The 72,089-nt window shown below is 35.6% G+C and overlaps 4 protein-coding genes across 10 annotated transcripts; all 4 read right to left on the bottom strand.

Moving 5' to 3' along the window:
• Window positions 1–21,629: 21,629 nt before the first annotated feature.
• On the bottom strand, window positions 21,630–23,019 carry LOC141663885 (dirigent protein 25-like). Its single transcript, XM_074469736.1, has one exon. It carries the CDS (start codon window positions 22,643–22,645, stop codon window positions 21,770–21,772), a length of 876 nt encoding a protein of 291 aa, XP_074325837.1. The 5' UTR covers window positions 22,646–23,019; the 3' UTR covers window positions 21,630–21,769.
• Window positions 23,020–23,152: 133 nt separating this feature from the next.
• On the bottom strand, window positions 23,153–28,459 carry LOC141663847 (uncharacterized). Of its 7 annotated transcripts, none has more exons than XM_074469718.1 (5): window positions 28,131–28,459; window positions 27,106–27,204; window positions 25,372–26,918; window positions 24,033–24,228; window positions 23,153–23,945 (listed from the first exon to the last, which is right to left on the bottom strand). In XM_074469718.1, the coding sequence occupies exons 3-5, from the start codon at window positions 26,863–26,865 to the stop codon at window positions 23,290–23,292; spliced, it is 2,346 nt and encodes a 781-aa protein (XP_074325819.1). In that variant the 5' UTR covers window positions 26,866–26,918; window positions 27,106–27,204; window positions 28,131–28,459; the 3' UTR covers window positions 23,153–23,289. The 7 variants fall into 7 exon arrangements, with proteins under 7 accessions (XP_074325819.1, XP_074325786.1, XP_074325802.1 ...); XM_074469685.1 differs by having other exon boundaries at window positions 26,999–27,204; XM_074469701.1 differs by lacking the exon at window positions 28,131–28,459 and adding an exon at window positions 27,497–27,666 and having other exon boundaries at window positions 26,999–27,204.
• Window positions 28,460–34,859: 6,400 nt separating this feature from the next.
• On the bottom strand, window positions 34,860–35,879 carry LOC141670682 (protein FAR1-RELATED SEQUENCE 5-like). Its single transcript, XM_074476674.1, has one exon. The coding sequence runs from the start codon at window positions 35,877–35,879 to the stop codon at window positions 34,860–34,862; it is 1,020 nt and encodes a 339-aa protein (XP_074332775.1).
• A 66-nt stretch (window positions 35,880–35,945) lies between these two features.
• LOC141670754 (protein FAR1-RELATED SEQUENCE 5-like) lies at window positions 35,946–37,412 on the bottom strand. The gene has a single exon (XM_074476774.1). The coding sequence runs from the start codon at window positions 37,410–37,412 to the stop codon at window positions 35,946–35,948; it is 1,467 nt and encodes a 488-aa protein (XP_074332875.1).
• Window positions 37,413–72,089: the final 34,677 nt, after the last annotated feature.

The raw sequence follows: 72,089 nt of genomic DNA on the forward strand, positions 1-72,089 counted from the left end.
ACCCTCATATGCCTTTGCCTCGAACTTACCACGACGATCATCTCCATCCTTGAGCACGAAGCATCTGACACCAAATACATGAAAGTATTTGATAGAAGGTTTCTGTTCATTCAAAATCTCATAAGGAGTTTTCATGAAATCTTTGTTGATTAGAGTTCGATTCTGAGTATAACATGCAGTATTGACAGCTTCAGCCCAAAAGTACATTGGAAGACCTGATTCATTTAACATCGTTCTTGCAGCTTCAATCAATGTACGATTCTTCCTTTCTACCACTCCATTTTGCTGAGGGGTTCTAGGAGCTGAAAATTGTCTGGTGATCCCTTTGTCTGTACAGAATCCATTTAGAAGTGCATTCTTGAATTCTGTTCCATTATCTGACCTTATTGCTCTAACAGGGACGTTAGAATCTAACTCAATCATCTTGATATGATCAATCACAACTTGTGGTGTTTCATCCTTAGAGTGAAGAAATAAAACCCACGTATACTTGGAATAGTCATCAACTATCACAAGACAGTAACACTTCTTTGACATAGAAAGGATATTAACTGGACCAAATAAATCCATGTGCAATAATTGCAGAACACCAGTTATGGAAGATGTGTCAGTGCCTTTGTGACTTGCTTTCTTTGACTTTCCTTTCTGGCAAGCCTCACATAGTCCTTCTGGAGAGAATTCCAGCTGAGGCAGACCTCTTACCAATTCTCTTTTGACAAGAGAATTCATTGTCTTGAAATTGAGATGGGAAAGTCTCTTGTGCCATAGCCAACTCTCATTTGACGATGCTTTTGCATAGAAACAATTGACTTCAAGATTGCTTCCAGAGTTCATGTCAGCTACGAACAGATTTCCTTTCCGTATTCCCATTAAGGAGGGTTTTTCACTTTTCTTGTGCAGAATCTGACACTTCAGCTTGTCGAATAAAACATTGTAGCCGTTGTCACAGAACTGACTAATGCTAAGCAGATTGTGTTCAAGTCCTTGCACAAGATATACATTTTCAATGATAACATTTCCAGCTTGCAAACAGCCATATCCCTCCGTTAAACCTTTGCTGTTATCTCCAAAGGTAACCACTGGGCCAGCTTTCTCAACCACATTTGATAGCAGGGCTCTATCTCCGGTCATATGTCTTGACGATCCACTGTCAAGAATCCACACTACCGGTTGTACCTGTTTAATGCCCTGCAATACAAATGGATTAGAACTTCTTCGGAACCCAAGCTTGGCTGGGTCCGGCATACTTGTAAAATTGGCCTTTATCAGGCAAAACAACATTCTTAATTTCACTATTCTCAACATTCTCAATGACTGAACATTTGACCTTTAAAACAGCCTTATCAGATTTATGTTTAGGCTTAGGCACAAATGTCTCCTTTCTAGCTTTAGGAGGACTAGCAGTCTTAGACCTATCATGCTTTCTATTATTCACATGCTGACGAGGAGTAGTCTTATCATTAGAAGCATGCTTACCATTAAAATAAGCAAACAACAGATTAAAAGCACAAGACATACAATCAGGAACACCACATGCTTTATGAGAAGGATTAACAATAGGCAACTTATGCATGGTAGACATGGCATTTGTGCTATCCAACTCATGTGTGTCTGAGTTAGTCTCAGTTGCTTTCACAACCTTGACTGGAACTTTTGACACACTTGACTTGGAGACAGCTTTCCCATTAGCATTATCTTCAGCACGGATTTCTTCTTGAATAATAAAAGAGGTCTCATCAAATGGTTCAGCAATTGATTCCTTATAGAGGGGTTCATCAACACCCTTAAGCACATGTGCTTGTTTTGGCTTCCTGCATTCTGTGGCAAAGTGTCCCAACTCATTACAGTTGAAGCATCGAATGGTGCTTCGATCAACCATCCATGTTTTATACCCACCACTGCTGGTGTTAGAGGATGAAGATCCACCTTTCTGGAATCTGTTGTAGTTGGACTTGTACTTGAACTTGGGATTCCTTTTGAATCTGACATTTGAGAATCTCTTGACAATCAGGGCCATTGACTCATCCTCCAATTGCTCCAGTTCTTCCAAGGAATAATAATCATCTCCTGATTGATTTGTAGTAGGTGAATCAAATTCTGCTACTATCACATTATCTTCAACCTTGGAAGACTGTACCATTCTATCTGACTGTTGAGATTGTTGTTGATATAGTGGTTGTTGTTGTTGTTGTTCATCAGCTACCAGAGCAGTAGACGTGCTGACCACTCTTCCTTTCCCGTAAACTTCCTTCTGCTGAATCTGCTCCAACTCATAAGTCTTTAACACACCATATAGCCTTTCCAAAGAAATCTCACTCAGATCTCTTGCTTCTCTTATGGCAGTGATTCTATGTTCGAGATGAGTTGGCAGTGTTAAAAGGAACTTTTTATTGACCTCCCTGATGGAATAGTATTTACCATTAATGTTCAGGTTATTGATCAATGCATTGTACCTCTCAAACACTTCAGTGATTCCTTCTCCTGGATTAGATTTAAAGTATTCATACTCAGAGGTTAGGATTTCTAGTTTGTTCTCCCTAACTTCCTCTGTGCCTTCATTAATAATCTCAATAGTTTCCCAGATATGTTTAGAATCTTTACAATTCATCACATGTCTGTTCATTAGGGGATTAAGGGAATCTACTAAGATTAATTGAAGGCTAGCATCCAGGGAAGCTTCTTCTATTTCAGCAGGAGAGAAGTCCTCAGGATTCTTCACATAAGTTCTCGCTTGGGTGATCACCACATCATTCTCTATTACCTCTGGTTCAATAACCATAGGAATTTTTGGACCCTTCTTCAACACTTGCAAATATTTGGGATTAGCAACCTGTAAAAACAGTAGCATCTTCTTCTTCCACATCACATAATTTTCTTTATCGAAAAGTGGAATTTTAACGGTTCCAACTTTTTGTGTAGTCATTATGAATTTTTGAGTGAATAAAAATTCAAGAAGTGAAAGAAACACAAAAGTCTAGGATCTTGATTTGTACGTTAATCAGAAGGCTCTGATACCAATTGTTAGGTCCCAATTTGTTTGTAGAAGGGGGGGTTGAATGCAAACAATACCGTTTCGTCGAATAAAATGCGGAATAAAATTGTGAAACAAAATTCAAGTTAAATAAAACTTTTATTAAACTTGAAAGGTGTTACAACTACGGTATCGATTACAAGGGATTAATCTCAAATCAATTATTACAAATTTAGAATAAATTCGACATGAACTTTTTCTATTTTTGTAATTAAAAGATCAAATGCTAAAAGCGATTTGAGATTAAGTTCTAGGGATTTTAATCCGCTAGATAGATATACAAGAACAAGATAAGTAATTCTAGTGGTTTGGATTTAACATTAACAAACTAGAATATTTGATCTTGAATAAGCAGATGGATGATGAAATATTTTTCTTTAGTTCTCTGCTGAGTTCTCTTGTTCTGTATGAATGAATGATTGAATGATATCATGAATTGCTGCTTCTGCTTCTATTTAACAATCCAACCGAGAGGAAAAGAACTGGAATGACAATCCTTTTTAGCTTGAAAGACTTTCGGTGAGACAATCTATTAGAGCTAGCAAGACAATTAAAATGAACTAGCAAGACTTTCGGTATGACTATTGATTGTCATACCGATTGTCATATTAGTTCAAATGAAATTGTTTTACTGAATTAATAATTGATTTTAATCTAAATAATAATTCTATCAATACAATCAACTGAATTAGCATGACATTCGGTATGACTATCAATTGTCATACCGATTGTCATACTAGTACAATCAGTTGTCTTTTTAGAATTATCACAGATTTTAATCAATTAACATTCTGAAAATCCTTAATATTAATTCTAAATTAATTAATCAATTTAATTCAATTAATCAATAAATTAATCCTTGCAGATATAATTTATTCTCTTAATTAAATTATATGACTTAATTAATTAATAGTGAATTAATACTATCCCTGAGCAGCATCTATTCTTCTGACAATCTTCTGAAAGTCTCTGAGACTTATGAATCAATTCCGTCACTTCAATGCTGACACTCGATGTACTGTCTGGTTCATGAGTGACTAACTTTTGTGACGTTTCTTCATGTCTTGACTTTGTTGTTCTGATTGAATCCTTGTAATAAATGATACCTTGACGAGATCTCTGTCACTTGATTAAATCCACGATCTTGATTTATATCACTGAGGCATGATCAAATTCTTGAACTTCTTCCAGTGAATCTTCAAGTCTGCAGATGAACAATGTTTCTTTATTCTTTGACAGATGTTACTTTGTGAGATCTCTCTGATGCTTGATCCACTATTTACTTATTACATTCTTATTTGAGTTGAGTTAAATACTCGAATAAACGAGTAGGCTATGACATATGCCTTTCACCAGGTTTAGTATTAGGTCGTTAGGGTTTGTGTATATCTTGTTTATCTGGATAAACCTTATCTCAAACAAACTCACCACCTTATCTTATAAATCAAGTTTAAATCTCTCAAGCCTTATCTCTTTACTTGATTTATCTTTTTCAAACGTACTAACAGATTAGTTTCAAAGTTTCATTCAAATATTTTCAAACAAACTTATCTTCCAATCTTATCTTGTGTTTGAAAATAAATCTGTTAGAACTTTGCTTATAAATACAACTCTTCATTTCAGATTTGTAGCTAACACTTTCACGAGAATCCTTCATCATCTGAAATTATTTTCTTGTTTCATACCCGAGATATTCATATCCAGAAAAACAAGAAACCTAGTTTGAGTTGTAATCAATTTGTTTATTCTTGTACTTGTGTATTCATATCAACTTTGTGCCGGGTTGTGGCAAGCTTGATTTCAAAGTATAGCAAGGTAGTTAGAAGGCTAAGGAATAGCAGTGGGCTAGGTAGCAAGGTAGCTTGGGAAAGGGTTTCTTTCAGGTGCTATATATGTAATCAAGGAAAAGACTGTAAGTTCTTAAAGTTGATATAATACATTCTCTATGCTAGTTGGCATGGGGACTTGGATGTAAGTCATAGACTAGGTGTAGGGGCCGAACCAAGTGAAAACTCTTGGTGTTCTGCATTGTTTAATTTCTTTATTACTGCATTTATATTTCAGTAATTTACTTTCTGCAGTTAAAAGAGACTGTCCCATACCCTGTCTCATTTGTAAAGGGACTGTCCCATTTGCATAAGAGACTGTCCCATTTGCCTTGACAGTTAGAATATTATTTTATCTATCGAGCCATCGTATTTCAAATGCATGGAATTTAGTCCGTTGTGAACTTGTTTAAATTTGGTTCTTGATTAAAAGAAATTACCTGTACCAAACTACTTCTATAGCCTTGTCTAGTTTTGATTTTAACACAGCTTCTTCACAATAATATGTATATTTAACTAAATAGGAAATCGCCAAGTTTTGATAGTCTTAATCTTACCCGGTAAGAACTAGGAACCAAAGGTGTTAGGGTAAGCATTAAAATGACAAAAGACAGTCCCGGGCTGAATATGCTCTTGCTGAGGTGCGCGCTGCAAAGAACTTGGTGTTATTTTGTAGTTTTAAACTGCATTGGATTTGAAGAGAAGACGAAGACATTCTCAAATGAAGAATTAAAACAAAACTTTAATCGTCAAATGCCCGACTTCCAACAATCTCATATAAAATCACAAATCAAAACTTTAGCAAAAAAGAGAGATGAGCGTCCAAATATTAAAAAACTTGTAACTAACGTGCTAATCTCATCATCAATGTAGGAAACTCTATGTAACTCTTCCATAATGACAAAATGTTATTATTTTAAAATTTTAAAAATGTAGTCACTATTTTATAAGTGTAAAGTATAATCAGCCTTTTGTAATTTACTTTTTAAATTATTAGTTAATGGAGAAAATTTAATGGAAATTAAGAATAGATAGTTTTTTTGCAAGGTAAAATGTAAAATTGATCACTGTTTGAGAATTTTAAAAATTCACTATTTTAAAAAATCAGCTTAACTGTTGTTCTTGCTCTGTAATTTACTCTACTTAAAAGTAAAGAATTTTAAAAAAAATGAATAAAAAAAACATTACAAAAAAAATTAAAAGGAAAAATTTCTAACTACACTAAAATGAAAGTAAAGTGCGTGCAAAAGTCATCCTCTAATAAAAAAAGAGAGCAGGATTTTAATGTTTTACATTTTTTTGCACATATTTTTAAGTAATTTAACTACATATCTAAATTAGTAATTTTTAAATTTTCTTTGTATAATAAAATAATATGAATAAAATTTAATTTATAAAGTAAAATTTAAAAATAATAAAAATCTTTGAAATGTATGCATCAAACCACAAAAAAAAAACCCGAGGTAATGACTATTGATATACACGAGGGTGTCAAATATCCTTAACCGGTTCACTTACAGAGAATGTTAAACGTCAATGCAGTCATTACTGCTAAGCTTCGAATTCTGTGAAGTTCCACCACCGGTCCAACACCACCCAATACTTTTGCTTTTCTCTATTTAAATCCCTACTGTACTACTCTGTTCACTCACAAATATTTCAAGTGTTTTGCAGGTTAGTTGTACCTCAACTTTTGTTTCTCTATTTTCTGATGAGATTAGCAGCATATTTCTGCATGATATGCACTTCCTTTGTGCTTGTTTTCTTGTTAGGACATGGAATTCTCTCATGTTATTCATATGTTTTTTCTTATGTTTGTAATGAGCTGAATGCCTGAAATTGATAAATTTGTTTGTGTATGCCTTGACAGAGTTGAAGCAAACACATGAACTACTAATATTACATTTTACTATTCAATGCCATTTTTCTTACACTACTAACCTTTATTTTTTTGTTTGTTTGATTTTGTATTAGAGTTCATTTATTTCTCATCACTCAGCTTGATATTGTTAGCTGTTTCCAATCCTTTATGTTGGCAAACACTTGATTTTTATCATTATTTCGACGTAACACGTAGAGGTTCAGTTATTACATCATCACCAAGGACTTATCGGATCGAATTAGCAGTCAAACTTAGCCAAGGATGTGCCACAACATTCCTGTTAGGGAGTTGCACCAGGGAGGAGCTCATTTTGGTTTCTGAAGAGTGAGTATTTAATTGACATTCCTCAAATATATAATATTATTTAGAAATTATCCGGGTGCTCTTCTTGTAATTTCCCCGGAACTTCAGTTTTTATTCAGCCGGTGAAATTTATTTATTATATTTTGAAACTTGTTGTAGATGCCCTGCTTTGAAGACATTGTCGCTTGCTTTTGATGTTTGGAGTAAGTACTCAGACATTATTCCAAACCTCATTGTTAAATGGAAGAATTTGGAATTCTTATCACTTGTGGGTAGCTATTGTATTGTGGATGTACTTGAAGTCATAAGCGTTCATCATTTGCCCCATTTTACTGGTTTGTGTATTGCAAGTGCATCCATTGAAGAGGAAATAGCATCAGCAATTGTGTCACTACTTCCAACACTTGAGCATTTGACTATAAATGAGTCTATAGTACTAAAGGAAAACCTGTTAATCATACTACGGGGCTGCAAAGAAGTTGTGTCTCTTCATGTCCGAAACTGCATTGGGTTTGACGAGGATGATGAAGAGATTCTTAAGCATTCTTTGTGATTGTTTAACAACTAAATCAGAAATTTTCTGATATGTTTCCGAAACTGTTTCCCAGATGTGTGCTTTTCAGTGAAATACTATTATGTTTTACCCCTGAGATGATTTGGTATTTTTTGAAGCAATTATCTTGCCTTTAATAAGCAATTGCTGCAATACATCAATCGTTAACAGCATAGCAGCAACCTCTTGTAAGTTGTAACTATAACTCGGACTTGTATCAAGAGCAGGTCTAAACAACTATATGAATAGTAGATGCTAATGACTACTTTAACCATGAAAAATTAATATGGACCGAAACTTTTGAGCTGTCATACTATAGCCAGAACAATTTGATAATAAGGATTAGTAACGGTAACCATTTACTTAAGGACTCGGTACCAACCAGAAACTACTTTTAACAGGTCATTCATGTTTAAGTCTATAATGTTGGGTTCTATCTACGTTGTGAAATCCAGTTGGTGGCTTCAGATATAAATTTAAGAAACTGAATCATTTGTTAAATTTATTACAATGCCAAACTTGATGATGACTTATTTCAAGATCAATACCGAGATTGTTTGTCAACATGTATGAAGACGTCCAAGGTATTCATATTTTCTGGCAACGTTTACCGGTTAACAGGTATGAAGACGAAAAAGATTGATCATTTTTTCTAATAAGCAGAAAGAAAACATTAATTTTCCATCAACCTGTATCTTACAGTAAACTTAAAAGAGAGCGGCTGTTAAATTAACAAGGCAACTGGCCTTGATCGGTAAAAAGTACATATCTGAGTCTTTAGCCTAGACTGAACGAGTAGTATCACATTGCACCCCGAAAAACACCATCCAAGCCACAATCTAGCTTGTTTTCAATTTAGCATTCTTTCTTCTCTGGTTGCATACCTTCGACAGAAACCAATGTAGCCGGTAGTCTAATGGGCGGAGATGGAATGATACATTGTTGTTTTGATTCTGGATCGTAAATCCACCATTTCAATGGCTCCGTCTAATATAGCAAGGAAAACTCCCTTTCAGGAACAACCGTACCCTAACTTGGTCTCGCTTAAAAAAAAGCAGGGGAATTTGATCGTGTCACCCACTTCTGTTTCCTGTAATCTTCCAGCAACCATGCTTTTAGTGAAATTCGAAATACAATAATATTCTAACTGTCAAGACAAATGGGACAGTCTCTTATGCAAATGGACAATCCCTTTATAAATGAGACAGGGTATGAGACAGTTTCTTTTAACTGCAGAAAATAAATTACTGAAATATAAATGCAGTAATAAAGAAATTAAACAATGCAGAACACCAAGAGTTTTCACTTGGTTCGGCCCCTACACCTAGTCTATGGCCTACATCCAAGTCTCCATGCCAACTAGCATAGAGAATGTATTATATCCACTTAAAACAAAGTACTTACAAACTTTCCTTGATTACAAACTTGACCCACTTGAAAGAAACATTTCCCTAGCACACAGCTACCTAGCACAAAGTTACTTGGCCTTCCTGTTGTAATCAAACTCCCACAACCCGGGACAAGTGATATAATACACGATTCAGTTACAAGAATATAATGTGAAAGTTTACAACTCAAACTAGGTTTCTTGTTTTCTGGATATATATCTCTCGGGTATAGAACGAGAAAGTGATTTCAGATGATGAAAGATTGACGTGAAAGCGTTCGCAACAAATCTGAAATGAAGAGTTGTATTTATAAGGAAAGTTCTAACAGATTTATTTTCAAACTCAAGATAAGGTTGGAAGATAAGTTTGTTTGAAAATATTTGAATGAAACTTTGAAACTAATCTGTTAGTACGTTGAAAAAGATAAATCAAGTAAAGATAAGGCTTGAGAGATTTAAACTTGATTTATAAGATAGGGTTTGTTTGAGATAAGGTTTATCCAGATAAACAAGATTTACACAAAACCCTAACAAACCTAAACCTGAGAAATAGTCTCCTGGAAAATCTGAATCAACTGCATTCTGCAATATCTAAACTCTATTATTCTGTTGCGTTGAATTTTGGAAATCATCATAAATCCTTGTAATCCAACATTCTCCCCCTTTTATGATGAGAACAAAGAGAACAAAAATGCTCCCCCTATCAAAAATACTTAAAGCCTGTAAAAGAGGGTTAAAACCAACAGAATATATTACAGTTTATAATATGTGCAATTATTATGAGAATGAGACAACTAAAGAATGAATGAGACACTAGATCAAGATGCATAAAAGAGATAGTCTCAAACATTCAACACTTAAAACAAAACAACCCATCCATAAACCAGGATGTCCAGTTGCAATTGTTATCTAATCACATAAACGAATCCAGAATATCAGTTAAACACTTAAAATCATCCAAAAACATCCAACAAAAACAAAGTTCATCCACCAACACACCCATTCAGAAACATAGTCTTAAAAACCAAATAAACACATCATCGTCTTAAAAACATCTTAAAATCATAAAATTTCTCCCCCTTCATCATAAAAGGGTCTCTAATCAGAATCGTCATCAACATTAACTGGAGCTTTGCCCTTGCCTGAACCAGAAGCCTTGTTCTGGGATGAAGGAAACACTGGAGTTGAACCGTACTCTGAAAATAGCTTGTCAAAAGCTTCTTGAGCTAGTGCATTTCCGTCCCTTTCACGAAGCCAGTCAAAAATCTTTGCCTTGTATTCTTCTCTGGTCATGCCAAAAGCTGAAGGTGGAGGAATGGCAGGAAGTGGTAGAGGAGCAGTGATTTCTTCTAGAGTACAATCTCCAATCCAGTCTCGTTTCTTGTGCCAATACATCTTGCTCTTGTCTTGCATGGCTGACAACTGTTGAGATAAAAACTTAGTCTCTGACCCAAGCTTGAAAAATAACTTAACAAACTCCTTTTCCCATGCCTTAACAGAGGAAACCATCCCTTCTTGCAGAGTCCCAAACTCAAAATCTATGGTCTTAGACAACTTGACATCAGAAGTATGCAATACAGAAAGTTTGGCATTGATATCATCCAAAGAGGAACAAACATACTTCCTAAACAACTCAAAAGAAGCATTTAAAATACTAACTTCTGAAGTTAGTGAACCGAGAGTTTTAATGGAAGCAAAATGCTGATTAATTGAAGCTAAAGCAGCAGAATTTTCATTTAATTTAATCAACAGAGAATTAAGAAGAGTATTGGTAGGCTGATCAAAGGGGTCTGAGGCATAATTTGGAGACTTAGGAATACCACCAACATTCCTAGAAGCATCATCAAAAACTAACTCATTGGACTCAGAAACAATTAAACCATTTAAGGTTAATACTGACAAGTCAAAAACTACGGAAATTTTATCAGACACAGAAGCAGGGGTTAAGGCACAAAAATATTCAAATACTCGAGACAAAAGGCCAGGGTATGGTAAGTGCATAGAACCATGCTTGGCACAGTGACCCATATTAGATATAATCAAGGAAGCAACATTGCACTGAATCTTTTTAACAAAAACAAACATAAGAATACAATCTTGGAAAGTGACTCTATCACGACCGAATTTACGAGGCAGAACATTCGTATGAAATAAACGAAAGAAAATAAGAGAAACTGGGGTTAAATCATTTACCGAAGGCTTGACTGACACCGAAACAAAATTGTCACCAAGAATGACCTTGAGCTGTTCCTTGTACTGGAGACCAGGAATGTCTTGAAACGCTTGATGAGTTGTCGACGGACAAACTCCCTTGCAGAAACACCAGTAAGCCGTGCCAGAAGATCGGCCTTAAAACAAACAGGATTCCCTTGGACTTCTGAGAACACAATATTTCCGTCCAAAATACGAAGCTTGGCGTAGAATTCTTTCACTAACTCGGGATAAATAATCTCTGGGGGCGACAACAATGACGAACAACCAACTGAATCAAACAAGTCCACAATACCGATTTTCTTCAGAAGATCCAGATCACAAAGGCGTTCCTTCAGAATCAACTTTGACATCACTTTCGTCGAAGTAGTCTCATTTGCATGTCGCTCAAAAGAATTATCAGTCGTTCCGCTTGATACTTCCGGTTCAAAATTACCGACCCTTTGACGCTTGGAGCCTGAAGCCGCATTGGTTGGGGTACGTTGAGCGGTAGAACGGGTGAAAGGTGTCAATTTGCGTGCCATGGATAGAGATGAGAAAGTAGAAAAGAGATGGAGAAAGGTGTTTGATTGTGTTTAAGAGAGATAAGGTGAATAGGAAACTGAAAGGGTTAAGAAGATGAGTTTAAATAAAAAGTGAGAATTGAAGAGATAGAGATTGAAAAAAAGTCGAACAGATGCAAGACAGAAGTGATGTACTGGAAGAGTAATACATGCACGAGTTTCAAGGATATGAGAAGTCTAATCAAAGATTTACAAAATCTAATACTATTTACACGCATAAGCACGCAGACAAATAAAATAAAAAAAATGAAACAAAAATTCATAAACATAAGTACAAGGTATAATTAACACTGAACCTAATTTCAAAAACAAACAATAAATGCTTAACAAATATTTAAGTATAATGACATAATTCACATTTAATCACATAAATCACGTAATAAATTACAGAGAACAGATACCTAATTCACGACGCATTTTACAAAATCTATCTTCAGCTAATGGCTTAGTGAAGATATCTGCACGCTATTTCTCAGTAGAAATATAAATAAGTTCAATATTACCTTTAGAAACATTATCTCGTAGAAAATGGTGACGAACATCAATATGCTTAGTACGAGAATGCATGACAGGATTTTTAGAGATATTAATTGCAGAAGTATTATCACAATAAATAGGAATATTTGAGTAAGAAATACCAAAATCCTGTAATGTTTGTTGCATCCACAAAATTTGAGCACAGCAACTTCCAGCTGCAATGTACTCTCCTTCAGCGGTAGAAAGAGCTACTGAAGTTTGCTTTTTACTATGCCATGCAACTAAACAATCTCCTAAAAATTCACAAGCACCACTTGTGCTTTTTCTATCAACTTGTGACCCTGCATAGTCAGCGTCTAAAAACCGATTAAGTCAAAGGAAGAAGAGCTTGGATAAAATAATCCCAAGTCACTCGTACCTTTCAAATATTTAAAAATACGTTTAATGGCATTCAAATGAGATTCTTTAGGTTGAGATTGAAAACGAGCACACAAGCATACACTATACATAATGTCAGGTCGTGAGGCAGTTAAATATAACAATGAGCCAATCATACCTCGAAATTTAGTGACATCTACAGGTGTACCTTGTTCATCCTTTGTAAGCTTAACTGAAGTACTCATCGGAGTTGATTTAGGTGTGACATGATCAAGTGCAAATCTTTTGAGTAAATCCTTAATGTACTTGCCTTGGTGAATAAAAATTCCTGCATTAGACTGATTAATTTGCCAACCTAGAAAGTACTGCAATTCACCCATCAAACTCATATCGAATTCCTTATGCATGCAATCAGAAAACCATTTACACAGAGATTCGTTAGAAGATCCAAATACTATATCATCAACATAAACTTGAACTAAAAGAAAGTTATCACGTTTATGAAAAATAAAGAGAGTTGGATCGAGTGTACCACGAATGAAACCATTGTTCACAAGAAACTGACTGAGACGCTCGTACCAACAACGAGGGGACTGTCTCAATCCATAGACATATTTCTTGAGCTTGTAAACATAGTTAGGGTACTTCTCGTGAATAAAACCTGGAGGCTGCTTCACGTAGACTTCTTTCTTAAGATAGCCATTTAGAAATGCGCTTTTGACATCCATCTGATAAAGCTTGAACTTCTTGTGAGCTGTTAAAGCCATTAAGATTCAAATAGCTTCTAGACAAGCTACTGGAGCATATGTCTCGTCGTAATCGATTCCTTCCTTCTGGTTGTATCCCTGAGCAACCAAACGAGCTTTATTTCGAATGATATTTCCATCTTCATCCTTCTTATTCTTGAAAACCCAACGAGTACCAATGATCTTGGCATCCTGAGGAGGTGGGACAAGTTTCCAAACATCACAACGCTCAAACTGGTTCAATTCCTCCTGCATTGCAACAAACCAGTGTTCGTCTGCAACTGCTTCTTGAACGTTCTTTGGTTCGAACTCAGCAACAAAAGCACATAATGCACATAGATTATGAAGTCTGCTTCGAGTAGAAATCCCTTGATCTGAATCAGTAAGAAGATTATCTGGTGGATGATTCTTCACAGTCCTAGAAGACTTAGGAAGTTGAATATTACTCATCTTTTCCTCATTAGAATTGTCTGCCTGAAAATGAATAGGAGTTGTCTCATTCAAAAGAGACTGCCTCATTTCCGCTTGTGAAGATTTATCCGGAGGAGTAACAGAATTCACATTTGAAATACTATCAGGAGTCTTTGGAGAGCCAGAAGATTCATCTGAAGCTTGAGTAGATCCTAAAGAATTATCAGAAGACTGAGATGCACCTGGAGAGTCTTGACTGCTTGATTTGTCAGAATGAGACTGACTCTTTTCAGAATGAGACTGTCTCATTTGGGAATGAGACGATAGATCCGCAGTGTCTTCATCAATTTGAGATATATTCCTTGAGGATTCATTGAACGCAATATTGATGGATTCTTCTATTTTGTTCTTGACAGAATTATAAACACGATAAGCTTTGCTTGTTGTAGAATATCCCAAGAAGATTCCTTCCGTAGATTTCGCATCGAACTTGCCTCGATTATTTTGAGTATCTAAAATAAAACACTTGGAACCAAATACTCGAAAATAACTAATGTTAGGAGTCCTTTTGTTAAGCAATTCATACGGAGTTTTAAGCAAAATAGGACAAATAAGTACTCTATTTAAAACATAACAGGAAGTGTGTACCGCTTCAGCCCAAAATTTTCTTGGAAGCTTACTCTCATGCAGTAGAGTTCTGGCAGTTTCCTATAAAGTCCTGTTCTTGCGTTCTACTACTCCGTTCTGCTGAAGAGTTCGAGGAGCTGAGAATTCATGAGTGATTCCTCTTGATTTGCAGAAGGTTATGAAATCCTTCTCGAATTCACCTCCATGATCACTACGAATAGTCTTGAGCTTAAAAGAATACTTAGTCTCAAGGTTAGTAATGAGATCCTTAAACTCAACAAAAGTTTCATCCTTAGTTCGTAAAAATAATACCCAAGTAAAACGAGAATAATCATCAACTATAACAAAAGCATAATTCTTACCTCCTAAGCTTACATACCTTTCTAGACCAAAAAGATCTAGATGAAGAAGCTGCAAAGGAACAGAAGTTGATACTTTATTCTTAGCAATAAAGGAAGTTTTCACCTGTTTTCCAAGTTGGCAAGCTGAACAAGGTTCTATTTTCTTGTACTTCAGCTTTGGAAGACCTCGAACCAAATCATGAGAAGATATCTTCCGAAGAATATCCATGTGAACATGGCCTAGACGTCGATGCCAAAGATTCTGCTGATCTTGAACAGTAGCAAGACAAATTTCCTCTTGTGTTCATCAAAATCTAACACGAAAATATTTCCTTTTCTTTTGGCAACTAAAGCAAACTCGTTAGTCTTAGTACCAATATAACATACATCTTTATCGAACTTAACCTTATGACCAGCATCAGTAAGTTGACTTACACTAATGAGATTATATTTCAAACCATCAACTAAACGAACATTAGAAATGGCAAACCTGTCATTACCAATGGTGCCTTTTCCAGTAATTCTGACGGTGTTTGAATCTCCAAGAGTAACTAAGCCACCTTCCTTGGCAACTAGAGATAGAAACTTGGATTTATCACCTGTCATGTGACGTGAACAACCACTGTCGATGATCCATTTATTTCGCGAAACATGGACCTTCAAACAGACCTGCAAGAATTGCTTTATCTCTTAGGTACCCACTTAACCTTGGGTCCTGGTTGGTTAGTATCATAAATCTTATATAAATGTCTATCTGATTTCTTAATCCACATCTGAACGATATTAACAGAAGTATTAGCAGATTTATATCTAGTAGACGATTCATAAGATGAGTTAGAGGAGTGGCCCTTGATACCACATAATCTAGATTCAGCTGTAGGATGACCAGCTTTGCCACAATCTCGACATTTCTCATAAGGCATCTTATATTTCATAGGAGCTCGCTTATACCCTCCTTGAAATGCACGTTTCTTGATTGATTCACATCCTAAACCTCCTTTATCAAGAGAAGATTTTTGTTCTCCAAGAAGAGCATTCAAAGTTCCTTCTCCATGGAAACATTTAGCTAAATCCTTTTCTAGCTGTTCGACTTTCTGCTTTAATTCAGGAACTAAGGGATCAGGAGCATTGTCTTCTTTAACGGTTTCTGGATCAACAGATATTGACTCTTTCTTCAAGGCTTCAAGGCATACATCCTTCATCTCAATCTCATTTTTGAGATATTGATTTTCTTCAGTAAGTTTTGAGACCCTTTCAAGCAAAGATTTGTTTTCAGCAACTAGGGCTTCTTCCTTCATGGGGTCATCCATTTCACTAAGAACTTCACTTAATGCTTGCTTTAAATAAGCATTATTTTCTTTCAACTTCTTAACCTGGACCTGCAAATTTAAAATAGATGAAGATATATTTGAGTTATACTTAATGTTCTATACCTCATCATTGTCATTGGAGTTGTCCTCTAGTCCAGCAAAGCAAAGTTGAGCAACTTCATCATCTGAATCGATCTCCACGTCAGATTCATCATCACTCCAAGTAATTAATGCCTTCTTTTTATTCTTTAGCTTGTAGCAGTCCTTTTTGAAGTGCCCTTTCTTTCCACACTCAAAACAAGTATCCTTGCTTTGATTCATTTTAACCTCCTTGCTCGGATTAGATTTGAAGTCTTTCTTTGGAAACTGGGACTTCATAGGTCGTTTGGAGGCATTCCGTTTGGCAAGAAATTTATGAAACTTCTTTGTTAGAAGAGCAATCTCTTCATCAGAATCATCAGGAGATTCGTCTGCATCTGCATTAAGTGCCAGAGTTTTCTTGCGAGGAGCTTTATCTTCTTCATCATATCTGCGTAGCTGATTTTCGAATTCTTCCAATTCACTGAACAGTGTTAAAGTATCCATAGTCGAAAGTAGTGTTGAATCCTGTAGAATGGTAACTTTTGGAGCAAACTTCTTTGGCATTGCTCTGAGGATTTTCCTATTGATCTCAGATTGAGGAATGATCATTTCCAGAAGTGAGTGGAGTTCATCAATGTCAGAAATCTCCCATGAGCATCTCGCACGCTTTCATCTCTTTCCAACCTGAAACCTTCATAGTCACTCATTAGCATACTTAATTTTACTTCACGTACCTTAGACGTGCCTTCGTGGCTGACTTTGATCGTATCCCAAATCTGCTTGGCAGTAGTACATGCTGAAACTTTTCTTAATTCTGTAGCTACCATGTCATTGAGAAGTGAGTTCATAGCTTTAGCATTGGAATTCATTGCGTTCACTTCTTCGGGAGAAAGATCCTTGAGAGATTTTGGCTTCCCTTCTTTCATAGGAATTGTGAAACCATTTTCTACAGCATCCCATTCGAATGCATCACGCTGGAGAAAGATCTCCATCCGAAACTTCCAGTCAATGTAGTTTTCAGCACCATGAAGCAGTGGTGGATAATTGTTTGAATACCTATCTGGTTGAGTCATGGATCGCTAGCAAAATAAACACTAAAAAGAGAATTAAATGCACCTGCTCTGATACCAAATAAAATTCGATGGCTCGATAAATACAATAATATTCTAACTGTCAAGACAAATGGGACAGTCTCTTATGCAAATGGGTCAGTCCCTTTACAAATGAGACAGGGTATGGGACAGTCTCTTTTAACTGCAGAAAATAAATTACTGAAATATAAATGCAGTAATAAAGAAATTAAACAATGCAGAACACCAAGAGTTTTCATTTGGTTCGGCCCCTACACCTAGTCTATGGCCTACATCCAAGTCCCCATGCCAACTAGCATAGAGAATGTATTATATCCACTTAAAACAAAGTACTTACAAACTTTCCTTGATTACAAACTTGGCCCACTTGAAAGAAACCTTTCCTTAACACACAGCTACCTAGCACAAAGCTACTTGACCTTCCTATTGTAATCAAACTCCCACAACCCGGGACAAGTGATATAATACACGATTCAGTTACAAGAATATAATGTGAAAGTTTACAACTCAAACTAGGTTTCTTGTTTTCTGGATATATATCTCTCGGGTATAGAACGAGAAAGTGATTTCAGATGATGAAAGATTGACGTGAAAGCGTTCGCCACAAATCTGAAATGAAGAGTTGTATTTATAAGCAAAGTTCTAACAGATTTATTTTCAAACACAAGATAAGGTTGGAAGATAAGTTTGTTTGAAAATATTTGAATGAAACTTTGAAACTAATCTGTTAGTACGTTGAAAAAGATAAATCAAGTAAAGATAAGGGTTGAGAGATTTAAACTTGATTTATAAGATAGGGTTTGTTTGAGATAAGGTTTATCCAGATAAACAAGATTTACACAAAACCCTAACAAACCTAAACCTGAGAAATAGTCTCCTGCAAAATCTGAATCAACTGCATTCTGCAATATCTGAACTCTATTATTCTGTTGCGTTGAATTCTGGAAACCCTGTAATCCAACATTTAGTTTCTGTTCTGAAACAAAACTTACAGCTGGCTCGCCTCTCCAGAGCTGAAAATGGACCTCCCATCAGTTATAATAGCAGGCTTTGATTATGAACATCGAGATTTGTACATGTCTGCAGCTGCTTGACTATGTCAAAACAAATTATATTACGGTTAATCGACCCAAATTCTAGTAAAACAAGGATATATGAAGATGCCCTTACATACAACATATGAGACTAAGTATATCTGTTGTCTGCTGAGCCTTTCGTATTCTGAAATATAAAGGGTTCTCCACGAAAGAGTTGCATTAGGACATGGATCGTTACACTGACCTCCAAGATCAAGAATTTCAAATTGTTGTTTCTTGTTTTTTTCATCAATGTAAAAAGAGAACACATAATATGAATTAGTAGAAGAAAATTGAAAGATGCACATAGCAGGCACTGTCTTATGTGGATCAGGAAGATCAAGTATGCACTTGGGTGATGGATAAATTAAGCGATATGTGGCTGCTGACATGTCAGAGGCTACTAAGGATGGTCTTTCGACTAGCAAAAACCCCGAACGAATACATCCTAGAAGCCTGAAATTTTCTTTCATCATGGAAGGCTTTCACTTTTAATATAGTGAACACTACGACGTTCATCATGTGCCGCATGCACGCCTACAAATTGTTTGTTGTTAATTGTAGCATGCCATAACTTGCACACAGATTTATATCTCAACAAATTCTTAACTTCCAGCCAGCTTAAGATCTCTGACAAGATTCCTTCAGAAAAAAAGAATTCAGCTTCTTTAACCTGATCAGAACTTTGTTTATTTATCCTTTTTGTTTTTTTACCTCCACTCGTGTCGTGTTAAAGTAAGGAATTGACTTCAGACAGTTGCGCGTAATACCTTTAAAGCTTGTGGTGAAGCTTATCTTAAGAATGATGCTTCAATGGAATCGGGTGTTTATTGTGTGAATTTATAAACATATATAGGCGCAGTGTTGAATGAATTTTAATTTTAACTCGATATCGAAATTATAATCCAAGTATGAATAAGATTTACAAGTCAAGAAAGGTGATTACACTTCGTAGACTTCATTCCTTTTAGTTATTTTGGCATGTTATCAATTTTTTGATCAATTAACTTTGTAATTAAAAGTTATCCTTTTCAAACTGAAGTAAGGATTTAAGTACATGACTCTATATATTCTTGATCGGAGAACATGGAGAAGTTCTGAGCGCCTGAAAAATCATATTATTATTGATACATGGAGGACCTGAACGCGGATTGTTTGATAAATATTTTCCTGAGGCTGGACCTAGAATCAATGGTAAACATACCATTTGTATGTAAAACATGGTACCAAGCAGTTCAGGATCAATCGTGTTTGACGAAAACTTGATTTTTCTGATTTCGGATCAAGATTGTGGCAACGAGTTAGATGCTCTGACCGAATTAGACTGGTGAAATTTGTTGTCAAGTTTAGCCAAAGGTGTGCCGCATCACTTGTGCTCTGGAACTATTGTACCAGAGAGGAGCTCATCTATGTTTCAGCGGAGTGAGTATTTCTTAGAACTTGAATCATATAAACTCTGAGTTGCAGAAAATTAAATATTTACTTTTTTATATCTTTAATTGTCAACCCCTTCACTATTTTTTCTGTAAAATTTCTTAAAAGTCGGATCTTTATTGAAATATCGTCTCTAGAAGTAGGTCTGTTTATTAGATTAACTGATTTGGATTAATGCAATCTAAAACCAATTTATTGATTTCTGTTCTAGATGCCCTGCTTTGAAGACGTTGGTGCTGCCTACATATATTTGCGGTGACAGTGCAGACATGATTTTAAGCTTCATAGGCAAATGGAAGAATCTGGGATTCCTGAGACTTAAAAATGGCTACCACTGTACCCCAGAACTTATTAAGCATATCAGCATTTATTTGCCTAATTTTATTGGTCTGCGTCTTGAAGGAGGCTACATATCTGAAGATATAGTATCCGCAATAGTGTCACTACTTCCAAAACTCATGTGTTTGACAATAAATCAGGCCACATTTGAAAAGAGAAACCTGTTATTAAAATTGAAGGGTTGCAAAGAACTTGTGCTTCTTGATGTGCGCAACTGCTCTGGATTTGATGAGGACGATGAAGAGATTCTTAAGCTTTCTTCCAACATCAAAAATTTTCAATGTGATGGTTCAACTTCAGGGTATTCACTATCCAAGAATAGAGAAAACACAAGGAGATCCTAACGATTTTTATTACCAACAATTTACAGAGTGATGGTTCTGCATCCGAGGATCCTGTTTATTATTATTCTGACCGTTAAATGTGTGTGTTTTTGTTTAGGAAGATATTATGATTGGAAGAAAAGTATGCATGTGAGTGTAAAGTAGAATATCGGAATGTTACAGCAGGCAGTTGAGGTATATGCTGTCTGCTATATGTGCTTCCGAGTTAATCTCTATTTTGAACTCATATAATTTAGTCATTTGTGAGATTGTTTATTTCTGCACTGAAAATGTGTGTCAATATCACTTATATTCATTATAAACTTACCAAGGCAGCAAGGCTATATACCAAGTTCTGCTGTAGAAAAATGCTATTCCTTTTTACCCTGTTTATTCATAGCCGAGTCTAATTTTGACGCCTGTTCTGTATTTTTCTTTGTTCCTTGAAATTCCTAAGCATCAGATTCAGCACTACCTATATAAAACTTACCTGCATGGAATTACCTGGGTAGACGCAATTTCTTCCTGTCAATTTAACCTAAATGCTTAAAGGAAATGCTGCAATACTTGGCAGTTGGCACCAACCGACTGTAATAACTTGGTTCAAATTTTTAATCCTTTAACAAAATTACAATATTAATCCTTTGATTACTTCAAATACAACTGCAATTGAAAAATGCAGCTGGCATCAAGCTATCCTGATCAGTAGATACCTAACCTTGTACCAATAAATTAGTCATTACACCTTGAACATACTATAAAAAGGATGATTTTCCACCAGTTAAAATCATGTATGACAACAATCTAGATACCTGACCTTTTTCTTTAAGTGTCGAGACTTTCAGCTTGGGCATAATATAATGAAACTGGCATACAGATTTTACAACTCAACAAAGACTTCACTTCCAACCAGCTCAAGATCTCCGACAAGATTCCTTAAAAAGGAGTTCTGCAACCAGATCAGACCTCTGTTTTTTCATCTTTTAGCTTATTTTTACATTTTACGTTGTTGGAATAGCCATAATAGGCAACTACTTGATCAGTTGAAACTAGAGCTGCCTGAAGATTAAAGTTTGATTGTGTGTTAAACCAAACACTAACAAATAATTAATTTATAGGCCCAGTGAGGAAATCAATATTAAATCAGATCGGATAATAAGTAATTCTATTTAAGATATAAATAAGGAAATACAAATTTAGAACCAAGTCTTTTCAAAATGCAAACCAAACTTAAATCACTCTTTTGGTGTGGAAGGGACATAAGAATTACAAGAAAACAATTGCTGTCCCTGACATGAACTATGCAGAGTTTTGTACAAATTCAATACCTCAACATGCTAAAAGAATTAGCCCACTGAGAAAATACAAAAGACAATGTATCAATAAGTAATGTAGACAGTAAATTCCACCAATGTCTCGAGTCCATCAGTTGTTTGATGATTGACTATTGGAAGTGTCTTAATAACTGCGAATCCTTTTGCATTCACATACTTCCCGGTTCCACCCATAATAGCTAGCTGAGACTCGGAGACTACAGTCCGATGAACCCCGAAAAAGCTAAGGCTATCTGCATAACCTCCCTCCTCAAACATAGCTGTAAATGCCATAGTTTGGCTATTACCATCTTCAGAGCTAACAACATAAAACCCTTGTGCCTTCCCGACCAATCCAGACCCTAGCTCGTGGCCTTCAGTCAGTTCATCATCCATCACTGTCACGGTTCCGAACATGAGCTTCTGAAGAGCCGAACCAACTGGGAGTTGGGCCCCGGGAAACCCAAATCCATTGTTATTGTTGTTGCCATTATTTGTGAGCACATTTGATTTGCTTCCAGCAAGGCCAGTGAGGAATGGAATGTTGTTATTGTCTATCAGTCCGTTGTTGCCACTGTTTCCTGGTACTCCATTGTTGAGTGGGAAGTTTGCAACATTTGGCTTGGCAAATGGGATTTGACCATTGAGAGCTGGATTTGTGACTACTCCGGTGATGGCTCGAGCAGAGGGATTTGTCCCTCCTAAAATGTCATGCATGAAAAATGACAGAGTGTGGTGGGAATCAGTACCAGGGGCTGTTGGCGTGGAAACTGGTCCTGTATTGGCAACTGGTTCCTCAGCTGGTGTCTCCGGGGGAACAACAGGTGACACAGATTCTTCATCGAGAAGTCTATATGATGAAACAGAAGCAAGGAATAGTGTGAAGAGGACTAAGCATAAGGTGAGCTTGGTTTTTAAAGAAGAGAATTGTGAGATTGCCATGTTATTAATCTGAGAGGAAAGGAGGAAAGATGATATCGGGGGATGTCTGAGTAGTGTTCTGCATTCAAAGGCGTGGAATCATAAATTTATATGGTTTTAGGGATGGAATTTGACTGGAGTCGATGATAATATATGGAGTTGGTGCAAATTGGTTTCTTTTTTAGTGTTTTAGTTGAAACACCTACCAGATGAGTTAGTACAGAGGAATGGTTAGGGTAGGAAAATAAGGAAACTCCCTTTCTTTAAATCTCCTTTAACCCAAAAATAAACAAAACAGCTCAGAAGTTCGATGAACAAACACCACTCAGCAGTCAGCACAGAGATATGAACCACATTTCTGCAACCACTATATAACTACACTTTATAACTTTACAGAAAACATATGATTATAATACCATACCCTGAATTAAGTTAGTAGCGGTCAATCTCCCTTACAAACAGACTTCATTTCTTCTGTTTTAAAAATCTGGTCATAGAGAGAAGATAGCAAAAGCTTCTTAAGGTACATTGTCACCCTTAAATATCACTCTTTGTATTTCTCTTTAAACCAAAAATCAATATCCTTATTGTCTTACAAATTGTAGCAATATATAAACAGACTAATATTTACTGTTGGCATCACACTAAACTTGCCAGAAGAATATTTATAGAATAACTGATTCCGCCGCAACCCTATACATACCTAACTCTGCCACAAGCTCATCAAATAAAGAATTTACTATATCCCTAACAATAATATCAATATCACCTCCTAGCTTTAACCAACTTATATCACCTCCGACCGCTTTCTCTGACAATCCTTTGTTCACCTCCTTTTCCTGGCTTACCAGCGAGTTCCACAATTTTTCTTCAATCACATTCCTTTTCGGTTGGGTGCCAAGCCATGTACTTAAAGAATATGCCCACTCAGGGATGTCCAAGCATGGATGCAAAATCTCCATCAACCCTGAGTTTATTCGGTCAAATAAAAGCCTTCTTTCACATGTTTCCCAGGATATTTGATAACCGTATTTCTTCTCCAACACCTCAAATACCAAGGGGTTCACAGCAGAATCTGGAGAATGCAGTTTGTCAATATCAATCTCCCAGTTTGTATTATAGAACCCAGCCTCATCCATAACATCAACTAGGTAGGAAAAATCTCTAGTTTCTTTGGCTCTGAATACTCCTGAATTTCCACTTTCTTGTAAATATTCATCAGATACATCCCTGGTACCTTCATCGCTTGAAACCATCATTCCCGGATCTGAAAGTTTGTCTTCGACATCTGATTTTAGAACCTGGAGTTTCTTCCAGAGGCCTAGCGAAGTGAATGGAAAAGGTTTTACGAAAAAATATAGAACAAGAAAGTGTCAAAATAGAAAATCTACACTTTGACATTACTAACCGATGAGATTAGCATCAGCAGGTCCAGCGCCCTCAAAACATTCAATATCCGATAAGATCTCATCCTCATAAAGTGGATTCAGAACTGAGTTTGGACTAGGCTGGTGAGTGTTCCTCCAACTCGAAGTTAATTCCGGCTCAAACTCAAAACAGCTTGAAAACATAATTCCTTCTTCAGGAGATCTTATTATTGAATCCTGAAGTAAAAAAGGAAATTTAGCTATAAATAGAAGCATTAGAAATTAGCCCTGAGAACAAAATATGGATACACAATAAAAAAAACTGACTACTGACAATATGTAGAAAGAGAGACAGAAAACTGACAGGAGTCAAAATTTCCTTTGGCTTGAATTTTAATTAGAAGAAATTGGAGTGCCTTTACATAAATAAATGATTAACGCAAGCATTTATGTGACTACACTCGGATCATAACTTAGAAAGTCTAAGGCGTGCTAAACACACACAGAGACACATTATTACATAACAGTAGTCACGATACCTTTAAGTGAGAATGGAGCCCACAAACAGAACAGAAGGTAGAATATTCATGCAAGTATCTACGTGACTAGAAATGGATATTAAATCAGAAAGTTCAAGGCGTGTTATATACACATGCACACACATTTTGATATAACGGTAGTCATGATCATAAGTCATCACCAATCTGTTAATCCTCCACATTCCAATTGACATTGTCATGTGCAAGAATTTGATCCTGTAACTATGTCAGATTACAATCAAAGCATGCACAGTAAAACTTCCCTTAATTTAGTAAAAAATATATAACGACTAAACTAGGATCTAGATTCAATCTTCCTTTAGGAATTTCAGCTTCTATCGTATAATAATAGTGTTATTCAAGGTAACAAAATTTTCATACCAACTTGATGGCTTTGAATGTAAGACTATCTTCCAATGTTATGGAGCAACATGCAGGCTTTTCAAGGGATTTATGCTTATGGTTGATAGACATGAAAGTATCCTAATAGCAACTGATAGCTAGACCCAGAAGACCAGATCTCAATCAGGGAAATCAGCAAACATTAAACAATAAACACTGATAACACATCGAATAAAACCCAGAAAGCATTGTAAGAAGAAAATTAGAAAAATAAGAATCCTAGAAAACTCTCCACACTCACATATGCTTGCCTAAATTCTGGTTGATAGGAGAAACATGAATCTAATTGCATATACCTCAGCATTTTAAATGATTGGAGGAGATAAAATAAAGAATTATCATTATTTAACTGATTGCATGCAAGTACATGCGTATTTCAGTGAAGCCTCTTAACAATCTGCTTTGATATACTAAAAGATATGTAAAAAGAGAATCAAACCTGGCCGGCCGTAGTGTGTAAGACATCAGGCACAGACTTCTTTAAAATTTCTTCTGACAAATTTTTATCCTCCAGTTCGCTTCCATGTTCATTCAAGACGGATTCTTCTGTTCTATGATTATTTTCCAAATCCATATATCCATAAGACGAAGATGTTTCATAAGAAAATGTCAAGTCTTCAGGTTTTGGCATACTTTTTTCGGAAAACTTTTGGTTCCTGAACCTATTTCCTGCTTCAGTAACGGATTCTTCAGGCCTCAGGTACTCGTCACTGCGGAAACCATCATTTTGGTTCTTAAAATTAGAATTTCCATTGGCACTAGGGAATGAGGGAGATGATCTGAATTTAGACAACCTAGTGACAACATCTTTCTTCATGCCATGCTTGCTGTTAACACCCAAAGGTTGACTCAATTTTGATTTTCCACTATTTTCAGTAAAAATACTGCATTCTGCTCTGTTAAGCTTGTAGGTTTTTTCAGGCCTTTGCTGATCAGAAGAATATAGCGATTCACTAACTGTAGAAAACTTGGTAGTTGTTCCAACTTGCATTTTCCGCCATCCAGAATCTATATTCTTCCTTTCTCTGGTAAATGTTGACCAATTTGAATAAGGATATGATACTTGCTCTTGCTTTTCCAAATTACGGAAACTCGAACGAAATGGCATTCTTCTTTTAGTTTTGTTTACTGCGTTGTCGCCAGCTCCAACAGCTGATCTGGGTACCTCGGTTTCAATATTATTTTTCCTAGAAGTAGCAAAACTGTGCTTACAAGGTTCCAAATTAATTAGGATTTTTCCTGTCTCTCTTGCTTCATCAATAACAGGGATCCTTTTTTTCACCTTCACTCGCATTTTTAATATGTTCCGCAAATCATTATGAAGATCTTCCAAGGTATCTGAATCATATTCAAGTTTTTGAGGAGATCTCAAAACATTTCGTCGCAAAGCCGTTTTCTCAAGATTCCAGCAATGTTCATCTTTTCTATAAGTTGGATCATCATACAACTGAAAGACTGATCTTTGACTGAATGTACAGAGCTGATCAGGAAGCAAATTATCCCTTTTGGGGAGATAGTTCAGTAATCTTTTTTTGTTACAACGTATATTTTCCGGTGTGTTACTGGATTTCAATGCACCCCGGAACCTTCCATCCAATTCAACACATTGCGCATCCTTAAAATTTAGCTTATCAAATCTTATGCCTTCTTTCAATGCCCATGAAGTTTCCTTTTCTTTAGAAATTCCAATATACTGTATTTGCTGCTCGTGCCTTTCAAAGACATCCTTAGACTCTGGCATCTTCATTCTGCTCATCCTCAATGATCGCCCAGTGCAAGCGGATTGCTTCAATAATAGATCTATTGAAGCACTTTTGCGAAGATAGTCCTCAGAAAGCACTCTGTACTGTTTGTGAATGGGCCGCTGAGGTCGCGATTCATAGAGACCCATCAGTCTTGCAATGACACTGGGTGTTTTTTCTTTATATTCCATTACTTTCCACAAGCTTTCATAAAGTTGCCCTCGGAACAGGTTTAACTCAAGCACTGCACAGATAAGGGAATCATGCATTCTCAGAAGTTCATAAGACATATAGAGGATAATGGCAAACATAGCACTTACTTACCCTAAATCGAAATCATCTCCCGGTTACATTAGATAATCGAAAACAGAAACACTTCTGGTTTGCTCTACATTATATATCCAAACACCAAACAGGAATACCCCAATTACCTTGCCATCCCCCATAGTATAATCATCCTTTCATTATGATCACCGTCTAGTATGAAACCCTTCAACGTGTCCAGGCCCTCCACTCCTTGATATATCAATCTATCAAATAATACCAAACATAAGCTTTTGAAATTACGATATACAGGACTAAACGCCATCACCATCTAAGTTACATGTTAAGAATATCCACAAGCGGAAGTTTCCTCCTAACCTAAACGGGAAAACTCTCCAGCTCAAACTACCATCTATAAACTACAAAATGAGTAAAAAAAAGAAACCTAAAACCTAATATAAACCGAAAATTCACAATCAAAACTCCAGTTATGTGTACAAATCATTCAAACAAGTAAAGAGTCATTAATATAAGATAGTATTCGAGGCTAATTTATACCGCAAAGTAGCAAGCATCACCTATGAATATACATCAATATTCTCCACTAACGGAATCTACTAATTCAACTATCTCTCAACACATTCTTTAAAAAAATCCATCTATGTATAACATTCTGCTAGTAAAAGTTCAAACAGAGAAAAGTGTCATACTCTCTCTCTCTCTCTCTCTCTCTCTCTCTCTCTCTCTCTCTCTCTCCCTCCCTCCCTCCCTCTCTCTCTCTCTCCCCCTCCCTCCCTCTCTCTCACAGTCACAGAGTAACACATACACTCTCTTAAAGTATCATATTCTCTCTCTCTCAAAGTATCGTATTCTCTCTCTCTTTCTCGCTCTCCCCATCTCTCTCAAAGTATCATTCTCTCGGTCTCTCTCAAAGTATAAAATTCTCTCTCTCTCTCCAATAAACAAACACACAGGGGACCAAAACAATGATGATGATCAGATAATCAAAGTCAACATATGCACATAACAATAATTTAAAAGCAAACACAATCATCACATCTACAATTCACATAATCAAAACATCTTATAACAAAATTAAACATACACAAGTATCTCTATATGTATTTCAAATTTTCTGTAAACATAATCATAAAATGAAACAAACTATAAAAAGAAAATTATGAATGCTTACCTTAATTTAGAGCTCCACCTCCTAATTACAAACTTAATAAACACCAATATTTAATCTTATAATCGCACATATTATTATTATACTCATATATTCAGCTCAATCATTGTTATTAATACATATTTAAATAAGAAAATGATTAAAAAAGAAGAAAAATGCGCGCCTAAATAGAAGAATGTGCTTTAATTTTGGATTATATGATGCATAGCCAATAAGGAATCAGATCATTTAATAATGTATATAAGTGCGTGTTTTGATTGTGTGGAACTGTGTGTATGTATAATTCTGTAGGTTTGGAGGGTGTTTTGCGTGACCGGGGCAAATTATTTGGCGGTCCAATTAATTTTGGGCTGAAATTTTGTGTATACTAAAACATTTTTAATTTTAAGTGGGAGGTGGAAGACTTTGACCATTTTTTTGTTTTTTCACGGGAAAGAGACTAGGGTCTGGTCTGTTTGATTTATTCTTTTTTAAAAATAAAAAATATTTATCTTTCAAAAATATATATATATTTGACTCTTTCCGTCTCACCCAATTTTTTTTTATATTGATAGAGGGGTTGAGCACACATTTTAAACTTCTTTTAAAATGAAATTGTCAACAAAAAAAGTAAAAAAGAATCCAAATTAAAATATGATGTTCAAATTTTTATATAAAAAAAAAATTATGTAATTATATTTATAATAACCTTAAAATATGTGTGGGGCATGAGAAAAAATTGTAAAACAATGAGTGGGATGGAGGGAGTTTCAAATTTAAAATGATATCTTCTGGGACCACAATAATTTGACACATGACACGAAAACGATACGAAATTCTCGTCTTTGTTTTTATCCATTCAAAACACGAATATTAAAGTACACTGATAAATTTAATGTCTCTATTAATTTTATCTTTAGATATATAACACAAAATAAAATTGCGCAAAATAGAAATGTATTTAAATATATATTTAAAAATTATGTAAATACATATTATATAAATATATTGTATATAATTTTTACAAAAGAAATAAAATATAGTTTCAAATTTAAGTTAATAAGATTTGATCACACCTCACTACTTATGACTTATTGAATTAAAACATAATTAGTAAAAAATAAATGAAAATGTTATACCTAAATACATTTAAATAGTTTTATTTATTTTTGTTTATATATTTATTCAAAACTAAACGAAATACGACACAAAAATTACACGAAATTAAGGTACATAAACATGAATCGAAACGAATCGTGAACTTCTCATGTTTGCTATATAATTTTGTGTATGCGAAAGTACGACACAAAAATATACAAAACAAACAAATTATCATGTCACTTCCCGGTTCAAATTAAATCAGAAATATATCATGCATCGTGTACGAAGAATAATAATATAGTAAAAATGCAATAGAAGTTACTTTTAAAAAGAATAATATTATATTTTGTGTGAATAATTTTTTATTATATTTAGCGTAATATATATATATATAGGGTGTCCTTCCACAGCCACATGTGGTTCTCATAACCACCTACCTGTTACATTGCGGAAGTATAGCAGCTTTGCTTCAATGCGGGCTACGCATTGCTATATTGCTCGAGCTCAACAGCTTTGACTCAATGCGGCTTGCGTAATGCTTCATTGCTGGAAACAATTTAGTTTTATTTTTAAATAATTGTAAAATAATAGATAATAAATATATAAATAATTTTAATTGATGTTTAAATTCCTAATTTATTTATTGTTTGGTTTTTATATTTTTATTTTGTATTTATATATTTCTATTAATAAATTCTTTATTTTAACAAACTATTACTTAAAATTCGGGAAATTACAGAACAGCCCCCGCTGCCGCAATGAGCCATTGCTGCAGACGAGACCCGGGTTTAACACGTTTCTTCCTGAAATCCCTAATTTCATAATATCAAAAACCTAATTCAGCGGCAGCGGGCGATTTCAGGTGAATTCAAGCGATTTCAACATCTACTCCGGCGATTCAGCTACTTAGGTATGATTCTCATCATCTACACACACGTATACATACATGTATACATACACATAGTTACATATTACCGCAATGACCCATTGCTGCCTCCTATGGTGAGATTGTTATAACAATTGCGTGATTCAGACTGTTTGGAGTTATATTTATGTGTTTTTCTAGTGATATGTTATAATTCAATTTACTCGAAGAAGTTTTGAGATTAGGATATGCTTTTACTGGTGGTTTGTGGTGACATTATGTATTTGATTTTGGATGCTGTAGCTTAGAGTAGATGTGAGTTGTTTAGAGCAATGTTTACGGATTGATTATGCAGTTTGAAAGGCTTGATGAGTATTTTAAAGTGAAATTGTATTATTAAGACAAAAGACTAGGTCAATATCTTCCGAAAATAGTCTAAACAGTCCCTATAAATGACCTAATCAGCTTTACATTTCCTCAAGGCAGCAATCAGAGAACATACATTTGGTAAATATTTCTCTTATTGTCGAGAGTTTTTGCCAATATTGGCCCACACACACCTTATTATGGAAATAAAGAAGATGGCTTGTGCAGCCCTTGTTGCTGTTGCCTCCATGAGCGCGGTTTTGGCTCAGGCTCCGGTTGAGGCTCCAGCCGAGTCTCCTCTTGTCGAAGGACTGATGAGTGCTGCATCTGCTGCATTGCCTGCTCTTGGAGTCGTTGGGGCTAGTCTAGTGTCACTTGTTGCCTTCTACCTCCAGTAAAGAATTGATTGAAGGGGTTGATAAAATGAGGGTAGAGTTTGTGCATGGGCATCGAAATTTAGTGTACTTTTCGTATTTGTGTCTTCTTCTGGTTTCATTTACATATGAGAATCGATTGATTCTGATGCAATGGAATTTAGTAAAATAAAATAAAATAAACCAGATTTGATCGAGTCAATGTTTTTTTCTGATAAAAATAATTTCTCCAGAGACGAGTCGATGATTATTTGAATCTCTGAATTCAAATTTGACAAAATTTTGAGCTTAATTTCAACAAATTTTGTTTTGCTTTTGAATGACTGGTCATATTAGACATATCTCACAATAAGATGTAAAACAATTTGTCATCAAAGAGTAGAGAAGCTCTCATGCTGTAGCAGTTGCTTTCGTCTCTACTTATTACTAAGATAAGATTTACCAATTATAGAATCCAAGCAGTATCTTCCTTTTTACTATAAATGCTTGGCATGCAGCAGTTTCACTGTTAAATTTTATTATTTTGATTAACTCTTTTGTTTATGTCTTTATATAATTCGAATTATTTGGATTGCGTTGTTGTGAATTTGGTTAGTAGTAATTTGACTCGTTTGTGATAATTAATGGTTCGAAATGTACTAGTAATTGTTTGGCATAGTAAGTTGAGATATGTTATTGTGATTAGACAGTGGATGGAATGCTTGTTGATTGATTGATTGGTTGTGGCTAGCTTATAAACGAATGAGTCATGCCGATTTTTTGGTAAGACTTAAAATAGAAAATAACGGTTCTATAAATGTTTCGTGTTTAAGTTGGGATTATATAGTTTTTTTATTGTGCACTTTGCAGTTACTATGGAGAATGAGTGTGGGCCTATTATTGGATCACTCCTGACGATGCAGGATGATCATATTAGTACTGTAATAACCCCCAAAATTTTTATATTCGAGTATGTTATTCGAGTAGTCTAACTCTTTAGTTTTAGAGGTGTATATAATGTTTGATACTCAATGCATTTGTAGGTTGTTGCTACTGCTCCCCCTGCTTCACAGTCGACCCCCCTATCCGCCCCCCGTTGTTCAGTCTGATGTTGTTCAGTCTGAGGTACTACTCTTTAGTTTTAGAACTTTACTTTTTTTTACTATTGTGTGTCTTATACATATTCGAGTATGTTATTCGAGTAGTCTAACTCTTTAGTTTTAGAGGTGTATATAAGGTTTGATACTCAATGCATTAGTAGGTTGTTGCTACTGCTCCCCCTGCTTCACAGTCGACCCCCCTATCCGCCCCCCTGTTGTTCAGTCTGAGGTATTACTCTTTCGTTTTAGAACTTTACTTTTTTTACTATTGTGTGTCTTATACATATTTGAGTATGTTATTCGAGTAGTCTAACTCTTTAGTTTTAGAGGTGTATATAATGTTTGATACTCAATACATTTGTAGGTTGATGCTACTGCTACCCCTGTTACTCCTACTACCGAGCGCACTTTTGGGAGTTCTGAGTTGACTCCTGCTACTGAGTTGACTCCACTTGCAGGTGGCATGGTGAAATTCGGTAGTCGTAGTGGTGTTATTCCTGATAGTTTGAGGATGATTCTTGATGTACGTATGTTGAATCATTCCATTTTTTATGTTTGATTCTTGCAGTACGTATTTTGAATATGTGTTTGATTTGATGCTCTTGAAATATATTTGCAGATGGACACTGATGAAGACAAGTTGAAGGATAAACTGAGGCGGGGTGGTCCTGGGTGGCGTGCTGATATGATGAGGCCATTGAAAAACAGGAAGATTTTTTGGCTATACAAGCACTGGTGGGGTAATAAGAATGATTTTATTTGGAGAGATCATAGAGGCACTGCTGAGCTTACTTGGGATTATGTCCAGACCTTAAAGTCGGAATGTGATTTAGACAGCAATGTCGTGGATGCCTACTTAGAGTTGTTGAAGGTTAGGGAGTCCATCTCGGGTCTGGAGCCCACGGCTAAGAAGTTCTTCTTTAACTTCAGCTTTTTCGTGCAACTGCTGTTAAAAGATTATTGCAAGAACTTGAAGGTAAAACAAAAAGTACTTTTTAGTTCACGCGTTACTAAGTTAATAATAATTGATAACTCTTTGATTTTGTAGTTCATTTGATCTTTTATAATTGTTTCAATGTTGCAGGCCCATCCCGAAGCTGAACTTTCAGATGTGCAGTTGGCCGGTTTGCATAGTTTATATAATTCATATACAGTCCAACGGATTGGGCCATCATTATTGGATTGTGACTTTGCTTTCTACCCTTGCTGCAATGATGCTCACTGGTTTTTGTTCATTCTGGACATTAAACAACAGAAGCTCCTTTTAATTGATCCTCTAGCTGAATGGGGGGATAGTCTTAAGAGTATTTACTCTCGATATATATGCCATGGTATTCTATGTTCTTGGTAATTACTTTACTAGTCAATTTACATACACTTGTCATTATTGGTTACTAATTATATGAAACCAAACCATTCTAGGAGTGCATAGTGCCAGCTATGTTGCATTACTTGGATCCTTCCAGATTTGATGGACATAAGTTGAAGGTTCATTTCATACAGGAATGACCGATGCAGTCCAATACCCATGATTGTGGAGTGTACGTGTGCAAGTACATGGATGCTATACTTAATGGCATATCGTTGAGAGATGCTGTTTGGGAGCCTGTATTGGGTATTTGGACATTCCGGTATCACATAGCTTGGGAGCTTTCAAAAGGGCTCGCTAGACGGATAAGTGACTATGGGATCCAGCAGAGGAACATGAGACTATAGTTTATATTTTGGATTTGTTTCGGTATTTTCTTTGTTATTGATTATGATTATTTTTATTGGATTGATGTTGCGTTTAGATTTGATGTTGATTGGTTGGTTGATTTAGATTTAGTTGAAACAGGTTGGTAAGTTATAAAAATAAATGGAACCATGCCGTTTTTTTTCTTAAACTATGTAAATCACCCGCAATTTTGATTGGTTGTTGGTTGGTTGATTTAGATTTAGTTGAAACAGGTTGGTAAGTTATAAAAATAAACGGAACCATGCCGTTTTTTTTCTTAAACTATGTAAATCACCCGCAATGTTGATGTTAGCAGCTTGCCAGAAAACTGGTCACAGACTTCAGCATTGAATCATTGCGGGAGATATCATATTTTACACATTTTACAGTTTAGTCACCCCGCAATGAATCATTGCTGTAGTGATCATACCCCGCAATGAGGCATTACACCAGACTTCAACATTGAATCATTGCGGGAGATATCATATTTTACACATTTTACAGTTTAGTCACCCCGCAATGACTATTTTAATGTCTAGTTGACTTTGTTGATTAAATCACTTTTTTCAAATTTTTACATTAATACTGCATATTTTAAATATTTTAAGAGTTTTGGTGTTGGAAAATATTTTAAAAATATTAATATTACTAAAAACCCAGTTTTGTTAATAAAAAGGGACAGTGAGTTTTGGGTGAAACAGAGATTCCAGCAATGAGTCATTGCTGCAGTAAGTACCTCCAGCAATGTCTCATTGCTAGGTACCCTGTCACTAGTTCGCATTGACTATTTTAATGTCTAGTTGACTTTGTTGATTAAATCACTTTTTTCAATTTTTTACATTAATACTGCATATTTTAAATATTTTAAGAGTTTTGGTGTTGGAAAATATTTTAAAAATATTAATATTACTAAACTCACTTTTCTTAACAAAAAGAGGCAGTGAGTTTTGGGTGGAGCAGAGTACCCAACAATGAGTCATTGCTGCAGTGTGACCTCTAGCAATGTCTCATTGCTGGGTGCTCTGTTACTATTCTCTTACAATATTTTAAGTTGGATAATAAGAGTTTTGGTGTTGAAAATATTTTAAACAATATTAATATTAATAATAAGAGTTGGATAATATTTTTGTTAAAAAATAACATTAATATGCAACGTTATATGTAAATTTAAATAACGTTAATATTATGTAACTTAAATAGAAATTTTAAAAGAACTAATGTACTACTTGTCAACAATTGTTAGGTTAAAACCTAAAAATTTCTTCGATCATGCTCCTCCCTTAGGGGACAGTTTCTTGCATCATGTTCTCCTCCGATCGCCCCACAATAATTGCACTTTTTAGGCTTGATCTTGATCTTTGAAGTTGCCGTCTCAATTCCACTTTTATATCTTTTTGTTTTCTTCCTTCCTTTAGTTTTCAACGTTGGAAGATCAAATATTGGATCATGTTGGTAGTCCTCTTGAGTTTTCACCTCATGGGTTCTTTCTCTATGCTCTTCATCCGCAAAAGCATCTTTCAAGTATCTCTTCTCTCTATCAATCACACCCATTAAGTATTTATACCGTGAAACAGAACAACTACCGGAAGAAGCTAAATCTTGAAAAGATTTGCACAATGCACCATACCTTAATGGTTGTGACGCACCATCATTACCAATACCGGGAGGAGCATATGGAAGAGGCCCCGCAATTTTGTTGCCGTTAATTATCCACCTACCAATGATGAGACTTTTCGGTATCTTGATTTTTTGTTTTTTGTCAAGATAACGGATTATGTGTTTGCAAATCATCCCGGAATGTTCAAACTTCTTACACGAGCATTGAATTTTTTCGTACATGAAAACCGTCACTCGATATTTTCTTCTGCAATTCTCCGGCAGGGTAGCCTTCTCAACCAAATACAGTTTCGACATATAAGTTCCATTATTTTTGACACTGTTCACGATGTAACATGTACTTTTCATAAGCTCCTTTTGAAACCGTTTGAACATTTCTTTCGTGTAGATTTCGGATGCATGCATTTCCAAGGATGAGTGCAAAACTAATCTCATTTCCAATTGTTCGCTGTCATAATCGGCTTTAACCTCCTTCAGATATTGTGTCTCCAAAGCCTTTTGGGAGTTCTCAATGAATTCCTTCAAACCGGTAGATGATTGCACATATTCATCAAAAAAAGAATTTGTAGACTCGCTTCTTGAAGTTGTAGTCATGTCGGCGGAAAAATGTTGCTTCATGTAAGCACCAATCCATTGAGTTCTAATAGCATACATGTCATTTAACCAAGCATGATCCTCAAGATCGTACTTCTCGACTAATTGCTCCCATTTACCTTCAAATTATGTAGGTGTCAACGACTTGTACACATATGCATTAAACTCTGTCTTGAACTCCGGATAATTTGTGTACAAATAAGACAACTTCTTGGGAAACTTACTACTTATATGCCATGTACAATATGTATGCTTTGTTTGTGGCATAGGCATGACCTCGGCAATGGCATTTCCCAATACAATGTCTTGATCAGTAATAATTATTAGAGGCGGTTTATTGTCGACGGCTTCCAACCATGTCCTCAAAACCCACTTATACGATGCCTCAGTCTCATCCCTTACAAGTGCAAATCCAAATAGTATATTTTGATAATGGTGGTTTACGCCCGTAATAGTTATGAAAGGCATACAATACCTATTCGTCCGGTAAGTTGAATCAAACGTAACCACATCACCAAAATTCTTGTACGCGTACATAGACCGAGGATCAACCCATACCAAACCCCGTACACGATTCTCATCATCTACATCCACCCGATAAAAGAAATTACCAAAACTATTTTCTTGTAGTTCTCGTAGAAAAAGTAATCCACACTCCGCATCACCCGAATCAAACACTCGGCGCCGAATATCACGTATGACATTACGTACGTCTTGATTAAAAAAACCAAGATTTTCAACACCCCCCTTTGTCTCGCTAAGAAACTTCATTACTTTGCCCGTCTCAATTCCCGATTTGTTAAACAACTCAATCAATGATCGCGTCATAGGATCTATGTTGAGTGATCTTTGAAAAAATTGAACTTTTTGCGGCGACACCAATTTATGATTGTGTTCTAAATCCACCGAACTGATTTGCCATTTGTCCATCTTCACCTTGTGAACGACACACATTCGAGCACCACAATTCGTTCGTGGAATTACCTCTCTAACTCGTTTTCCTTTACCAAAATCCAACGACGTCGCTCCTACTCTCTCACCTTTTCGACAAATAAACAAACAGTATGATGGTTCATTTGTGTTTGTTCGCTTATGAGTATTCCTAATTATTATCTCGAATCCCTCTTTTCGACCATAATTCCTATAAAATGCTTCCGCATCATCCAATGTATCGAAAATCTTACCGACATAAGGCACAACATCGTTACTATTCTTAAATCCATGATTCTTTTTCTCAACATTTTTCTCATATTTTACGTTATCAACATTTTCACCGTCAAAATTATCACCATCAACGTTATTATCAACATTATGACCGCCAACATTATCACCACCAAGATTATCATCAACATTATGACCGCCAACATTATTACCACCAACGTTATTATCAACATTATGAACACTAACATTATCAATATCAATATTATCACCACCAACATTATTCATATTATCATCACTATCAAGATTTACAATATCTTCATCAACAAATAACTTAGGACGAGCTACGGGATTTCGTCTAACGGGGGTATAATAATCGTAATTATCATTTTTACTAGAAGAGGAACTACAAGCTTTAAATAAAAAAGAAGTCATCAACAATCGAAAACTAACCTTTTGAGATCACCTTCAAGAATGAGTAAATTGAAAGTAAATTTGAAATTGTTGAAAGTATATTGTAAATTGTAAAATGAGTAAATGCCTAAATGCGGAAGGTGGTTACTACAACCACCCGGGGTTGTGGACCAAAACCCATATATATAAGTCCAGTTCTATAGAGACCGTGTTTTTGTTGGATATCATGGAGACCACTTATGTTCTATAACTAAAATCTTGCATAAAAACATTGCAAAATGTATTATTTTGCGACTTATGTTCTACATAGATCATTATTTTATTCAAAATCTTGAACATCATACATGTACTGCATGTATAACAATACAAAATATTTTATTCTACGAAACATGTTGAGTTTGCAGAACATTTGTTTAAATTGCTAAACATACACATTATACTTATTAAACTTAAATGATCATCAACAAATTTAAGGAATTAGTGATATTCGTAAAATATATTTCACAGAATAATATATTTGATAGTGTTTTGATTGCAGAACATAGGTGGTCTCCGATAAAATGTGGTCTCCATAGAACTTGACTTATATATATATATATATATATATATATACACACACTATTATATTAAAGACGAAACATTAAAAGTCTGGTTGTTGGTCCTTGGTTATTCAATACAGAGCCGTCAGATCAGACTAATGAGAAGCGTTATATATAATCTTAAAAATTATTATACAAGAATTATAAAATTTGAATCCTACCAATAATATATTAAAATTAAAATTTATAATATATAATAATAAAAATAATTGTGGTGTATTGTAAAATTATTATACCAGGGTATAAAGTTCGAATCCCAACAACAATATATTAAAATTATATTTATAAAAACAACTGTGCATTGCACGGATTATATATATATATATATTAAAATATTATCTCGAACGAACTTGTACCTGTAAAAAAATAAATTTTTAATACATAAAATGATTGTTTTAACTTTATTTTATATTCGCATACTAATTACGTAATAAAGAATAATAAATATTTTTTATAAATTTGATTATATCTCGTAATTTAAATAAATGAAAATGTGATGACATAAAGTTCATCATTGAATTGTCATACTTTTTTTTCTTTTCATACATATTGTTAAAGTTTGATTAGATAATTTAAGTGGTGAGAGTTTACTTTTTGTAGTAGGGTTCAATTATCGCTCACAACATGAATTTTGAGTTTAGATACTTATTGTAAGGTATATAAGACTAATTAATAAACAAATCAAATTTATGTTATTTTAACAAAAACATTTGAAATTTATTTGTAGGGATATGTATTGGGTCATTTCGGGTCCGGGAAAGCTTATCATAGCCCACCCTGAACGAGGATTCTTCTGCTCTCCGATCCCCGCCCGAACGGGAATTTCCACGAATTCGGGAAATAATTAAAAATATTAATCTTGTATATTGAATAAGTTTTTATGATTAAAAACAATCTACTAATCCTTATTATATAAAAATATTAATAATATCACAAATTTTTTACACCAAATCATATTAAAATTAATTTATAATATAAAGATTTGACACAATAAAAATAAAAAATATATATTATACTACATTATAAAAAAATTGGTCAAGAAAAGTATTGATTATTTTAAGAATATACGAATAGTATAAATCCTATTATATATACACACACATATCGGTGTCAGGGAGACACTAATCTTTGAACATCCACGATGGTTTAAATCTCACTTCCCCTTTTATGGGCCCCATTGCTTGCCACCTCAAACCAAGTGGGTTTGTAAAAAGTGGCCAATCCCACCCAATAACAAGCCCATTTACCACATTTTGTAGGATTTATTATATTCATTTTATAATATACTGTAATATCCTGTAATTTTTAGAATTTGATTAATAATAAAATAATAGAATAAAAAGAATTAAAATTAGATAAGGACTAGGATTTAAAATTGGATTAGACTAATGGGCCTAAAATTTGGATCAGGTACTAATATGGATAACTTGTAGGTTAAGATATAGGGTTTTGTATCGTTATAAATACACCATATTCGTCCTCCTTATTTTTAATATAAAAATTCGTAGGGCTCTTCTCAGCAAAAATCAGCATATGTAATATCCTGTAATTTTTAAAATTAGATTGATAATAGAATTATAGAATAAAAAGGATTAAAATCAAATAATGATTAGGATATTTATGTAATATCCTGTAATTTTTAAAATTAGATTGATAATAGTATAATAGAATAAAAAGGATTAAAATCAGATAATGATTAGGATATTACAATTGGATTAGACTAATGGGCCTAAAATTTGGATCAGATTCTAATATGGATAACTTGTAGGTTAAGATATAGGGTTTTGTATCGTTATAAATAGATCCTATCCGTCCTCCTCGTTTTAATTATTAAAAATTCGTAGGGCTTTGTACACAAAAATCAGCAGTCTTGTAAAATTCGTAGAAAATTTTTTGTAATTCAGAATTCGTTGATTCTGGACTTTTCGGAAATATCTTTTCGTTCTCTATAACTTTCGTGTTTCGTGTTTTCCAATAAAACATCGTTTAGAGGGTCAAAAAGTGAAAATAAAGATCTGATCAGAATTGGAATCGTGGAGAAGATCGAGATTTTAGATGTGTTGTATTTGATGGGTTGCTAAGGATTGTGGACTTCTGTTCAGTTTATAAGACAAAGTACTACTACTAAGTGAACCAACAAATCATGATCTTTTGGGGGCCTGTGGTGGGCTTGTCATAACCCAAGTTGGCTGCACTCGGGACAGTATGCTTCAGCTTATTTTGGACTCGTAATCGGGACTTGACCCGATTTTCGAAAAAGACTCGGGATTTGACCCGGGTTGTCACTTATGGTATCAGAGCTGACTCTCGAAAGTTTGATGCGTCAAGTTGTCGGAGGTGGGGACACGAAGGCTGGTGGTATTATCCCACAATGGCAAGAGGTTCGGAGGTGGGGACACAAAGCCAGCCGGTATTATCCCACAATGGCTAGAGAGGTACGATCTTAGTCCTATGGGCTGTCTGTTCGGGCCTGACGAGGACGTCAGAAGTTTAAGTGGGGGAGTTTGTAACACCCCAGTCCCACATCGAGGAGATTTGGGACTTCTATTCAGTTTATAAGACAAAGTACTACTACTAAGTGCACTAACAAATCATGATCTTTTGGGGGCCTGTGGTGGGCTTGTCGTAACCCAAGTTAGTTGCACTCGGGACAATATGCTTCGGCTTATTTCAGACTCATAATCGGGACTTGACCAGGTTTTTGAAAAAGACTCGGGATTTGACCCGGGTTGTCACAAATACAATTTACTTATCCAAAATTCTATTACAAAGATGACTATTACAAAAACGCAGCTAACGGAAGCGGTCCAAAAGTCAATCTACTCCAATACTAAGATCTTCGAACTCCAATGCTATCCAACTCGAACTCTTAGACAAAATCTGAAATAATAAAATAATGAGCTGTGAAGCCCAGCAAGCAACTACCGTTTGACGGCTCAAAATAATATTTTATCTCTTTTCGAAAACATAATTTGGACACATAACACTTAACAGCTATCACATAGGATCGCACAAATATTCAATAACAAAGATCACACAATATATTTTTATGACAAGGATCAAACAAATCACACAACATATTCTATAATCCACATCATCAAAATTCTTAATCAATCAATAAATCTTAATAACTGTTAGGTCACACACACTGTAGAAGGGGGTTGAATACAGTGTATAGCACAATCAAATCGAATTCAAATAACGCAAGTAACAGAAAATAGACTTTATTCAATACAATAAACTCTGTTACAATATGGAACTGTCCTCTCTCAGTGATGAACAAATATCACGAAAGCTACTAGGGTTACAATAAATAATATTCTCGATAATGATAACACTTGTAGTGTAAACCCTATGTCTGTGTTTATATACTACACAGTTACAAGATAATCGCTAATTGATATGGAATATAATTCTGCTTCCTAAAATATATCAATCAGATATATTTTCTTCCAAGTATTCCATTCTTCATAGAATTCCTTCTTCATACATATCTCTTCTTACGTTTGTCTCGATCTTCTTTCCTTTCAATCAGCCGCCTTCCTTATCTGAAAGTTTCCTTTAAGTCCTAATATTATCTCCTGATAAATATCTCCTGATAACTTAAGTACTGATCACTTAAGTTCTGACTTCAGTATAAGTGCTGATTTCAGTTAAGTACTCATTTGTTCTGTTTAAGTAAGATCTGAAAACTAAACATAAATCATATTAGTCATGACATTATCAAATATATCTAACAATCTCCCCCAACTTGTAAATTAGCATAATATACAAGTTTAACAGATATTTGATGATGTCAAAAACATTAAGTACAAATGCATGAGAAATTGACTAGATAATTACAACTTACAGTCCTTAAAGCTTTTACCAACTTTAACTTCTGATAACAACTTCAGTCTGTATTCATATTAGAATTTGAACAGTTGTAGATCTTGACTTGGCTTCCCTTTCTGATCTCTCTGATGTCAGGAGTTGTTCTGAGATAATTCTTTAACAAACATCTCTCATCATATCTGAGTTCATCAATCATCCTCCTTTTAGCATCTTTGAGTTCTGCAGAATCTTCACCAGTTTGGAAAATAGCAGCCCTGAGATCATTTATTCTAGCTTTCCTTATGTCCTGATCTAGTCTGATCAAATATGCCTTGTCAGACTCAAGATTGAATTCTACAGCCTTATAACCCAGAAAGGTAGTTATAATCTTAGCAGAGTTAGGCTTCATCTTAACAATATCACCCTTGTGATCTCTGTACTTTGGAAGATATGTGCTGTCAGACTTTACAGAATAAAGCCTTTTCTGTCTCTGAATTTGAGTCTTCAAATAGTTTGCAGCACTTTCTGTTATTCTGTCATTCACCTGAAGTAAGAATAAAACATGTTCTAGTTCTTCAAAATACTTCAGTGGTATAGCATTTTCCCTTATATGGTAAACCCTACCATCTGTCATGAAATATAACAAGATGTTTTCTTGCAAGTAGGTATGGTAGACCATCTGTACAGATTCTAGTTGATTCATTCTTTCAGGAGTTGCTCCAACACCTGGTTCACTTAAGGAAGTTGTGTTAGGTCCCAATTTGTTTGTAGAAGGGGGGGTTGAATACAAACAATACCGTTTAGTCGAATAAAATGCGGAATAAAATTGTGAAACAAAATTCAAGTTAAATAAAACTTTTATTAAACTTGAAAGGTGTTACAACTACGGTATCGGTTACAAGGGATTAATCTCAAATCAATTATTACAAATCTAGAATAAATTCGACATGAACTTTTTCTATTTTTGTAATTAAAAGATCAAATGCTAAATGCGATTTGAGATTAAGTTCTAGGGATTTTAATCCGCTAGATTGATACACAAGAACAAGAGAGTGATTTCTAGTTGATTGGATTTAACTTTACAAGCTAGAAATTGTAATCTTGAATTAGCAGATAAGATGAAATATTTGGCTGCTTGTTCTCTTTTTGTTCTTGGCTTCTGTTTGATTGCTCTCTGTATGTGTTAGTTAATTGGATGCTTCTTCTGCTTTTTAATCAACACAGCCGAGATTAATGAACTGGTATGACAATCCTTTGTCCAATAATACTTTCGGTGTGACAATTTTTAGAGCTAGCAAGACAATTAAAATGAACTAGCAAGACTTTCGGTATGACTATTGATTGTCATACCGATTGTCATATTAGTTCAAATGAAATTGTTTTACTGAATTAATAAGTGATTTTAATCTAAATAATAATTCTATCAAGACAATCAACTGAATTAGCATGACTTTCGGTATGACTATCAATTGTCATACCGATTGTCATACTAGTACAATCAGTTGTCTTTTTAGAATTAAAACAGATTTTAACCAATTAAAATTCTGTAAATCCTTAATATTAATTCTAAATTAATTAATCAATTTAATTCAATTAATCAATAAATTAATCCTTGCAGATATAATTTATTTTCTTAATTAAATTATATGACTTAATTAATTAATAGAGAATTAATACTAACCCTGAGCAGCATCCATTCTTCTGACAATCTTCTGAAAGTCACTGAGACTTATGAATCAATTCCGCCACTTCAATGCTGACACTCGATGTACTGTCTGGTTCATGAGTGACTAACTTTCGTGACGTTTCTTCATGTCTTGACTTTGTTGTTCTGATTGAATCCTTGTAATAAATGATACCTTGACGAGATCTCTGTCATTTGATTAAATCCACGATCTTGATTTATATCACTGAGGCATGATCAAATTCTTGAACTTCTTCCAGTGAATCTTCAAGTCTGCAGATGAACAATGTTTCTTTATTCTTTGACAGATGTTACTTTGTGAGATCTCTCTGATGATAGATCCACTATTTACTTATTACATTCTTATTTGAGTTGAGTTAAATACTCGAATAAACGAGTAGGCTATGACATATGCCTTTCAATCTCCCCCTATTTGCTTGTTAGACAATAACAACAAATACCTAGAGGATAACTCAACTAACAAATAAGAAAAAGATATAAACAGTAATGTAAAGTAAATAGCAGAAAAGTTCTGGATTATATTTAACATTTTCCAGATTCCAAATGAAATTTACAAGTGAATACAAGATAGATGTTCCTCTAGCCTGAACATATAACTACAATAGACTATCTTGATTCATAAAGCTCTAATCATATTACATTGAGTTTTGAGCTAATTGACTTTAGTTGTCTTCTCTTCTGACTTCACCTTCTTCTAAATCTTGAAGCAATTCCTTGTCAAAGACACGATCCTTTTCTGAAGTAAAGCTTGCTGGTCTGACTGGTTGAACTCCAACTGACTTCAGCTTATTCTTGAGTTGATTGTACCTTTTAACATTCTTTTCACAATAAGCTTGAATCAAGTCAGCAGCTTGAGTCTTCAACATGGATGAATATCCAGCAGTTCTCAAATGATGTTCCATCCAGACCAGATGCTTAGCTGAGTAGTCTTTAAGAGATTGTACATCTAGCTAACAGATTTGAAGACAATCAGACTTAAAGAATCTCACCTGATGAGGATTGTTGACCACTTGAGGACTAGCCCTGCTGGCAAACTCTTTAAGCCTTTCTCGAAGAACTTCATTCAATTCTGAGCTTCTTTTGACTTTGTTTAAAAGAACCCAAATCTCTGACAAAGAACGATTCTCAAATAGATGAAGTGACACCTTGAATGATCCTTCACTCTGACAATATACAAAAATGCTCATCTCATTTAGGGATCTATCAAAAGCAGCTGTGATCCTTGAGACTTCAGTCTTGATAGCATTCATGTACATGTCATTGTTAGGATTTGAGATTTCCAGCTTGTCAAGAAGATGTAAGAACTGCCTATCATTGTTAGTGCTCAGCTGAGGCATATCAAGTACTCTCCTAGCTTCATCCCATTTTTCACCAATCTTTAGTCTGACATCTCTTCTCCTTTCTTGAGCCTTAATGTCATGAAGACGTTGCTTTTGAAGAGTTTCTGTTCTTTGTATGTCTTTCCTCCTGTCAATGATCTGAGAGACCTTCTTGAGTTCAGCTTCTTTTCTTAGCATCTCTGACTGCTCTTTCTGAAATTCTTTCTCAAACCTAGGATCCACTGTATCTTCCTCTTCCCAATCTTCAAAATCACTTTCCTCTTCAGCTTCAAATAACCCATCTTTATCTTCCTGAACTGGTTCAGTGGGAATGTCAAAAATGTCAAAGTCATCCTGTTCTCCACTGTAGTAGACATCATCAGCCTTTCCTTTGTTTCCAGCAGAGGTATCTTTTTCCTTTCCTTTGGCACTACTCCCTTTCTTCTCCCCCTTAGTTGAGGGATCCTCTACTGACTTTCCTTTGGAACCTCCATCACCTCCAGAGCCTGATTCTCCACCAGACGGTCCTTCAAAATAAGCTCTTTGTTCTTCATTAGGGCAATGAGAATTCTTGATCAGGTAATATAGGTGCTTCATCCCTTCATTGAGATGTTCCATGCCCGTCTCTATCTTTAGAAATCTTGAGGAGTCCAGTGAATGATTCATCTCAACGAGGTCTTCAAGAGAAGTCATTCTTGTATGTAGAGAGCAGAAGTTGGATATGTCATCAGCTGATAAATTTGGAGTGTCCTAAATAGAATTGAGCTTTGGTATTACAGTGGTCTTTAGATCTGAGATGTCATTCCTTATGATTGCAAGCTGATTGTTGACAGAGGTGGAAGAAGAAGACCGTTCAACCACTTGTGCTTTGAATGCTTGAGCTTCAGCTTGGCTTTTAGCAAGTTCTTCTTTTAGGGCAGCAATCTGAGCTAACAGGTGTACAGTATCAGTGTCTGTGTGTGCTCTCACCTGAATTTCACTCGTGTTTGGTTCACTCATCTCACGTGCATGTGTTTCTCTCAATATAATTGCTCGTGAGGAGTCTTCCAGTTGCTGTTCTTCTGTACCTGCATTAAAAATCACCCTAGCCTCTTCAAGAGAGGTCAGTGGTGGTGCAATGGGAATTCGCGAGTCCCGATCCTCAGTCAAACCTATCAAATCTTTTGGAATAGATGTCTGAATTGTTTCAGGGATAGATTGACCGAGTTGCCCTCCACTTTCTCCAGATAAATCTGCGAGTGGAGAATCCCATAAGGGAGCCAGAGGTGTTGGATCTGGGAGGGGAGAAAATGACTCTATTAAAGATGGCGGAGAGTCAGATTTTCCCTCTGAAGCATGTGACTGCTCTTCTGCCGTAACTATGGCAGGCACTGTAACCGACTCTACGTGCACTCCTCGCTGTGTGTCCTGAGTATGATCTGGGGAAGTGTATGGTTCCATTGTGAGTAATGGAATTGTGCTTGACTCAGTACAAGATGCCATGGCCCTATGGCGAATTTCAATAGATGCATCCTGTTGAGAGAATGCCTCTAGTAACTGTTCATTGGCCATTTCAAAGTCCATGTCCTGTTGGGAGGACAAGGATGGGCTTTCAGATGCCTCAGAATATGTTCTTCTTTTCTTAGGAGGAGGCAGAGCTGAGGGTTCACTCATATTTAACAATGAACTACTTCCTAGTAATCTCCTGGGTAACATTTTAGACAGTGGGGGAGAGGTTGAGATAGAATGAGACTCTGTATTTGGCTCTATGACCTGGGATTGAAGCTGTGGTTCTACAACTTCATGGTCAGTCCTATCAACCACTGGGGGTCCTTCAACAGAAGTAGGAAGAGAGTGAGAGTGAGGAATTACTACCTGTAATGGAAGAGTCTGGGTGGCTTGAACCACTGGAGGTTGAGGTTGCTGTTCATGGCCTGGAAGATTGAAAATAGGTAAGGGAATATAATTGGCCATGAAAGCAGATACAAGTACTGGAACTTGCATAAATTTGAAGGTTGTGTCTTGGCGAGTGTAAATCTTTTTGCTAACTGGAGGGGGTTCGGTTACCGCAGAGTTAGCAAAAAGTGCTTTGTGTTCAGGGGTGAGTAGATGATCTGCTATAAGCATGAGAAAACGAGCATAGTAACATGATACCCTACGATTTGTAGAATGATCACGTAAAGCAGAAGTTAGACGTCTCAAGAGAATGGGAAAAAGTAGTTTGCCAAAATTGATCCTTTGATTGAAAACAACCGCAAGACCAATATACTGCAGAGTGGAAGTTATGTTATGAAAATTGGATTTTGTGCAGTTGGCAAACACTTTGGAAAGTGTATCGAAGAAAATATCCCATTCAGACACCAAATTTGATTTAGAGAGTTTGGTTAAATTGATCACCCCTTGATAGTGAATAGCATTGAAAAAATTTGTGATATCATTTTCAGAGGGTAAATTACAGAAATTGTCTAGTGGAAAATTTAACGCACGATTGACGATTGTTTCATCAACTACATACTGTGTGTTTGCGACGGTGAATGAAAAAGATTTTGAATCATCGGCCACAGTAGAAGTTGTGCAAATCAGTCTAAGTAGATCGACGTTTAAAATCACATTTGATTTAATAGCAGAGCTAACAATCGAATGGTCATTTAAAAATCTAATCCATGGCTTAAATTTTTCAACATCACATTTTTCCGGATTAAAATAACCAACCTGATTATGCGCGACAATTTGGAAATTGAGAGCCATTTAAAATAATAATAAGACACACGCTTTTCAGAATTTTAAGAATAATATTAAGAAAATTCGAATTAATTAAATTAATTTAATAATTCGAATTAAATTAATTATAATCGAAAAATTTAGACAGAAATGTATCTCGTTAAAATTCCTAACTCACAAACACAGTTTTTTGACAAACCAAAAGACACAAATCAGAAATTGAAAATAAAAATAAAAATAAAAAGTTCAAAATCAACAAACACAAATTGAATTTGAAGGGGCAAACTGATTTTTATTTTTTTTTATTATTTTTTTTTTAATAAAAATTCAACAGCACCTCTGTATATATATACTTGTATGTATATATATCACAAAGTGATGAATCAGTTTGCTGAGTAAAAACTCGAGCAAGGAAAGAGCAGTTCTATTGATTTGGTTCGAAGAGAGAGAAGGGAGAAAGTGAAGAGAGAAAAAAAAAACTGTTCGAAATTTTTTAGAAGTGATTAACTGTTGAAATGGTTTAAAACAATACACACACACGCTTTTATATTACAGCTGGTATGACAATCCGGGATTGTCATACCGATTGTCATACCAGGCAAAAAGAAAGAAAAACAATAGAATAAGTATTAAAATTATAACTGGTATGACAATCTGATAGTCATACCGATTGTCATACCAGTATAATAATAAAATGAAATATATATATAATGTTTATAACTGGCAAGACAATCCAATAGTCATACCGATTGTCTTGCCAGTATAAAACTATACTGAAGAATATAATAAACATAATTTAAACTGAAATGACTTTCAGCAAGACAATTTCAATTGTCTTGCCGATTGTCATATCAGCATTAAACACAGAATTAATATGAAAATAAGTATATATATATATATAAGTACTGAAATGATTTTCAGCAAGACAATTTCAATTGTCTTGCCGATTGTCATTTCAGTAAAAAGACAATCAAATATGTACAGACTCTAATTAAATATACTGAAACAAAGACAATATATCAGAATTTATTATTTTTATTCTAAAAATAGATTTCTATTGAGTTTTAGCAAATAAAAATTCATAGAAAATTATTTTTAGAGGAAATAAAATATTCTGAGATATTTTAAATTAACAAGAAGGGAAAATAAAAATATATAAGATAATATATATTACATAGAAATAAGCAAGAAATATGATAAAATGATAAAATAAATTTGCAAATGAATTTTTCATTTATGAAAAATTCATTTGTAAATTCATTCAAGAACAGATTCCAGATATTAATTAAATTAATCACTAAAACTATTCAACATGCCCAATTTACCAACTAATCTGGTAAATGTGGATTCGTCAAGTGGTTTAGTGAAAATATCTGCTATTTGTTCTTCTGTTGGAACAAAAAATAGTTCAACAGTACCATTCATGACGTGCTCTCTAATAAAATGATACCTGATGTCAATGTGCTTTGTCCTCGAGTGCTGCACAGGGTTGTTGGTGATGGCTATTGCACTTGTATTGTCACATAAAATAGGAATCTTGTTCAATACAGAGCCATAGTCTCGTAGTTGGTTCCTAATCCACAAGATCTGAGCACAGCAGCTTCCAGCAGCAATATATTCAGCCTCGGCCGTTGAGTTGGAAACTGTTTGCTGTTTCTTGCTGTACCATGAGACTAGCCTGCTTCCTAGGAATTGACAACTTCCTGAGGTGCTTTTCCTATCAACAACACTTCCTGCATAATCTGAATCTGTATATCCGACAAGGTTAAAACCAGATTCTTTAGGGTACCAAATACCTAGATTTGGTGTTCCCTTAAGATATCTTAAGATTCGTTTAACAACAACGAGATGAATATCTCTAGGATCCGCTTGGAACCTTGCACATAAACATGTAGCATACATAATATCTGGTCTACTTGTAGTAAGATAGAGTAACGAGCCAATCATACCTCTGTAGCTTGTGACATCTACCTTAATGGAGTTTTCACATGGTCCAAGCTTGACAGCTGTAGTTGATGGAGTCCTTGCTGATGCAGAATCCTCTAGATTGTACTTCTTGAGGAGTTCCTTGAGATACTTGGATTGACAAATAAATGTTCCATCTAACCTTTGATTTACTTGTAATCCAAGAAAGAACTTCAGCTCTCCCATCATGCTCATTTCAAACTTGCTGTGCATTAACTTAGCAAATCTCTTACAGAGATTATCATTAGTAGACCCAAATATTATATCATCCACATAGACTTGGACTAATATAGTATCATTCTTATGTTTTTTAGAAAAGAGAGTTTTGTCTATGACACCTCTAATAAAGCTATTTTCAATAAGAAATTCAGAGAGAGTGTCATACCATTTTCTTGGAGACTGTTTTAGCCCATAGATAGCCTTGAAAAGAAAGAAGACAAAATCCAAATGATCTGGATCTTCAAAACCAGGAGGTTGCTCTACATATACCTCTTCATCCAGCTTTCCATTCAGAAAGGCGCTCTTGACATCCATTTGATAAACTTTAAAGTTTGAAAATGCTGCGAATGCCATAAATATCCTGATGGCCTCAAGTCTAGCCACTGGAGCATAGGTTTCATCATAATCAATACCTTCAGCTTGAGAATACCCTTTAGCTACCAGTCTTGCCTTGTTTCTTGTAACCACACCATCTTCATCTAGTTTATTCCTGAATACCCACCTAGTACCAACAGCTTTCTTGTGTACAGGCCTAGGTACCAGTTTCTAGACTTGTTGACTTTCAAACTGATTGAGTTCATCTTGCATAGCAATCACCCAATCTGGATCAGACAGTGCTTCTTCAATTTTCTTAGGTTCCATCTCAGAAAGAAATCCTGAGAACAGACACTCATTTTGAGTAGCACGTCTAGTTCTGACTCCAACATCTGGATCACCAATAATCAACTCAAAAGGGTGAGCTTTATTCCAGACTGTCTGTCTTGGAAGATGTGATCTTGATGATTCGCCTTGAAATTCATTGTGATGTTGTGTCCTACTAGATGATCCTTCAGCATCTCCCCCTGAGTTGTTGCCATGTTGACTTGAAGATTCTCCGTCAGTAGCAGTGGTATCTCCATTGTTGCCAAAGTTTCCATCACTATTACCTTGAGTATCATCAGGATTAACCGGTTCTTCACCAGCAACAACCTCAGGTTCTTGACCATGTTCTGATTCTGAATCTGACGTATCATCAAACTTCAGTTTCTCAGAAGGATCTTCAGTTTGGATACTAGGGAGTTTAGTGTCATCAAATGTAACATTGACACTTTCAGTTACTTTATGTTGATCAATGATATACACTCTATATGATCTTCTTCCATATCCAACAAAAATACCCTCATATGCCTTTGCCTCGAACTTACCACGACGATCATCTCCATCCTTGAGCACGAAGCATCTGGCACCAAATACATGAAAGTATTTGATAGAAGGTTTCTATTCATTCAAAATCTCATAAGGAGTTTTCATGAAGTCTTTGTTGATTAGAGTTCGATTCTGAGTATAACATGCAGTATTGACAGCTTCAGCCCAAAAGTACATTGGAAGACCTGATTCATTTAACATCGTTCTTGCAGCTTCAATCAATGTACGATTCTTCCTTTCTACCACTTCATTTTGCTGAGGGGTTCTATGAGCTGAAAATTGTCTGGTAATCCCTTTGTCTGTACAGAATCCATTGAGAAGTGTATTCTTGAATTCTGTCCCATTATCTGACCTTATTGCTCTAACAGGGACGTTAGAATCTAACTCAATCATCTTGATATGATCAATCAAAACTTGTGGTGTTTCATCCTTAGAGTGAAGAAATAAAACCCACGTATACTTGGAATAGTCATCAACTATCACAAGACAGTAACACTTCTTTGACATAGAAAGGATATTAACTGGACCAAATAAATCCATGTGCAATAATTGCAGAACACCAGTTATGGAAGATGTGTCAGTGCCTTTGTGACTTGCTTTCTTTGACTTTCCTTTCTGGCAAGCCTCACATAGTCCTTCTGGAGAGAATTCCAGCTGAGGCAGACCTCTTACCAATTCTCTTTTGACAAGAGAATTCATTGTTTTGAAATTGAGATGGGAAAGTCTCTTGTGCCATAGCCAACTCTCATCTGACGATGCCTTTGCATAGAAACAATTGACTTCAAGATTGCTTCCAGAGTTCATGTCAGCTACGAACAGATTTCCTTTCCGGATTCCCATTAAGGAGGGTTTTTCACTTTTCTTGTGCAGAATCTGACACTTCAGCTTGTCGAATAAAACATTGTAGCCGTTGTCACAGAACTGACTAATGCTAAGCAGATTGTGTTCAAGTCCTTGCACAACATATACATTTTCAATGATAACATTTCCAGCTTGCAAACAGCCATATCCCTCCGTTAAACCTTTGCTGTTATCTCCAAAGGTAACCACTGGGCCAGCTTTCTCAACCACATTTGATAGCAGGGCTCTATCTCCGGTCATATGTCTTGACGATCCGCTGTCAAGAATCCACACTACCGGTTGTACCTGTTTAATGCCCTCTTTTCTTGACGATGAGGTGCTTGCATTACTAGCCATGAGAGCAAGATTCCCAACTTCTTCATCTTCACTGTCAGTATCATCCCAGCTTCTTCCCTTTGCCAGGTACGCCCTTTCAGATTTACTCTTCTGATTAGAATCGTAAGAGTTCTTCCTAGCTTGTTTTGGCTTTCTGCATTCTGTGGCAAAGTGTCCCAACTCATTACAGTTGAAGCATCGAATGGTGCTTTGATCAACCATCCATGTTTTATACCCACCACTGCTGGTGTTAGAGGATGAAGATCCACCTTTCTGGAATCTGTTGTAGTTGGACTTGTACTTGAACTTGGGATTCCTTTTGAATCTGAAATTTGAGAATCTCTTGACAATCAGGGCCATTGACTCATCCTCCAATTGCTCCAGTTCTTCCAAGGAATAAAAATCATCTCCTGATTGATTTGTAGTAGGTGAATCAAATTCTGCTACTATCACATTATCTTCAACCTTGGAAGACTGTACCATTCTATCTGACTGTTGAGATTGTTGTTGATATAGTGGTTGTTGTTGTTGTTGTTCATCAGCTACCAGAGCAGTAGACGTGCTGACCACTCTTCCTTTCCCGTAAACTTCCTTCTGCTGAATCTGGTCCAGCTCATAAGTCTTTAACACACCATAGAGCCTTTCCAAAGAAATCTCACTCAGATCTCTTGCTTCTCTTATGGCAGTGATTCTATGTTCGAGATGAGTTGGCAGTGTTAAAAGGAACTTTTTGTTGACCTCCCTGATGGAATAGTATTTACCATTAATATTCAGGTTGTTGATCAATGCATTGTACCTCTCAAACACTTCAGTGATTCCTTCTCCTGGATTTGATTTGAAATATTCATATTCAGAGGTTAGGATTTCTAGTTTGTTCTCCCTAACTTCCTCTGTGCCTTCATTAATAATCTCAATAGTTTCCCAGATATGTTTGGAATCTTTACAATTCATCACATGTCTATTCATTAGGGGATTAAGGGAATCTACTAAGATTAATTGAAGGCTAGCATCCAGGGAAGCTTCTTCTATTTCAGCAGGAGAGAAGTCCTCAGGATCCTTCACATAAGTTCTCGTTTTGGTGATCACCACATCATTTTCTATTACCTCTGGTTCCATAACCATAGGAATTTTTGGACCCTTCTTCAACACTTGCAAATATTTGGGATTAGCAACCTGTAAAAACAGTAGCATCTTCTTCTTCCACATAACATAATTTTCTTTATCGAAAAGTGGAATTTTAACGGTTCCAACTTTTTGTGTAGTCATTATGAATTTTTTTTGAGTGAATAAAAAATTCAAGAAGTGAAAGAAACACAAAAGTCTAGGATCTTGATTTGTACGTTAATCAGAAGGCTCTGATACCAATTGTTAGGTCCCAATTTGTTTGTAGAAGGGGGGGTTGAATGCAAACAATACCGTTTAGTCGAATAAAATGCGGAATAAAATTGTGAAACAAAATTCAAGTTAAATAAAACTTTTATTAAACTTGAAAGGTGTTACAACTACGGTATCGGTTACAAGGGATTAATCTCAAATCAATTATTACAAATCTAGAATAAATTCGACATGAACTTTTTCTATTTTTGTAATTAAAAGATCAAATGCTAAATGCGATTTGAGATTAATATCTAGGGATTTTAATCCGCTAGATTGATACACAAGAACAAGAGAGTGATTTCTAGTTGATTGGATTTAACTTTACAAGCTAGAAATTGTAATCTTGAATTAGCAGATAAGATGAAATATTTGGCTGCTTGTTCTCTTTTTGTTCTTGGCTTCTGTTTGATTGCTCTCTGTATGTGTTAGTTAATTGGATGCTTCTTCTGCTTTTTAATCAACACAGCCGAGATTAATGAACTGGTATGACAATCCTTTGTCCAATAATACTTTCGGTGTGACAATTTTTAGAGCTAGCAAGACAATTAAAATGAACTAGCAAGACTTTCGGTATGACTATTGATTGTCATACCGATTGTCATATTAGTTCAAATGAAATTGTTTTACTGAATTAATAAGTGATTTTAATCTAAATAATAATTCTATCAAGACAATCAACTGAATTAGCATGACTTTCGGTATGACTATCAATTGTCATACCGATTGTCATACTAGTACAATCAGTTGTCTTTTTAGAATTAAAACAGATTTTAACCAATTAAAATTCTGTAAATCCTTAATATTAATTCTAAATTAATTAATCAATTTAATTCAATTAATCAATAAATTAATCCTTGCAGATATAATTTATTTTCTTAATTAAATTATATGACTTAATTAATTAATAGAGAATTAATACTAACCCTGAGCAGCATCCATTCTTCTGACAATCTTCTGAAAGTCACTGAGACTTATGAATCAATTCCGCCACTTCAATGCTGACACTCGATGTACTGTCTGGTTCATGAGTGACTAACTTTCGTGACGTTTCTTCATGTCTTGACTTTGTTGTTCTGATTGAATCCTTGTAATAAATGATACCTTGACGAGATCTCTGTCATTTGATTAAATCCACGATCTTGATTTATATCACTGAGGCATGATCAAATTCTTGAACTTCTTCCAGTGAATCTTCAAGTCTGCAGATGAACAATGTTTCTTTATTCTTTGACAGATGTTACTTTGTGAGATCTCTCTGATGATAGATCCACTATTTACTTATTACATTCTTATTTGAGTTGAGTTAAATACTCGAATAAACGAGTAGGCTATGACATATGCCTTTCAAGTTGGATCATTGGTTATGTTCTGCACTCTTCTTTCATCAGCACCACTCAATCCAGATTTATCTCTTGCTTCCTTTCCAATAACCACTCTTGCTTCAAAACCACTTGCTGCAGTCTTCAAAGGTTGAGTCTGTTTGGCTTTAGTGAATCCTGGTAGGAGTAACCTTGAGGATTTAACATGAGCAATGTCAGAGGTTCCCTTTGATTTATCTTCTGATATCTAGTCAACTTGAGCTATGTCAGAGGTTGCTTGCTTCATGGTTATATCAGAACTAACTATATCTTAACTCTGAACAACTTGAGCCATGTCAGAGGTTGTCTTAGAAATCTTCCTTGAAGTCAGAGTAAGATAAGCATCTTCAACAGAAATTTCTTCATCCATAGGAGGCACATAAACCTTTATAGGTTCACCAACTTTTTCTTTGCCCTTGGACCTTGGATCTATCTGCAATTGTGATTTGGCCTTGGTTGCCTGAAGATTTGTCCTTTCTTTTATCACAATGCCTTTGGCCTTAGGAAGTTTCTTTTTACCAACAGAAGCTTCAGATTTAGAGTTGACTTTTTCTGACTTAAGTCTAGCTTCTTCTTCCATTAGACTCTCAAAGTACATTCCCAGATTTTCTTTCAGAAATAACTGTCTTAAAATTTCTTCATCAAGATCCAAAAGTTCATGATAACTTATCCTTTTACCAGTATCAGAAGTTATTCTTCTCCCAGTATCAGAACTTGTTCTATGACTTGTAGTTCCAGCTCTTCTTGATGAGAGACCTCTACCTTGATCATGACCTCCACCCATTCCAGAGTTTCCCTGATCATCTTGGTCATCATCCTTCCCCTTCAGTGTCTTAACAGTTTTACATTTGGACTTAATTACTTTCTCCCCCTTTTTGGCATCAGCAGGTAAAAGAAGAGAGACAAGCAATTCCACTGAGGATTGGATTTCATCGAGTTGAGATTGCTGAGAAGCTTGATTTTTCAAAATGTCATCAATCTGAGATTGTTGCTTCTCTTGGGTTTTCTCAATGTAAGCAAATCTGTCAAAGGTAGATTGGAAAAAACTTTTCTTTTCAATTTTCATAGTCATTTCTTGCTTGAGTAATGCTTCTTGAATTTTATGCACCTCGGCATGAGTTGTTGAGTGTTGACCTTGAAGATGTCTAGTACTCAATGCAGTAACTCGTAGTTGTGTCTTGAAATCATCATTAATTAACATCTCATCAGCTTTTTCCAAGTACTCAGCAAGAATTTTTTCAGATGGAACAAAGGTGACTGTGTTCCACTCCTTAGTCCACTCCAGTCCTCTAAGAGTTTCACTCCAAGGTACTGGTGCTTCCCCTGTAACAAACTTCTTGACTATCTCAGCTTTATGAACAGTTTGTTGAGGTGCATGTCCTGATGGACCAGTGCAATATCATCTTCATTTGTAATAGCATCACCAGTATCATCAGCATTTGCAGCATCAGAACTTACAGAGTCAACATCCTCTGATAAAAGAACAGTATGAGAGGCTGTTGAGGCTTCAACATCATCCTCTAAGTGCTGATCTGCTTCCAAGTTCTGATCAACAACCATATTCTGATGCTCACCTATAGTCTGATCTTCAATGTCTAGATACAGAGAAGGTGTTATAGACAATTCTGGAGTTTCATTAGCATCAGGAATTGGTGTTGTTGATGGATTGAGTGGAGCTGGTGGAGCTTCTAAGTAGAGAACCTCAGGCACAATTATTTGTGAATATCAATCTCAGCACCGGTGCCTGGGTCTTCAGTAGATACTGGTTCATTGACAGGAGACACAGGTGGTGTAGATACTTTATCTTGAGCAGCTTCCTGAGTTGGTGACAATGAAGGTGTAGATGCAGTAGCTTCAGCAAATTTTGACTCTTTTGAGATCAGAGATTCCTGATCTCCTTCCTTAGCTGCTGCTTCCTCATCCTCTGAAACTGACTCAGCCATGTACCTTTGTGCTCTCTGTTTCTTGTATCTCTTTGAAGATGGAGATTCCTTGGGAGTTTCAGCAGAATACATCCTTCGAAGCCTTTTGAGAAGCTTAGAGCCCCCAATTCCAGTATCCTTCTGAGAAGAGACCTTCTCAGCTTCTTTGACAACAGGTTCTGACACAGGAACCTGTTCCTCACTGTCTGACTCATCTCTCAGAACAATCCTCCTTCTCTTCTGTGGTGTCTGAGGTACAGTCTTTGTCCTCTTGGGCTTTGAAGATGAAGGCCTCACAGTATGTGCTGATGATGAAAGTTGAGATATCTGTGAAGGTTTGATATATCTTCTGATAGAGGGTTGAGGTGTATATGTGGTATGTTCTGATGGTTATTGTGGTGTCTGGGATGTGTTGGTGGGTTGAACATCAGGATAAACAGATCTGTAGGTTTGAGGATCAGCATTTACCAGGATCTGTTTTACAGACTGAGGTATCTGTAAGGGTCTAACCACCTTTTTCTTAAGGTCAACATTTACCAAGTCATTAAAAGCCTGTTTTGCAAGCTTAAAGGGTGGAATTAAGTCAGTGGTAGGTTGGGGTTCATCAGCACAACAGAAGTTATATATAAGCTGACAGAATCTAGCAAAGTATACTACATTCCTATCTTCTGTCATCCTATCCCCTATAAAACCTAGCACAGCTCTTGCAAAATCAAAATGAGTTTGGTGAATAATAGCATACCCGATGTGTTGACTCATAATTGGAATGGCATCAAAGTTGGAACACTTATTGGAGAATGCCTTAGTGATGCAGTCGAAGAAAAAGCTCCATTCCTTTCTGATATGTGCTCTTTTCAACTGTCCAAGCTTGGCCAAACTCTTCCCATACCCCAAATTGGCCAAGAGCTGCTGTAGAACAGGTTCCTCCGCTGTTGAGAAAATGCAGCCTTCTGGTAAGTGTAGAGCTTTACGAACTGCTCCAGGAGTTACCACATGCTCAACATCATTTACTTCAAAAATAATGCTTGGAGTACCAGTAGCACCACTATTATCAAAATGCCCAGTTCGCCAGAACGTCAGAACTTGTTAGCTTGAAATTACTTGAGGTTGGGTCAACGCATACCCAATCTCACTGTGTGCTAGAAGATCTTGCACAAAGTGCAAATCAGATGGAGCTTCAGCATGGTTCAAGATTGCAGCGTAGTTGTTGGGTACAAACTTGGCTCCATCTATAATCAAATCCTTAGGTGCCATGAGAAAAATTGAGAAATAAGGTTGCCTGTAAGGTGTTTGATAAAATGTCTGTATGAAAAAGCGTCAGGATATGAGAGAGAATAGTAGTAAAAAGAGAGAGATAAAATGTTAAAGTAAATAAAAGATTTTAGAATCCTTTCTCTCTTTTACTTATACATGGTAGAAAAAGTAACCGTTGGACACCTGTCAGACATGCAGCAGTAAAGGATAATTAATGAGCATGGGAATACAGTAATCATTACTTATCACATGCAGTTTTTCAAGGAAAAACCGTTCCACTTTCCAAGTAATCCCATTAATTAAGGTAGTTCAGTTTTAGTTTAAAATTTAAAACTGTTCCCAGTTAATAAATTATTTTCACTGCGAGACCAATATTCTGTAAAAATATGACCAATTAGAGTATGACCGTAAATAAACCAAGTAGCAAATATTGACACGTCAGAATCAGAACTTGATTTGTATCAGAGTTAAAATGGTCATCAGAATATGGGTAAATCAGGATTTATAAATGCATCAGAATATCAAACGACTCAGAGACAAAATCTTGCATAAATATAAAATTTCATTAATATATTGAGCAAATACATTCCATAAAATATAAATTACATCACAAAAGTACAAGATTTGTCCTAAGCTACAATTCCTAACATCAACAACTTTTGTCCTAAGCTTTAGAAGCCAGACAAAGCTGACAGTGAAGAGAACCAGGAAGCAGAAACTATTTCTTCTTCCTACTCTCAACAAAAAGAACAGCGAGATGAATGATTCACACCTGCTATCGGAGACAACGAAGATGTAGATCTCTTCGGACTGTCAACAGATCACGTTTAATGATCTCAGGAAATTGAATCCAGAGATTATGAGGGATGTTATCGATAGGGTATGGAGTTGGAATTCCATTGAGAAAGACATGTATTGTCTCAGTACCATAATTGTAAAACCATCCAAACGCAGCCATGTATGGTGATAAGAATAAGACGAGAGTGAGTTTGTGAGAAAATGAGAGATGTGCTGGCTGGAATGAAGTGTTGGTTTATATAGCCAATGGAATGTCAGGAGACACAAGGAAAATTTAATGATTATAGGTAGAAATAATTCTACCTCGTCTCCCTAGACTAATGAAAATGAAAACAGCCATTGGAAGTGTAAAACATGATTTAATGCGCACATGAAACAAGTAAAAATTACTGTGCATGGACGTGTACCACTAACCCTATTTGTATTGACTGTTAATATCTCACCCACACATATTCTGATTTTAAATAAGACTGTTTCTGATTTTAACCACAAATAAGTCAAGTAAATAATTAGAGTGTAATATCAGAACTTAGACTTATATCAGAACTTAACAGTCATCAGAAAATGATTTCTTAACTCGAAAAGTAAAAGCCCATTTCTGCAATTCTTCATACAAATTCTGATTTCATTTCTTCAGAACTTAATCATCAAAATTTCCATCATAACTTGTCCTCAGAATTTGTGCAATCTGACACATAAATTGTGCATCTAAAACATCATTTATCACCACAGTAATTTTCATCATTCATATAGAGTGTATGTGTGTGCAGTAAGCTAAATATCAGATAGAGATTAAAGTCTGATTCACTTCAATACATCTTAAAAATAAGGCATAACTAAGAACTTTGCTCAAAACCTGTCATGATTCTAAAGTCCACTTTAGAATGATTTCATGCATGAGTACACCTCAATTGTTTTGTGCTTATTTTATGCATCTTTTGAAATTCCATTTTACAGTGGCTTCTCAGTGTAAGTGAGTCACGACTGCTTATCAGAATTTATGCAATTATCAGAGTATTTCTCCAGTAATCATAGAGTGTGAAAATTCACCAAGAAAAATATTTATTTTTGCTTTTCTGATGCATATTACTTAATACCAGCAATGCACTTGGATCTTCTCTTCCACAGTTTTTACTCTAGATCTCAAAGGAGTACCTGATATTTATTCTTTTTCTTTTCCTTTTCTTTTGATAAGTGAGGCTTATCAGCACTTAGTACATTCACCAGATTTACTAACATCAGAACTTAACAGATGAAAAGCATTATTCAAGTTGTTGACTTAGTAATAAGATAGACAAAGTAAACTTAACTAAGCTCAATATCAGAATTTGCTTGTGTCAATAGATTTCCACATAAATAATTACTTCTAACATGGGATTTGTTAGTATATTAAAGACTACTAGGTCAACATCTAGCATATTTATCCTCATTGGATTGAATAATCACAGAAACATTCATATCACTATCAGAGTTTAGAAATTCACATTAGACAACAATCAGTACTTAAGCAATTTTCAATTAGGCACAGAATACACAAAGTTAGTGCTATCTGTAAATATTGATCATAAAGTATGATGCATCAAAACAAAAGCTAAGCAGATTTAGAGAAAGAACCTGAAACCATTCCAAGTTCATTTACCAATCTTGTAAAAGTAGCTTCACATATTGGTTTTGTGAAGATATCTGCTAGTTGTTGATCTGTTGGAACAAAGTGCAATTCCACTGTACCTTCATCCATATATTCCCTTATGAAGTGGTACCTAATGCTGATGTGCTTTGTCATTGAGTGTCGGACTGGATTACCTGTCATAGCAATAGCACTTTGATTATCACAGTAAATAGGGATTTTAAAATATGTTAACCCATAATCCAGTAACTAATTCTTCATCCAAAGAATCTGTGCACAACAGCTTCCAGCAGCAATGTATTCTGCTTCTACAGTTGATGTGGAAATTGACTTTTGTTTCTTGCTAAACCAAGAAACCAATCTGCCTCCAAGAAATTGGCAGCTTCCACTTGTGCTTTTCCTGTCAATTTTGCAACCTGCAAAATCTGCATCTGAGTAACCTATTACTTTAAAGTCTGATTCTCTAGGATACCACAATCCCAGATCAGCTGTTCCCTTAAGATACTTGAAAATTCTTTTCACAGCTGTTAAGTGAGGTTCTCTTGGATCTTCTTGAAATCTTGCACAAAGACAGGTAGCATACATGATATCAGGTCTACTAGCAGTTAGATAGAGTAGAGAGCCAATCATACCTCTGTAATCAGTAATATCTACTGATTTACCAGTATCCTTATCCAGTTTTGTTGCAGTGGCCATGGGAGTGGATGCACTTGAACAATCTTGCATTCTAAATTTCTTCAGCAAATTTCTGGTGTACTTGGTTTGACAAATAAAAGTGCCTTCTTCATTCTGCTTGACTTGAAGGCCCAGAAAATAGCTAAGTTCCCCCATCATACTCATTTGATATCTTGACTGCATCAGTTTGGCAAACTTCTTGCAAAGTCGGTCATTTGTAGAACCAAAGATGATATCATCAACATATATCTGAACCAAAAGTAAGTCCTTTCCATGGTTGAGGTAGAACAGTGTTTTGTCTATAGTTCCTCTATAACGACTCGTGTATTTTTATTTTATTTCTAATATTTGGATTATCTTTCAAATTGGTTTTATAATTTTATAATTCTAATAATTATTTTTAGGAATTTATAAAATTGAGAAATTAATATTTCATTAATTATTTATATATAAATGATTTTTCTGAGTGTGTTTAATGGTAAAATCCATATTTAATTATGGAAATCTTCAAAAATTAAGAAACTTATATTTTATTAAGTTCGTATTATTCTGAGAATTTTAAAATTATTTTGAGAATTTTCGGAGTTAGTTTCATCCGCGCGTCGATTCATTTAATTGATTAAAGCAGGTATAAAACGTACCCTAAAAATTGTTTTAAAATTTCAAAACTTACGATTTAAATAACTTCGGGATATTTGTATCATCTTAAGCTTATTTTAGCAATGTTCTGATTAATACTTATTTATAAATTGTACCCTTAAAAATAGATTGATACAGCGTGTCGGGCTTGCAGTCAGTTAAAACGAAAATAAATGACACGTATCCAACAAAGTTGGACACGTGCCATGTGTTGGTTAAGTCAGGAGGCTAAGAATCAGATTGGGGGAGGGGATAAACATCATTTTCTTGTCTATCTCTCTCGACTGTATTTTGGTTCTCTGTTCTCTCTCTCTCGAATACTTCGAGTTTTGCTCGGCTTTTCTTCTCGGCTATCATCCTCTTCCTTTTTGTTTCCCTGGGCTGCGTTACTTTTACTATCTCTTTCCGGCTTGTTTTTCCGGTGAGTTGCCGCTGTTTTTCAGTTTGGCTTGGTTCGATTCTTGCTCAGTTGGTATACATATACATATATATATATACATGTATGTGCTCTGTGTGTGCATATGTGATGTGTTGTGTGTGTTGTGCTGTGTGCAGTGTGTGTGTGTGTGGGCGGCGCGTGGCCGTGTGTGTGCTGCGGTTGCTGCTCTGTGGCTTTTCGGTTGGGCTTGTTCATTCGGGCCTTGGTTTTGTTGTTGGGCCTTACAGTTATGTTGACTGTTGGGCTTGTGCTTTGGATTTTGTGGGTTGTTCATGTTCTGTTGGGTTGGATTATTGCACATTTTATTTTTTTTAAAATTCTTTTTATTGCAGGGAATTATTGATTAATATTCGTGATATTAATTATTTGTGTTGGAAATGGTTTTAAAATAATCGGTATAATTTATTTGGGAACCCGTAATATATCGGGCGCCAATAAATTGTGCCGCCATTGACGATGAACTTCGGTGAGTCGACGGTGGACGGTGATGACGATGTTCTGAGTCCTAAATTCTATAAATAAATAAATAAATAAATATAAAATACGAATAAAAATATAAAATGTAAATAATTATATTTAATTGGTGTTAGAGAATATGTGAACTGGATTGTAGTTGGTTTGGATTTGATTGTGATTGATTTGACGTCGAATTGTTCGACGGGTAGGCCGATAAACAGAGGAGGTGCTGCCCGAATTTTTGGAAATTAAATTCAGAAATTCGGGACATACCCTGTAATTATCAGAACGTCGAACGAGTATAAATAAGTATATATATATCTTGTGCGAAACGTGATTGTATGTTATGGTGAATGTTCGGTCAAAATCCAGTAACCCTAATTATTGTGTGTGGTATTATAATATGTATAATTACGAGGCGGGTTTTGATAATTGAATGGGTAGGTTGTTAGCGAGGATATGTCAAGCATACCTAGACGTCTAACGTAGAGTATTTCGGCTCTGTAGGTTCTAGTCGAAAGACTCAGGAATTGGTATCGAATTAAGATAATCTAGTGATCAGCTGGAAAGTGCCTCGAGATTCCCAAGCGAAAAACCCTGAGAGTCCTGGATATTTTCTTGAGATAAATTGCTGTAAAGCAGGGATGTCTTCTAGTGAGACACTCATTTTTCCATGAGAACCTGAATATTCAAATCTATCAAAATCAGTTAGTGATAGTCGTAACGCTCTGCAAGGCAAGTACTGTTAGTCCCTTAACAATGTAGCAAGAATTACAGAAGGGGGGTTGAATGGAATTCTTGAACCTTTTTTCTTGAAATAAAAATATTCATTTCGATTATTGATATATTTGTTTTGATTAGCACAATGCGGAATATAAACTTAAATGAATCAAAACACAAGTAATTAAAAACACGAGTCTTTAAAAACTTTCTGGTGGATTTAAACAATTCCACCAGAGATATATATAATATATCGAGAGGACTCTGTGTGCAGAAATGCTCACAGCTGCTTACAAAATAGAACTACTGAGAATACAGGAAATGCTAAAGATTATGCTTACAAAGATTTCTCTGTTTTTTTTTTAGTTTCTCTCAGTTATCTCAGTTATTTTTCTATTTGCTACTCTCTTGGTTTATATAATACCAAGATTACAAAGTCAAAAAGACTGAACAAATATAAAATCTAACAGTCTTAATCTTTGCTGCTTTTCATCCTCTATTACCCAGTTAATGGGCTTCCACAATGTGTTTGTATACAACTCGACGGTTGTGTGCCAGCTTTCACTGTTCAACTGATGTTTGAATTCTTGATATGATCATCCGTTGACTTTCAGATCATCCGTCGATGACTTAATTGATCATCCGTCGACTGCTATGTTAAACATCCGTTGATAGTCATTTGATCATCCGTCGAAGGCTTTGTTAATCATCCGTCGATAGCTATTTTGGCACTTGACTTCATTTTACTTATACAGAATTACAAGACATTACTTATGTACAATTAATCAACCTATCCTGCATATCTAGTTAAAGTTAACATGACTTATATGCTACTACAGATTCTATACAAAAGTGCATACATCACTGTGCTACAAACTTATTATTACATAAGCTACTCACTCGATGGATAATAAGTTAATCATCCGTCGGGACTATAATGAGTTATCCGTCGCGACTATAATTCTTATCCGTCGAGTGCTACATTATTTCACTAAGTAAAATCTACTTAGATGTTTTATTTAAGTGATCATCAGGTACACAACATATTCACAACAAGTACCCCTGACCATTCTTTTATGGTTCAGTGCATATGAATAGCTAAATGTTTTATTCTCGTAATGGAACAAAAATGTTTTAAGTTATGTATCCCCTGTAGTTATAATTCACTGTTTTCATATTGTTTTGGGGAAAAGTAACTTCGAAGGGTACCTATCTCGAATGGAATGATTTGCGAAATGGATTTTATATGTGTGCTGGTTAAATAAATGATTTTTAAAATGAGATAGGTACAAGTGTTTCGAAAACTGGATAAAATGGTCAGATATGAGATACATTTGGGCCAGAGTAGGCCTATTGAGGTGGCGTAAGAGGCTAATTCGGTTGCGCGCACTATAAAACCGATTAGTCCAGCAGGTCAGAGACCTAGCTAGTCTCTGAGTTCCGGAACAGGTATATAGGATGGCAGTGGGAGCTGTCCGGTGTTGATAGTCTGATCAACTATCTTCACATATCCACTAAGTATCTGATTTGGGTTTTGTGGTTCCGTAATGGAACAAGTGATTTATACAAGTGGATTTGAAAATGAAGATAACATGCTAGAATTAAACTCTGGTATTTATACACAGCACACTACTGATGTTATTTTTTTACAGAGCATGCTAGTTTTGGTATCCAGTTTATGATTTGTTTTACATATTTTGCAAGCGAGATATAATCTCTTTTTCTATCATTGCTTAATCATAATTGTTTTACTTGTTATTCATATAGTGGTGCTGCTGAGCAAGCAATTGCTCACCCTTGCAAAATATTTTATATGTATTACAGATGCTTTGTAGATTATTCTGTGATCGTCGGGCAGAGTTCCAGTTCCCTTCGTGTCGGACTCCTCTGAGATGGTTGTGTGGGACCAAGAGTGGTCTGTTGAGTTGCTGTGTTAGGTCAACTATGTCAGGCGATTGCTATAAGTTGGTTTGTGTTAGTTGTAACCTAATTCATACTTAAACCTGGAAAAGGTCTTGGTAAAGTGGTCGTAGTTATGTATTATTAATGATTTAGATTGAATTATGATTGTTATTATTATTGTTGATGATGTCAACCACTGACCCCGGGGTTGAGGCCGTCACAGTTGGTATCAGAGCTACAGGTATTAGTCCCTGATTTAGGTTAAGAGTGGAGTCAGAAGAGTGTAAGCAGGGTTGTGTGTAGATGTGAGTCAGCAACTCAATCAGAGGGGCGAGTCCATGAGTTTAGTCAAGGGTTTCAGAAGCGTAACCCTGACATTTGTAGAGGATTGACTGGAACTGCCCTAACCTAGAGTATATTCCCTTCGTATATCCATTATTAATAACGTTCGGTAGAGACTTCTAGTTTTCCCTCGAGAAAACGAGTCTGATAGCGAAGATTCAGCATTGAGCGGGCTCTTGTTGTGTTAGCTGAGAAGACGCCCCCGGTATTTCTAAATATCGCATTTTCTGTATCAAGGAATGTTATTGGACTGATTATGTGATCTTGGTGAGTTCAGATAGCGTGATAATAGTTAGGTACTGTTATGACGACTAAGTTTGGTAGTGAATGTGGATCAGATCGGGAGTTGGTATCTTTGAATCCTTTTCTTTCTTTCTTGAAATGTGTTTTGTTTCCGGAGAAATAGTTTCCATTCCATAAGTTGCTTATTTTCCTGTGAGAAAGTTGTGAACCCAAAGTAAGCTACTTAGGGTTTTGTTGACCTCATTACAAATCAGATTCATCCTTTTCAATTTGTGAATTTCTATTTAAACATTGTTTCTTTTCTTGGTGGCTCTTTTGGTTGATTGGGGCAAACAATGGATATGAGTTGACCATTTGTCTGTGTGGCAAAAGGGTCTGGTGGGACGCCACCGAAGTATGTGTTGTGAGCTATGCGGTACTATGACTGGCCATCCTATGTACTTGTATGGTCGCTCTCAGTCATACCTATGTTTTCATCTCTTGTCCTCCCCATATTATTGATTCTTTGACTTTGACATTTCATTTGAAGTTCCAAGGCAGTGGATTGTCAGTAGCTTTTGTAATTAGACAATCCTGGTCTTTGAAAGTAATTGAGAGTTAACTTTCTGGAGGAAATAGAAGGTGTACATCGTATTGCTAGCTATCTCAAAAATGATAATAGTAGAGAGGATTCATGATTCGATATTGAAGGATGCGGTTTTAAAAAAGTTAACCCTGTGAAAGATAGGTTATGGTAGGAGATAAGAAGTCGTCTTGGGAAGAAAGGGTAATTCAGTAATTGATGAATCACTTGAGGGTGATAAGAAATCATCTCTCGAGGAATGGTTGGTTGAAATTTGGACCATGGTGCCTAGAAGAGTCTAGCATTCCTTAAGCTTGACTTGAATTACTAGTGGATTCTATGTAATTGGTGGTTGTTATAGCCGACCGAGTTTTATTGTATACCAGATTGGTGTTAATGAGGTAGTAGAGCAGTGACGGGAAGTGGTTAGTTGTTGTTGTATTGAGGAGTCATGCTATAGTGTTAGTTTTTTTGTATTTAGTTTTCCTGAACTGTTATTGATTCTGCTACTGTCATTGTTGCTATGATTGCTAATGCTATTAATCTAGATTTCTTTTGTACATGGACCCCAATATTAAGGACATGGGTAATATATTGGGGCAGCATTTTCCTGATACAGGTGCACTGTTTAAAAACGGTGATATTTTGTTAAATGTTTTGTTATGTTTTAAATAAACTTATTTGTATGTCTCAGGAAAATGCCACCTAAGAAAGCTACCCAGTCTAAAGAAAATAGTAGTAGTTTTCTGAAGGGTCCAACTATAAATGAAATTCTAGATTTGTTGCGCCAGCCGTAGCAACAACAGCTGCAGTTAATCTAACAGGTTTAGTGGCGGTAACTACTGTTGCAGTAGCAACAACAAGGAGTAAACTCAAGTGTTTATTTCAAATCTTTTCAGAATGTTAACCCTTCTAAGTTTAAAGGTGAACCTAATCCAGTAGCTGCTGGAGCATGATTAAAAGGAAATGGAGAAAGCTTTCAATTTTGTCCAAGGAAGTGAAAATTTTAAGACTGAGATGTAAATTACTTCTTAAAGAATGAAGCGAATTACTGGTGGGAGACAACTAGATCGTTAAAAGGAGAAGGCCCTGTTTCATGGGCTAGGTTTACTGAGTTATTTTTGGAAAGGTATTTCCCAGGTTGTGTACGGAGTTAAATAAAAATTGAATTCTAGAACTAAAACAAGGAGGTTCCAACAAGGATTGAAGCCTGAAATTCGAAGAGGAGTTGTGGCATTATAACCTAAGACATACTCATCTATGGTTCAGGTCGCCCTAGTAATGGAAGGTGACCAGAAGTTGGTTGTTAAGGAAGAGAATGATAAGAAAAAGGAAGTCTGGTGGTGCTAGGGACAAGGCAGATCAAGAAGAATCTAGTCAAGTATTGTAGAATCAGTTTGGCCGAAACAGGAGTAAGAGATTCCTGAGATAGAGTTTATTACAGGCTAAGTCTAGTGTTACTTCTGTTGTTTCCAGTCTAGCCCAGTTAGTCAAGTGAGCAGTGGATTGCAAGTTCTGTGAAAGGAGACACAGTGGTACGTACAAGAAGAATGTGCGATGTTTCAAGCTGGACATAAGGGTCATTATGCATCGGAATGTAACCAGAAAATCCAGGAGTTATGTATCGCAATTATGGGAAGAGTGGCTATATTTCAAGGATTTGTAGAACGGTTATTCAAGATATTACATCCCAAGGGCCAACATTCAGCTCAGCTAGAGATAGAATTTTTAAAAAGAACCAAGAAATCAAGCGGTTAGAAGTTGGACATAGTTGCAGTTAATCTGACACCCTCTAAGCTAGAGGGGTTTGATGTGATTTTAAGATTGAGCTGGTTGTCCTGTATTATGGCAAGGAATGGTTTTTATAAAAAGCGATGTTAGATATATTTGATAATGTCATGGCTAATATGTTTTATGTTTAGATTTCAGATCTTACTTGAACAGGATAAATCAGTACTTAACTGGAATCAGTACTTATACTGGAAGTCAGGACTTAAGGATATCAGTACTTATGTTATCGGGAGATAATCATCAGAAGATAGATATCAGAACTTAAGTGCTGAAGGACGATCAGATAAGGACAGTAGCTGATTAAAGGAAAGAAGATCAAGATAAACATAAGAAGAGATATGCATGAAGAAGGAATTCCGTGAAGAATGGAATACTTGGAAGAAAAGATATCTGATTGATATATATTAGGAAGCAGAATTATATTCCATATCAATTAGCGATTATCTTGTAACTGTGTAGTATATAAACACAAACATAGGGTTTACACTATAAGTGTTATCATTATTCGAGAAGATTATTCATTGTAACCCTAGCAGCTCTCATGATATTATTCATCACTGAGAGGTAACAGTTCCATACTGTAACAGAGTTTATTGTTTCAATAAAGTTTGTTTTCTGTTACTTAAGTTCTTAAAGTTCAATTTGAGTGTACTATACACTGTATTCACCCCCTCTACAGTGTGTGTGTGACCTAACAAGTGGTATCAGAGCCTATCTGTTAACACACATACAGTTAAAGATCCAAACACAATCATGTCGGACACAGAAACTCCAACTAAGCCTACCAAAACTGAGGAACCACCAAAGACACAAATTTAGAGTCGGTATGAGACCATCAGAGTTCCCATACTGAGACCATCTGAATATCCCATATGGAAGGTAAGGATGACCATGTTCCTGGAAGCAACAGATCCAGAATACCTTGATAGAATCAAGGAAGGCCCTCACAAACCAACCAAGCTCGCTGTTGCAGTTGCAGGTGAAGCAGCAAAGACTGTACCAAAGGAGAAGAGTGATTATACTGCTGAAGATATAGCATCTATTGCTAAGGATGCCAAGGTACGACACTTACTGCATAGTGCCATCGATAATGTAATGTCAAACAGGGTAATCAACTGCAAGACTGCTAAGGAGATATGGGATGCTCTGGAAACAAGGTGTCAGGGAACTGACACAATTAAGAAGAACCGGAAGACAATACTCACTCAAGAGTATGAACACTTTGACTCAAAGACTAATGAGTCATTGAATGATTTATATGATAGATTTGTCAAACTTTTGAATGATTTGTCATTGGTTGATAAAGAATATGATCTTGAAGATTCAAACCTTAAGTTCCTGTTAGCTCTTCCTGAATGCTGGGATTTGAAGGCAACGACAATAAGAGACAACTATAATCTTGATGAAACAACTCTTGACAAAATCTATGGTATGCTCAAGACTCATGAGCTTGAGATGGAACAAAGAAGCAAGAGGAAAGGAGGAAAGTCAAGGACAGTTGCTCTTAAGGCTGAAGAAGAATCCCCCAAAGCAGCTTCCTCAAAGAAAGACAAGGGTAAAGATCTTTTCATAAAGTCTGATACTGAGTCATCAAGTTCTGAGAGTGATGATGACTCAGATTCTGAAAGCTTGCCTGAGACTGATGCTGATGAGGAGATGATGAAGCTGTGTGCTCTTATGGTGAAAGGAATCACAAAGATTGCATACAGGAAGTTCAAGAAGGGAAAGAAGTTTTCCAGGAAAGGCATAAGTTCTGATAAGAAGAATTTCAGAAGATCTGAAGGCAGAGGAGGAAAGTCTGACAGAGGAGATTACACCAATGTTAAATGATATAACTGTGGTGAGAAAGGCCACATATCTCCTGATTGCAAGAAGGTAAAGGGTGACAAAGGCAAGGCTCTTGTCACAAAGCAGAAAAGCTGGACAGACACCTCAGACTCTGAAAGTGAGGAGAACTATACATTGATGGCAAATGCTGATAAATCAAGTACTGAGAGCAGTTCTGAAGCTGCTGAAACAAAGGTACCTCAGACTACTTATGCTTTTCATACTGATGATATTAATGAGTTGAGAAGATATCTTAAAACCATGTTTGTTAGTTATAGAGATCAAACTTTAACATGTGAGAGATTAACTTCTGAAAATCTTGCATTTAAGAAAAGAAATGATTTCTTAGAAAAGGAAAGAGAGATTATCAGGACTTGGACTAACTCTGGCAAAACAACTCAAAATTTGCTAAGTAGTGGAAACTGGAAAGAGGGCTTAGGTTATGGAGAAGATAAGAATGATAAAGGAACTGAAGAAATTAAGCCTGTTGATAAGCAAAAGCCAAAGTTAAAACCTGTTAAGTTTGTAACTGTAAAGTCTGAAAATGAGAAATCAGAAGTTACAAAGGAATTAACTTCTGACAAACTAAAACAGGAAAAGACAGCTGAAGTGAACATATGCTTAATGACAAAGAAGGAGCTTAAGCATAAGCTGAAAGATGTTAAGAATGCAAACAAGGTAAAATCACCTAGGAAAAATAGGAATGGAAAGGAAGGTGTGAATAAAAGCAATAATTATAAACCTGTTCCTGATGCTTCTAGGAAAACATGTCATAACTGTGGAAGTTCTAACCATCTGGCTTCTTTTTGCAGGAAGAATAAGAATATTAACTCCTTACCTTCAAAATCAGGAGTTAAGAGTCAGTCTGTTAGATACAAACCACAAAATCCTTGTTTTCATTGTGGTAGTTTATGGCATTCCATTTATACTTGTAAGGAATATCATAGTTTGTACTATGATTATTATCAAATAAAACCTTCTTTGAAGAAAGTTTCCATTGTTCCTTCTAGTGTAAATTCTGATTCAAAGTCTGATAGTGTAAGTTCTGATAAGAAAAATGTTAACATAAACTCTGATGCTAAATCCGCTGCAAATGTTAAAACTAATAATTAGTGGTCTTTGTGATTGCAGGGCAACAGGAAAAATATTCTAGTTCTGGACAGTGGATGTTCAGGACATATGACTGGAAATAAGGCCCTGCTATCAGACTTTGTGGAGAAAGCTGGCCCAAGTGTTTCTTATGGAGATGGCAACATTGGAAAAACATTGGGATATGGCAATATCAATCTTGGAAATGTCATAATTAAACAAGTAGCTCTGGTCTCAGGACTTAAACACAACCTACTGAGTATAATTCAAATCTGTGACAGAGGTTATCATGTTGATTTCTTTGAAGAACACTGTGAAATTGTGAGTAAATCTAAAGGCAAAGTTGTTCTGAAAGGATACAGGCGTGGTAACATTTATGAAGCTAAGCTTTCAACAAGTACTGATGGTTCTGCAATCTGTCTGATGAGTAGAGCATCAATTGAAGAAAGCTCAAATTGGCATAAGAAACTCTCTCATTTAAATTTCAACAATATAAATGAACTGGCCAAGAAAAATCTTGTGAGAGGACTGCCAAAGTCAGTATTTGCTCCTGATGGTCTTTGTGATTCTTGTCAGAAGGCCAAACAAAGAAAATCTTCATTCAAGAGCAAGACTGAATCATCAATTCTTGAGCCTTATCATCTACTACATGTTGATCTATTTGGTCCAGTAAATGTCATGTCTATTGCAAAGAAGAAGTATGCGTTGGTCATAGTGGATGAGTTCACCAGATACACATGGGTGTATTTCTTGCACACAAAAAGTGAAACTGCATCTATCTTGATTGATCATGTCAAACATCTGGATAAAATGGTCAAAGATTCTGTGAAAGTTTTAAGGAGTGATAATGGCACTGAGTTCAAGAATTTGATAGTGGAAGAGTTCTGCAAAAACCATGGAATAAAGCAGGAATTTTCTGCTCCTGGAACTCCACAGTAAAATGGAGTTGTTGAAAGGAAGAATAGAACTCTCATTGAAGCTGCACGCACAATGCTT

Source organism: Apium graveolens, chromosome 1 (genome assembly GCF_009905375.1).
Source record: "Apium graveolens cultivar Ventura chromosome 1, ASM990537v1, whole genome shotgun sequence".
NCBI lineage: Eukaryota > Viridiplantae > Streptophyta > Magnoliopsida > Apiales > Apiaceae > Apium > Apium graveolens.

What these genes read in the sequence shown, in the direction of transcription:
- LOC141663885 (XM_074469736.1), bottom strand. Translation starts at nt 22,645, where the DNA reads ATGGCAATCTCACAATTCTCTTCTTTAAAAACCAAGCTCACCTTATGC.
- LOC141663847 (XM_074469718.1), bottom strand. Translation starts at nt 26,865, where the DNA reads ATGGAATATAAAGAAAAAACACCCAGTGTCATTGCAAGACTGATGGGT. An exon ending in TACACACTACGGCCGGCCAG is followed by an intron (nt 24,229 to 25,371) that starts GTTTGATTCTCT and finishes TTTTTACTTCAG; the next exon opens with GATTCAATAATAAGATCTCC. An exon ending in TGCTGATGCTAATCTCATCG is followed by an intron (nt 23,946 to 24,032) that starts GTTAGTAATGTC and finishes TCACTTCGCTAG; the next exon opens with GCCTCTGGAAGAAACTCCAG.
- LOC141670682 (XM_074476674.1), bottom strand. Translation starts at nt 35,879, where the DNA reads ATGTATGCTATTAGAACTCAATGGATTGGTGCTTACATGAAGCAACAT.
- LOC141670754 (XM_074476774.1), bottom strand. Translation starts at nt 37,412, where the DNA reads ATGACTTCTTTTTTATTTAAAGCTTGTAGTTCCTCTTCTAGTAAAAAT.